The sequence below is a fragment of the Nothobranchius furzeri genome, chromosome 10 (genome assembly GCF_043380555.1).
Source record: "Nothobranchius furzeri strain GRZ-AD chromosome 10, NfurGRZ-RIMD1, whole genome shotgun sequence".
In the NCBI taxonomy this organism is placed as follows: domain Eukaryota; kingdom Metazoa; phylum Chordata; class Actinopteri; order Cyprinodontiformes; family Nothobranchiidae; genus Nothobranchius; species Nothobranchius furzeri.
In genome coordinates, this window is record NC_091750.1 from 58,373,321 (window position 1) to 58,445,409 (window position 72,089).

The following is a 72,089-nucleotide window of genomic DNA, read 5'->3' on the forward strand; positions in this document are numbered from 1 at the left end:
ACTTGACATTTTTTCATGGGGCCCAAAATCTCTGGCAGCCCCCCTGCTTCAGACAGCAGGTTTTGAAGTCATTTTTCCTGATATTTGGACATCTTGCCCCAGACTAGCTAACAGCAAGATTATGGACTCAATTTTATGTCAATAAGGTCTCGCTTGAGCACGCACAATCACGAGTAGATATTCAACATCCGTGAAAGAGGATAAGTTCCCATCCACTGACGCTAAAAAAAAAGCCCTCCGCGCATGTTTTAAACTATCCGTGAGCGCGAAAAAGCACCTTGCGCGTGTTAGAGCAGATTTTATCCAGTCAAGCACCTGGAACAGGTGCCCCAGAAGGTCGATGACTTGCAGAAAATTGTTCCTGTCGCATGTAAGTGTGGGTACTACGCACGTGGAACTGATAATACACGCAGGTGGTAAAAGGCTAAAACCAACGTTTTAAACCAATAATATCCTGAACCGCTACTGGCTAACCGAGCTCCCCCCTCTGAAGGCGGGCGGATCATCCCGTCCTCCGACGTCAGAGACTGCTCAGTTACTTAAACTTGAACCAAGCGGAGAGGAGCAGCGTTTTCAGAGACGGGACCGCGTTGCCCAGCAGCAACCCCGGGAGGAGGATCCAGACTAGTAAACGTCCACCCCCTCTAACCCTCTGGAACAGCGGACCTTTTTCCTGTTTGCGTCTCATTTGCGTGTTTTCTGTCCACTTACCGATCATGCCGCAGACCGTGACTCTGAGAGGACCCTCTCCGTGGGGCTTCCGACTGGTGGGAGGACGGGACTTCAGCACACCGTTAACCATCTCCAGGGTAGGTAGCGGCTTCCCCCAATCCATTCATTCTGCTGTGCGGTAAAAAAAATGAATAAAATACGTCAGCATTACCTTGGCAGCCCCAGTTTGTCTTGATGAACCTCATTTGGGAAGTCAAAACTGTATATTAATGACAACAGCGTAATAACACGAGAAGCGCTCCGAAAACGCACAGTGGTGCCGTCTATTTACTGGCAGGTGACGTTTCAGCGCTGTGGAGCCATGAAACTTTACAGCATCAGTTAAAAACTTTACAAAAAAAAAAAAATAATAATTAAAAAAAGAAAAACATGAATAAATATGTTTAGATATGTTTACATAAAATTTTATTTAATTCATTTAATTGTAAATTATTTTAAATACATCATAAATTAAAGTAAATGCAAAAAGTGTAGGATTTTAATCTTAAAATTGTGGAATTTTATACAAATGTGATTTGACAACATTTTTCAATAATAATAATAATAGGAAGTTAATTTGGAACTCTCAAAGTGATTTCATGTGTGAAAACATCATTATGATCATTATATATGATCATGTGTGTTAATTCATCATTACTAATTTTTCCTGGCAAATATTATTGGAGTTCCCACAAAATCTCATGACCTTCCCTGACCCGTACAAAAATGGGTCAAGAGTCAGTGGATCTGGCAGTAGCCATTATTTCATCCCAGCCAGAGAAAACACAGCCTGGTGCTGCAGGGGGGGGGGGGGGGGGGGGTAGCGTTGACATTTGTTTTTCATCAGAGGTCGCTGGTGCTGCTGAAGGATTCCAGGTGTTGTCCTCAGCTGCATCGCTGGCCCCAAAAACAACGGTTAAACCGCAGGGGCTCACTCCAAACCAAAAAGTGTAATTTTTACATTTACAGGCGACGTTAACATGCTTGAAAGAACCCCCGTCAATGCTCTCTTTTAAAGATAACCCCCCTCCCAGAAAAAGAAAGGGGGAAGATGCTGTGATGTTGCCATTTTGACTCAGGGTGTGCAAAAGCCTCCACAGAGCTGCACCAGCCGGTTTCATCGTTCTCACATTAGCAAGGTTCACTTGCAAACTTGGCACCTGTAACTCCCTAAATCACAGTTAAAGGCTGCCCAATGTCCAGAAGCTAGACATGCGTAGCATCAGTGAACGCCTCCTTTGGACAGGAGTGGGGGGAGCATGACAACGTTGTTGCTTGATTCTTGTTTATTTTTGGAGAAACTGTGACATATTGCTGCAAAGTTCAGCTTCGGGCATTTCACACACGTTTTGGTTTCAGTGGAATCAATCACATAGTTTCCCACCAGTTTAATTTTTGCAAGAATGCCAGCATGGAAAGCGTAGCGTGCACAGGAGACTATTTAGCATGTTGAGTATTGCAAAATGTAGTCATGATGCCAGTGTGACTGATTACAGTTTACACTTCACAGACAGTTACACAGCAAAGATGACAGTGGAGACCAGATTCTTTCTCATTATTGATTGGAAACTCTTGGATTGAAGAGTAGACAAGGAAGCAGCTGTTGGGACCCAGGCGTATTTAGCAAAAAGTGTCATATCAGACACCAGAGCAGGTGTTGGCAACAAATCTAAAACATTTTGAGTTCAAGAACCCAAATGACAGAATAGTTCAAATGTACTGAATAGCAACACAATATATTTACTGAGAAATAGTTTTCAGCATAGCTTATTAGTGCACTTAAGCACCCTTTAGAACAAATGTTGACATTTTTTGTTTGTGTTGAGTTTTAAACTTGATGATTAATTCTTTTGTAGTTCTAGATATATGCTTTAGTTCTAGATATGCCTTTAGTTCTAGATATACCTTTAGTTCTAGATATACCTTCAGTTCAAGATATACCTTTAGTTCAAGATATACCTTTAGTTCTAGATATACCTTTAGTTCATGATATACGATTAGTTCAAGATATATGTTTAGTTCTAGATACACCTTTAGTTCTAGATACACCTTTAGTTCTAGATATATCTTTAGTTCAAGATATACCTTTAGTTCTAGATATACGTTTAGTTCAAGATATACCTTTAGTTCTCAGTTAAAGACCCCTTTTTATTGGTTTTTCACATAAATACCAAGAAGCAGGGCAGAGGAGAGTTGTAAATACCAGCAAACAAGTTGTGATGGCAGCAGCTGGTTTCTTACTTAAGGTGTTAACGTTCCTGAATAGGCCCATTAGTCCCCTGCCAGGTCATTAGAACCTACGCCAGTTAATGGTGAGTCTGTTTGGCTCTGGAGACATTTGTCCTGACAGTGTGTGTGTGTGCAGTAGGTCAGGTTGTTAATTGTCTGTGTGTGTGAATGGGAGATTTAGAGGCATGGAAGCATGAAGAAATGAAACCCCTGACATAACAGGAGAAGCATTTGGATTGGAAGTGTTGAATATGGCAGATATGGTGTGTCAGTGTCACACTAACGTCCAGACAGAAGGTGACACAGGATTCTTGTCCTCTTTGCCAACTGGCTAACCGTTGTCCATTGGACAGGAATTCATATGTGAGTGTTGGGTAAATAACGATTAGTGCCCTGTCCAGCATGCCCTCTAACACCCTCGGTGTTTTACAGGATGTTGGACTCTGGTAAATGGAAGTCTGGAAAGTCTCAAGTGTATTTTTTACTTTTTTGTTGCATATTCATGCACATGCTAATTTGATTACACTCGCAGAGTACAGACGCTTCCCTTTTTGCTCCTTTATCTTTTTTTCCCAAGGCTCTTTGTCCTGTCTGCCTCTCTGCACTTCTAATGAAAAACCCTATTTTTTAGAAATGGATTTAATTAATTGGTCATTCAACGCGATTGAAAAGATTTTTTCAACAATGAGAACGGAGCAGGGGGCTCCCACTTGCCCGCAAGGGACACACCCGGCGGGGTATATGCTCGATTCCTGGAAAGAATGGAGGATCGTATGCCTCTCCCAGTTGTCCATTGAGGACGTCGAAGATGTGTGGATGTTTGGCCTGATTATCACTGGATTTCCTCTGATTGGAGTGGGAGGATATCTAGTTTTCTGGAAATTTGGGAAGATGGGAGCGATTGGAGGGCGATCCGCACCCACGGAAAGCACCGTTCGTGTTTGGACAGTACAGACTGGGATGTTACTCGAGGTGAATCGTAAGCTGGACAGCGTTCTAGCTGTGTTACCGGTATTAGTGCGCAAAATGGATGTCATCTCGGAGAGGGTCACCGGACGGTGTGGAGATCTTTAAAACCTGAATTGGCTTCACTGGAGGACTTGAATGATCAGTTACAGACTTGAAGGCAGAGAGGAAAATTATCTCTGCCTTACCCAAACAAAGACTTGTTGTCCGAATCTGACGACTCTGGCAGCCTTGTGAATGCCAACAACAAACCCCCATGAAGGAATGCAGACAGATGCTGTGAAAACCCGACCCCCCCACCCCCCACCCCCCCCGATTGGTGGACTTCAGCCTGGCGAGGTCATCAACCTGCAGGTGTCAATGTGCTCTGCGCTCCTCCCAAGATCACCCTCCCACTTGTGGCTACAGTGGATGAGCGCCATACAGGGCTGCTCTCGCAGGGGAAACAGGATCCAGGATCCCCCCCCCCCTTGCTCTCGGTGTCTCATGTTGTGAACTGTTGATGTTCGTGCTTATATGTTTGAGGCGTTTTTTTGCATAGTAAAGCTACGCCTTACCGGGAGTAACTCTGGTATGCCTTTATTCACTCCGCCAATTTATCCTCATGTAATCCCCTTTCATCTAATTGAAGTGAGCGCCGTTATGGCTGCTCTCGTGGTCTGCCTGTATCTGTCCTGTCTACGTGTGTGTGTGTAACCTTGGTCAGGCTGTACTGCGGAGTCAAGTTCCTATGCTCTGGGTCGCTGGAGCGCTTTTTTCTGATTCTGATTCTGATGTCAGATTCTTATGTGTCTAAAATGTCCATCTCAATTTGTCCAACCACATGGTGATGACTTTGTTTGGTTTTGTACACATTTGACATTTCAGAGGCTGGAGCCAGTCTGTTTATACTAAACCCCCTCATGTCTCATGTTGAGCAGTGAAAGAGACGTGACATGAAAGCGTTTTTGTTTTGTTTTGTTTTACATCTGCTTTTTAAAGACTGCCAGCCAAACTTGTACAGTAATGGAGTTCTGTCAGAGTTGTCTCTCTGGCTTCTAACAACTTTTGTCGGTTTTGTTGATGTATGGGATTTATTACCCTGTATGTTTTGGGGAAAAATAAAGGCTTCAGAAACGAAGAAAACTTTGTTTAAGGGTCTTTTTAAAGGCAAACCACAATGTTTCCCCTATTCATACTGAGATACTTTTCATTATGTAGGCTGTTCAACAACATGATTTGAAAACTCAATATTTTAAACAGGGCTTGAGAATAAAAATGAGAATACTGTAATGTAGTAGAATGGGATAGTAGATGAAGTATGGTTGCCTTCACTGATGCATGGTGTGATGCAAGTTCTTCTACTACTACTACACATTACAGGCTGTATTTGTTGACTTCTTATCAGATAAAACCACCGAACATTAGAGTTTCACAAAATGCGAGTGTCTTTGCTTTATGTGACCATTGATAAAATTCGTCTCAGTAGTTTTCTATCGAGTATATATTTAATAGTTATAGTCTTTTAAGAGTTTTTGAGGGGCAATCTGATAGTTTGACCAAGGTTTCATAGTTGAACAGTTGGTTGTACTGTTGACCTACATCAAGAGTGATGTTGGTTCAACACCGAGCTTAGGTCTTTGCAGAGTTTGCATGTTCTCTCCATGCATATGTGAATTTTCCCTGAGTACTCTGGTTGCATCACACAGACCAAAGACTTGGGCATTGGGTTTACTGCCTATGCTGAATTTGGATTAGTGTTGAGTGTGTGAGACTTGTTGTCCATCTTGTTTGACTCTATGTGAGGCTCACTGATGGACATGGCGACTTGTCTTGGGAGTAACATTTTTTTTTCTAAAACTTTATTGTCATTGTTGTTGAATGCTTTGTAATTCCGACCAGACACGGAGACAGAGGTGAAAGAGAAAGGAAAAGAAAAGGTGGGGAGGGGGGGGGGGGTTCCACAAAAATAAACAATGAACAAGAGTCTGCTTCTAGACCTGCAGAAAAAGACAAAAAAAAAAAACCAAAAGGACACAACAACAATACAACAAGATCTAGCTATCACTGCGTCAACTTGATGAAAAAAATATATAATCAACATTGCTTAACTGAAGAATCACGATAATAAATCACAGTGCATTAAGTGCCCACCATAGTCTTAAGACCTGTGTTTAACATGCCCAAGCCCATAATTTTGAGAGCACCATGTGAGCACCTGTATGTGTACACGTGCTTGTTTATTTAAGGTTTCTCTATAGGAGCGTCCAACAGAGAGTGTGAGGGACCACAGATCCGCCCCCCAAAGATGTGCAGGAGACGGGGGGAGCTCCAAGTCCCAGAGATCCAGGCGCTGCCCCAGAACACAGGAACCCCAAGGAGACTGCAACCAGGAAGGCCCCCGCCCCCCTCGAGAGGCACAGAGGATCGCCCCGGGGGGCCACAACCAGCAGCCGGCAGAGTCCCGGGAGACATCAGCGGCAAGCCCACAGGCCCGCCCGCAGCCTCCCACCCCCTAGCCGGCCGAGCCCGGGACCCAGCGACCCGGGACCCAGGGGCGACCACACCCGCCGGGGACCCAGCAGAGCCCAGGGACCCAGACCCCACCAGGCAGCCACCGGGATCTATCAGGCAGATGCCAAAATCTTAAACCCCCAGACCCGGTTGCCACGAACACTCAGGCAGACCATGGCACAACCCCTCACACCAGGTGTGGCAGGGGGAGGGGGGACAAAGATCTATATCATCAAGAGAAGTTCCAGGAGAGGGGAGGAGTCAAAGGCCCCACCTGACATATACAGTCATACACAAACACAGTCACACACTCCCTCCCTCATGCTCACACTCTCTTGGGAGTAACTTAACCGCTGGAGATAAGGATCAGTTCACAACTGCCCTACATGTCAAAAAGAAAAGAAAATAAAACAGGCTGAGAGCATAAATGATTACATTGTCCTCCAAGATATACTTAATTTATGAATTTATTCCAACAAACTATATTCCATTTGCTCTGCAGATTTTTTTTATTCTTTGTTTTTTAATAGTATGAATAAAAACACTTTGAGAAGTCTTAAAGTATCTAAAAGTTTCTCTAAAATCACAAAAAGGTACAAAGGGGAACTACCCAGGAATTACTGAATCAAGTTGACCCTTAAAATTTTCTCCAATGCAGAGAAATTCAAAGCAGAATCCAAACCTATTTATAAACAGCCTCATTGACATCAATTTGATAGCTGATTGATTATAACAAATTAACCACAATACATTAGTTGTTTTCCTTAATACTTTCTAACATTAACAGCTGTCTCTCCTTGTGTTTGGTTGTTAGAGTTGTTTCATCTTTTATGCCAGTAAAGTAAAACAAAGAATACAACCAAGTTCTCTGTTTTTTCTCTCGCTGATTGAAACAGCATGGATGCTACAGCATTTACCTCCACTGGCTGTCACAATGACAGATGACAAATACAACTTTTTTAGAGTCAGCTTTGAAACCCCCCCCCCCCCCCCCCCACGCACACACACACACACACAGCATCTGATAACTGCCCGCTCGGATGCCTTTGGGTATTAAGCATAATGCCAAACAGCCCCCAAACCCACAGCAAGAGCAGACCCTGGTGTTGACTGAATTTAAGCTTTGATCTGAACCTGTGAGGGGTCCCGGGTCAGGTCTCTGGTACTCAGGTTCAGGCACACTTTATAATATTAAAATAAAGTGAACATGACTGTTTTGGGTCTTTAATTTGACCTTTTGTTCTGCAAAGTTTATGTTTTTCATGACCTTTGAAAGGCCTATAATAGCAGAACAAGACTTAACAACAAAAACAACCTTGCATGCTTTTGTGGTTACACATCAACTAAACCCAATGCCCTTTGCACTCTTTAATCTCTCAGAAGTCTCTCCATCTCTGCCACATAGCAAAGATGGGACATATGACCCAAAACCACGTAACTTGTTTCTTGCTTGCTGTAATATTGAGTTTAGATTCCACACGGCTGCTTGTCAGCTTTAAGATAGAGATGCAAGTGTTACATCTAAACAACAATGGAAGGGAACGATAACAGAAGAGGTGCTTTCAAAGAACCACTTAGTTGCCATTGAAGACGTGGAGTTTTTCTCAAAATGAGAACAATGATAAGTCCTTGAGTTGCCAATGAGTTTGGCCTTCTCAGATCTGTTACATCAAGCTAAGTTTGTTACTAAATTCAGATATGAAGGCAGTACCATGAAATGACGTTTCTTGATACTCTTGATAAGGCCCTTAGCCAAAACTGGTGAAAAAGGAAAACTGTAAATCTTTTACGATAACAGATTATGTTAAAACTGTTCCAAATCAATACTTTACAATGAATACTATACAGGTCCTTCTAAAAAATTAGCATATTGTGATAAAGTTCATTATTGTCTGTAATGTAATGATAAACATTACACTTTCATAAATATTAGATTCATTACACACAACTGAAGTAGTTCAAGCCTTTTATTGTTTCTAATATTGAAGATTTTGGCATACAGCTCATGAAAACCCAAAATTCCTATCTCAAAAAATTTGCATGTCATAAAAAGGTTCTCTAAACGAGCTATTAACCTAATCATCTGAATCAACTAATTAACTCTAAACACCTGCAAAAGATTCCTGAGGCTTTTAAAAACTCCCAGCCTGGTTCATTACTCAAAACCGCAATCATGGGTAAGGCTGCCGACCTGACTGCTGTCCAGAAGGCCATCATTGACACCCTCAAGCAAGAGGGTAAGACACAGAAAGAAATTTCTGAATGAATAGGTGGTTCCCAGAGTGCTGTATCAAGGCACCTCAGTGGGAAGTCTGTGGGAAGGAAAAGGTGTGGCAGAAAATGCTTTACAATGAGAAGAGGTGACCGGACCCTGAGGAAGATTGAGGAGAAGGACAGATTCCAGACCTTGGGGGACCTGCGGAAGCAGTAGACTGAGTCTGGAGTAGAAACATCCAGAGCCACCGTGTACAGGCGTGAGCAGGAAATGGGCTACAGGTTCCGCAATCCCCAGGTCAACCCACTTTTCAACTAGAAACAGCGGTGGAAGCGCCTGACCGGGGCTACAGAAAAGCAGCACTGGACTGTTGCTCAGTGGTCCAAAGAACTTTTTTCGGATGAAAGCAAATTTTGCATGTCATTCGGAAATCAAGGTGCAAGAGAACGTTGAGAGACGCAAGACCCAACACTCTGGATGAGCTTAAGGCTGCTATCAAAGCATCCTGGGCCTCCATAACACCTCAGCAGTGCCACAGGCTGATTGCCTCCATGCCACGCCACATTGAAGCAGTCATTTCTGCAAAAGGATTCCCGACCAAGTATTGCTTGCATAACTGAACATAATTATTTGAAGGTAGAATTTTTTTTATATTAAAAACACTTTTCTTTTATTGGTTGGATGAAATATGCAAAATTTTTGAGATGGGAATGTTGGGTTTTCATGAGCTGTATGCCAAAATCATCAATATTAGAAACAATAAAAGGCTTGAACTACTTCAGTTGCATGTAATGAATCTGATATATATGAAAGTCTAATGTTTATCAGTACATTACAGAAAATAATTAACTTCATTACAATATGCACATTTTTTTAGAAGGACCTTACACCCATTGATGACTAATATTCCTGTGTAATATGTTGAATGTACAAGACTGCTTGTTATATAGCTCCTTGTGTTTAATCATCCTCCACAATGGTACTACTCTTGGCAGATTGAGCCTCTTTGTTCAAGTGTGATTAACACACACCATTCGGAACCTCGCCCCCAAGGCTATGTATTCAGTGTGTCACCAAGGTCATAACCATGGTTCCTATCGCATGTCAAACAAGCAAACAAAAGGCTTTTTGATTTGCCAGGAATCTGTTGCTAAGATGTGCGACTCAACGTTTCCACCCATCAAAAATAGTCTCTATGGGATTCATTTATGGGATCAACATTGAAAAAGGCATACTTTACCATACCTTTCCCTTGGTGTTATGTGGATTATTTTATGTAGAAGATGTATCTCAACTGAATAAACTGTTAAAAACGTCTTGTCTTGTCCTAAATCATAAAGGTTTTTTAGCATACATGCTTATTTTTAACATATATAAAGAAACATGGGAAGGTTTTAGTTTGTCACTTATTAACTGGCCATCAATCCATTCTGCAGGATGTTACATTAGTATCAATTTATAAACAAAACGGTCATCGGTAGAACGCCATCATTGCATCACTCATCTCTTCCAAAAACAAGTGTAATTTACGTTCTAGTAACTTAATCACTACTTAATCACTAAGGTTATTCCCAAAGCTCGCACCTCCTTTGGCCGCTCCTCATTCCAGTTTGCTGCTTCCAACGACTGGAATCAGTTGCAAAAATCACTAAAGCTCTCTACATACATTCCATTACCTACCTTCAATAATTCATTGCAGTCAATAATTTCTGATCAATGTGCTTCTGAGTACTTAAAGATTACTTTATGTCTGTTTTGATTGCTTGTGCATATTATATTTGAGAACAGTCCTTTGTCTTTATGTTCAACTTCTTTGGCGTAAAGCAAACTATGTGTCTGTTGCTGCTTCCTCTTGGCCAGATTATTGTCCTAAATGAGAATGAGTTCTCAATCAACTTGTCTGGTTAATAAAAGGTAAATAAATAAATAAAAAGTTAAATTAACCAGAAACGACTGATGATCTAAATCCATGTGGAAGTCTTTAGAGAAGCAATCTCTCAAACACACAAAAAAAAAAATTTGGCAATAGAATCATTTTAGAAATGAACAACTTTTTAAAAATATACAATATAACAAATTATTCCATTGACGACATCTTGACTCATTTCCTGGTATTTTGTCTTTTACTTCGTTACTTTGTTCATTTTATTTGTAAGTTTAAAGCTGTTATAACAATTATTTAATATTTAATATTTACAGAACAAGCTAGGCTTTGAACGCAACTGACCCCACCCTCGGATATATTCCCCAACATGCTTCTGAAACCGGACACCAATGATACCGGCCGAAATGAGATAGCGCAAAACACCAGTCGCCATTTTCAAGGCCCAAACGTTGTTTTTTTTTTTTTGTCTGTGACTTCAAATGGTGTTTTTCTGTTTGGGACTGTGGTAGTTTTTCCCAAAGTTGAAGTGGTAGCAGCCAACTGTTTGTCCTTCTCTGATATTACTGAGCGGAGAACCTCTCACACCAGTGTTGTTCTGTTGCTAAATGCGTGAGTGCGTACAGAAGAGAGGACCCAGGGAAGTGCAGTGGTTCGGCAAGACCGACAACCGGATGGTCCAATAGATGCTTTCGGCCCAAAACGTGCAATGGCAGGGGTTTTTAGACAAATGAGGGAACTACTTTATTAATGTTTATCATCTCTGCTATACTGTTAGAATGTTGTTTAGAGGGATAGAAAGTTTTCCAAACTTGTTAGAGCAGATTTAAATAAAAAAAATGCACTTTACATTTAATTGTATTATTCCAAACTCTGCATTTAAAACATACTGATCCACTCTTTTTATTTCATATCATAGCAATTTAAATGTAAAAATAAACCTTATTTATTTATAAAGTTACGTTCACATTCTTCACATATTTACCAAAACATTTGCATGGATGAGCAAATTTGTTGCTAATCAAATTTTGACAATAAATTAATATTCTGTGATTTGTAAACCCATAACATCTGACACTAAAGATCTCAACATGTTTCCCTACAAAAATCATCCTTTTCACCCAAATAAATGTAATAATTTCAAAACACTGTCATTTTAGTCATGGATACTTGTAGATCTACTTCAGTGAATAATTTGGCAACTGGAAAGGGTTTCATTAGAATTTTTGAGACGTGCTTTCTTCAAGTTAAATGATTTACCTGCAAAAATGTCAGATTGTAGAGATCAATACAGCACACACACAAAAAAAATTATAGATGTTCGTTTTTTGTAGGAAGAAATGTTTTGTGTCCAGTCATTTTTGCCATTGTGGGAGCTTACGTGTGTGTGTGTGAGTGTGCGTGCGTGTGTGTGTGTGTGTGAGTGAGAGAGAGAGAGAGAGAGAGAGAGAGAGAGAGAGAGAGAGAGAGAGAGAGAGAGAGAGAGAGAGAGAGAGAGAGAGAGAGAGAGAGAGAGAGAGAGAGAGAGAGAGAGAGAGAGAGAGAGAGAGAGAGAGAGAGAGAGAGAGAGAGAGAGAGAGAGACTCATGCTGTGCTGTTCATGGTCTGAGTCTGGAATGATTCCATTTAGTGGGTTGAGTTTGCATGCATTTTGTTCCACTAGGACAAGACACGGGCACAAACCCAACACACACTCACACACATCTGAGTGTGGGGGAGGGTGTGATGACTGAGCAAAGTAAATTCTAACCTCCGGTTAGTATCTTGTCAACAAATGCCATGACAAACAAGTAACCGTTTCGATCCTCTCTAAGAAAAGCGTTGTTTATGCCTCATGTGAAGACTCAATCTTTAATTTACAGGATTATAGGTGAGCGGTTGTTTACGCCAAATGTCTGCAAGTGCAGCTTTCCCAGCAGCTCAGTCACATACACAGTTACACACACTCCCCGCTTTATTTACCGGAACTGAATTAGTGACACTGGGGCGGTCAGAGGCTGTAAATTAGGAATTCCACATTTGAACCACATGATTCAGCTATTAGTGCTTCATGGAGCGTGAACTTGTATGTCTTTGCTGAAATAGAAAAAAACATTCCAGTTGATGAGGCTGCTCCTCTTGTCCAAGCAGCTCCTCTTCTTTCTTTTTGGGCTCAGCTTTAGTCAGGCTTTTCCCCTCACTATTTACCTTGGACTAGATTACCTACATATGCAAGAATGTGGTATACAAACAAGGTTTTACTGTTCCAGACAAAACAATTTATTGCAGCTATCAGCAGCATGACGTGGGGTCAAATAGCATGGACATCTTTGAGTTCAAAGTTGGAGTTGATCCAGCTTAGATAGGAAACACAAAAAAAAAAATCAGTATCTTGTACCCAACTGCAGAAAATGTGGTGTTTAGCATTATAACTTGTATTTGAGATTGATTTTGGAAGTTAAAACAGGGTTTTTGTAACCCTGCATCCTATACTCTTTATTACAGTGGATTAAATAGAAACATTTGATCATTTTTAGGGGGACATTAAAATGCTGCAGTGCATTGTCAGTCAAAAGACTAAAAAAAAAAACTTAAATGAAAAACTAAGGCAAGTGGATCCTATTATCCTTTAGGAATGCCTGTTCTGGCACAAACAGTCTATGATGAAGATTAAAGCTAGACAGGAATGACCTCCTGCTTGAGTCTTTATTGCAGCAAAGCAAATAAAGTTTCTAACTAATGGTATTTTGGGTGTTTTTAGTCAGTTTTGCTGAAAGAGCGCACTGTTTTCAGTAGTTAATGTCTGTTTTTTCTCTTTTCAGTTATTTTTGTTATTCTTTGCTGCATTGCTCCAAATGTAAGCTACAAAAGGTGTTTTTCAGCACACATGTTTCTTTTCTTAGAAATGTAAGATTTCTCTTAAAGTGTATTTTTGATGTTTTCCTTCTTGTAGACAGGCTCAGAGTTGCATTTTCAGTCAGTAGGCCTATTTTATGGCAGATACTTTATTTTGCAAGAGTAGGGGAAACACAGGTGTGTGAACAAGGGATAACAGATTCACGCCCAGATGCAAGAGTGGAACCCTCACTACATCTTTGCCTTTCTTACTCTTGCAAGTCATAATGTCTGCCATGAAATATGTTCATCCATGTAAACACTCAACATATGTGCACTTCTCTAGCTTTTCTGTCAGGATCCAGAGTGCCTTGTACTTTGCCTACTTCACAACTGATGACCCCAGAGATGCACAATGTTTTTCTACACAAGACGATGCTAAGTCTGTGTATAGATAAAGAGCCAGAGCAGTGCTTCTGTGCAAAAATGGTCATCCTTCATGTTGCCAGTAGTTGTGTAGGTATTCACTTGTGTCTTCTGGAACATTGCACATCAAGTAGCAGTTCAGACGGTGGCTCAACTGCATCTGTAGTCATTCTAGTCGTGATCCTATTTCTTTAAACAGTGTTTGGCTTTACTTTTTGCAAAATGACAGGGACTGCTTTACTTCTGTTTTCTTCTCAACAGCAGCTAAAATAAGATACATCAGAGGCAGGTCTGGGAATATTGGGGACATTTGTGTGGGTTTGTAATCATGCAAATTGATTTCATATGTTCCTCGTTGTGTCTTAAGGTGAACCACATCCACTGGGCTGCTGGTCCCCTCTACTTCTCCCTCTCATTTTCACCCTTTTGCCTTCCTGTTAGCATCAAATGTCTGACCCTTCTGACATTAAATCTGCAAAATGAAAGCAGTGTGGATGTGTATTTTCCAAAAAGAAGAAAAAAAAGTTAAAAGACCAGATAAAAAAAACATAGACATAAAACATGCTGAGCAGATGCTTGCAAATGAAGCTGTTATCACAGCTGTTAAGATTAACGGGTCAAATGCAAAATATGGAGTTACTGATGATCTTGAGAATCATCCTCAGAGCCTTGTTCTTGTGCTGGGTGGTCATAACATTGCTCACAATTTGACTTTTTCTTGATTTTATTTTTTAGTAGATCTGACATAAAAACCCACTCATGGTCTCTAAATGTTAAACCTAGTGTTGTCCCACCGTCAAGGTCCTGGCTGTGGAATAAATAAAGCCACAAATGCTTCTCAAACCAGGTTTAATTTACTTTAAAGAGCTGTTATTGTTGCAATTTGCCTCAAGTTGACAAACTTTTTTTTTGTTTTTTTTGTTTTTACTTTTATGTGGATTTGAATGTGTGTGTGTGTGTGTGTGTGTGTGTGTGTGTGTGTGTGTGTGTGTGTGTGTGTTTTTGAATGGAACAGGTGACACCTGGAAGCAAGGCAGCCCTAAGCGACCTATGTCCAGGAGACACCATCTTGGCCATCAATGGTGACAGCACAGAGCACATGACGCACATGGATGCTCAGAACAGGATAAAAATGTGCTTCCAGCAACTCACGCTCAGCATCAGCAGGTATGACAACGTTAAACTGTATTCACTGAGAAATATGTTAAATAAAACATGATCTGGCACAGTTGAGCCATGTTTAAAGATGGCAGGTTTACAACAGATTTAATTGATCTATCTACTGCACCTATGAGCACCATGAAAGTCAATGAAGCTTGGAACTGTGGCCTTTACAAATAGAATACAGAGGTAATATTTTACTTTTTATTGCTTCATTAGAGGAAAAACTGATTCCTCACCTTCCAGACTGAGTGTAAGGGTATCATTTCTTACTTAATGTTTATTAGAATTAAAAAAAGAGATTAAAGTGTCCTTACCAAAAACACATTTTATTGAACTAAAAGAATTGAGTCATTTATTGGAAAATGTAAAGATGCCCGGTTTTGAAAGCTTGAGGAGCCTTTTTTTCCCTGCAAATTTTAAAATGATGTTTTTGCCTGACCTCCTGAGTAAGTAATTAGGGATGGACAATATATCGGCATCAATATCGGTACCGGCCGATGTTAGTCATTTTTTAACATATCGGTATCGGTTCGATAAATACAATTGGGCCGATATTAACAACCAATATTTTTTTCATCTTGTCTTCATTTGTTTGCCTGTTTCAGAGGGTGAGGGGGTTTGTGTGTAATCGTTTAGTCATGTGAACAGTAAATGAAATCATCTCAGAACCATAAATGTGTGTTAAAAGAGGTTCTTTTTGTTTCCGACATGAAGGTGTTTCGAGTTACCTTGACATGTTTCGACCGTCGTCTTCAGTCTTCCTCAGAAATGTTACAGATGTCTGTGTGACGTGTCTTTATCAGCTGTTCTTCTGGTGGGCGCGACCAACCCGGATCTGTCAGATCCACCGGATCAGCCACGCCCACCTCCGCTGGCCGGTCTTTGGAGAAGGGAATCCCAGGTGCGAGACAGCTGATAGGCCCCCTCGTCTCTGTTCATGTTTCAATGTTCCCGTTTCCTTAATTCTATTGCCTCCCTGACACAACGCTTGAACCGGTTGTTCTCCGTGTTGTTCTTATGTTTCTGCGCATACCTGTAGTTATCATCCATTTATCATTAGAGGCGAAATCCTCAATATATTGTGATATTGATATTAGGCCATATCGTCCAGCCCTAATCTAAAGTAATACACTGGAAACCTTAATCCTAGTTTACACGTATGTTAGTAAACTGAACTCTCACAAAGTTCGTTCCACGCTGGTACAGTAGGTGGTGACATGCGTCCTTTCATGTCGGCATTCTAACAAACGCTGACGGGAGTGAAGCAGAAAAACGCAGCAGCACAGCTCATTTGGTACGCACTTTACTGTTTGATGGTGTTATGCACGTTACTTTGTAACTTCTGCTGTCCCGTCACTTCCAGAAGTTACCAGTATCAGCTTAACGGAGCAGTTAACATAAAATAAAATAAAAAACGATGTCAGTCTATTTAGGGCAATAATTTGGTTTTCTGATGCTCATGTAAACACATTGATTCTTGTTAACCCTCTGGAGGCAGGTGTTGCAGATTAGCAACGTTAAAACCTACCTGCCTGGTTATTCCACATACGTATTTCATGAGCATTTTTTAACTCAGAAGTACCCTTGAAGGACTTAGTTATTTGTCCTTTTATCAAAACTTATTTTGAGCCTGAGAGGGTTAAAGGACTCTTTGGATAAAGCTTCCTCTGTCAAAGATACAGCCTGATGTTTGGCATACAGAACGATAACAGAATGAACTCAATGACTGTAAAGGTCACCAAGTTAAGATCCCATGGTGGCAACACAGGACCAAATTATCACCCCTAAACCGCTGCGTTTGACAGTAGTAACCCTAACCCTATGGGCCCATGTTCTCTTGTGGTTTTGGTCTAGTAGAACACTATGTTTTATGACCAAAATCCTCCACTTCAGATTGTTCATCCATTTAGTTTTCTACTGAAATTGTGTGGCTTGTTGAGATGGAAATTTGCAAACATCGGTCATGCTGCCTTGTCCATTTTATGCAAAAAGGGCCTTTCTCCTGGCAACCCTTCTAAAGACCCCATAAAGGCATAGCAAGCCATGCTCTGTCTTTTGTTAATTGCGTTGTCAAAAACTGAATTGTGGCTCTTGTTTTATTACACATTCTAACCTTGGATTGAACTTACTGGACACTTACTCCTAGGAAGACTGGAAGCTGTTTGAATGTTTTCCCACTTGTGGATATTTATTACTGTAGCGTAATAGACCCCAGCGAGCTTGGAAATGACCTTGAAACCTTTTCTCAGATTTATGGTCAGTAACAATTACTTCACTGGGATTCACTCCAAAGTTGTTGCTTTTCTAGCATTGTGATAGCTCATATCTGTATGCCCCATACCAGCAAACTACCAAAACCATAAAAAGTGAAATATCAACTAAATTAAGAGATGTTTTTGCTTTTAATGTGTCTCCATGGTTTGAACATCAGAGGAGGGCATGAGCAATACGTTTCTGGAATGAAAATCATCAGTCTAAACAGTTAATGACAGAGGAGAGTGGAAGTGGTTGGAAGGTTGCAACCAAGGAAAAACTGAAATGTCAGTTGCTTCCCACATTTCCATTAAATGGTTACTTGGGTTGGTCGACTACTGGAAAGTGCAGCGCCATTCTGACATCCTCCTGAACCTTGTCCTCTTAAATGAAGAACACAATGTGATTTCGGCCTTAGTTACAATTGACAGCTGCCAAATGGAGCTTCGGTTCTCTCCTTTTAGGGCAGAACACAACAGTTTTTCCTCTGTTTGACAAAATGGGTCAAATTATGAAACTGGCTTCCAGAAGAAGTGATAAGACCTACTGGATGAGGGGAAAATTCACATCTACCGACATGCATAACATTGAAGTTTTCCATTCTCTGTGCTGCATTTGTTATAGTTTGCACTCTAGCATGCAACAGCCTCTTCTGCCTCACCTAGTCTGCAGTGAAAACTGCCCATCTAAATATCTAAATATCAAGTGTAGCTGCTGAGCATTATGCTGTTTTCTACTTAGGGTTAGTAAATTTATTTATGTACACCTAAACACAAACAACACAATGCTGTGTGGGAACTTTATAGAAAAAGTCACAGTTAGGGTTGTCACGGTAACCGGTGTAGCGGTAAACCCCGGTAAAAAAGTTGACAATAATAATAACCGTCTTGCTTAAAAAAAAAAAACGGTGTGTTACCGTGGCTGCGGTGTAGGCGCGGTGACCCTTACCAGCCACTGTATCATCTGCTGAAGTTGCCGGCGGCACATGCGCGCTATGTTGTTTACAACCAAAACTTTCTTGAAGCTAAAGCTGAAATAATGGCCAAAGGAGGAGACGGCAGCGCTCAGGGCATTTATTATCCCTCAAAGAAGACAAAGTGGGAAGTATGGGCATTTTATGGATAACTGAAGAATGCCGAGGGACAGCTGATAGAAGACGGCTATCCTGTTTGCAGCACGTGCAGAAAAAGTGTCTGTGAAAGGCAGCAACGCTTCAAATCTCATGACACATCTGCGTGACCATCGCCCACAACTCTACAGTCAACGCAAGGCAAGCTAACATTAGCGTTTTGGCTAAAATGTGTGATCCGAGGATTTGGGTTGAGGGAGAATGCAACGAGTCGCTATATAAAGCAGCCGCAGCGTCGCTACCTGCATATAAACCGAGTCGCGGACACCCCCATGTTGAAATGACGCTATGCATTACGGGGCTCCCAGGGGCAGATAAGAGTTGGCCTCTCTCCGAGAATAGTTATAAATTTATGACATTTTCCCAAATCTGCAAAGCTCACTGGAACACAAACCGAGGACAATATTTTCCTGATATAGGGTTTATTACTCAAGTAAGGGTAAAAAATAGTATCTGATTAGAAGGCTACTTGAGTACTGAGTATCATCTGATCTAATATTTTTAAATGATGACATCAAACAGACAAAACATAAGAAGTTATGGGCAAATATTAGTATTTTAAAGACTAAAGGGAAAAAATGTAAACAAATAAAAAACATAATTACAAAATAACACATTTTAGGCAAAATTTAGACACAAACTGAGGACAATATTTCCTGACATACAGGGTTTATTTAATGGTGTGAAAATGTATTACGTTTAAAAAAAATACCGCGATGATACCGAAACCCGTGGTAATTTTGGTCACAATAACCGTGAGGTTAAATTTTCACACCGTGACAACCCTAGTCACAGGGATAGTCTAACGAGTGAGAGAGAACTGTAACAGTATATTATAACAAACATTATTTTAGACATACAAGTTCATATATTTTATTTTGTTTTTAGTTTCACTTGTCATCTGCTTGTTTCTTTTTTTGAAAGATTAGAAGTTAGAAATCATTAAAATTATTTTAATTGATGTAATGTGGGCATCATCAGTCCTCCTTGCTGTTATTCCATTTTAATATTGTATATGTCTGGGTTAAGGCTTGCTTTTATTTTCTAGCTAATGATCTTTAAATCTTACATCAATAATTCATTTAAATTAGGTGGGCCAAGGCTACTGGTTGGAATGTGACCTTTCTGTTGTATATCAGTTGAATAATTACAGTGTAAACTGGCTTAATCTGCTAGACTGAAGGAGATTAAGACAAGACTGACGGATAGGCATGCACATTTGGCTTTAAATCACATTGCTAAATCGGGCTTGTACCATGCAGAAAATATAGAGGAACAGCATGCACACTATAGAAAAATGTGTTTCTAAATAATGCTTTGTTTAGTGACTTCTTAGTGCCAAATTATGATTAATGCAGATTTCCTCCTGGCAAGCCACCGTCTGGCCACGACCCACTGAAAGAGCTTTTTCTTAGGGTGGAATCTACGTTTGTCTTTTAAACTGTGTCTGTACACAATTGGACAGTGATAAGAAAATGGAGCATGGCAAGACCAATCTGCAGGGCAAATTCTTTAGCTAATGGCAAGTTTGTCTAAATTTCTAAGTTAGATTTCCCCTTCATTCTTCATTACACAAAGATAAAGTACATTTTCACTACAGGACTTCTGGGAAATTTCCGGGAAGGCGGAAGGTGAAAAAAAAATAAACTGGCTTTGTCCTTTCTGCTGTTTTGTCTGTACAAAATCTGCCCTTTTAGGACTTAGCCAAGACGTCAGCATATTAACCGTTTTGATATACAATTACGTCACTTATCAGGTGTCCACAGACATTAATTACAGTAAAAAAGTTTTTATCAAAATATCCAGTAAATTAATCCATTCAGGGGACAGGGAGAGCAGCTGTGTGAAATATAGAGCCGTTCAATGAACAGAAACAACACTGTTTTGTATGCCGCTCTGTAGGAGAACACAAAGCAACGTAAATTACGGGATTGTGGAAGGATTTCCACTGCAAATTTTGGCTTTGAGTTCTTAGAAACATCCATCCATCCATTTTCTTCTGCGTATCCGGAGTCGGGTCACGGGGACAGTAGCTTAAGTAGAGAGGCCCAGACTTCCCTCTCCCCAGCCACTTGGGCCAGCTCTTCCGTGGAAATCCCGAGGCGTTCCCTGGCCAGATGAGAGACATAGTCCCTCCAACATGTCCTGGGTCTACCTTTAGGCCTCCTCCCTGTTGGACGTGCGCAGAAAACCTCACCAGGGAGGCGTCCAGGAGGCATCCTGACCAGATGCCCGAGCCACCTCAACTGGCTCGTCTCGATGTGGAGGAGCAGTGACAGCGGACTACGAGCCCCTCCCAGATGACTGAACTTCTCACCCTATCTCTAAGGGAGAGTCCAGCCACTCTGAGGAGAAAACTCATTTTGGTCGCTTGTCTCGGCGATCTGGTTCTTTCCGTCACTACCCAAAGCTCATGACCACAGGTGAGGGTAGGAACGTAGATCGACCGGTAAATCAAGAGCTTCGCCTTCTGACTCAGCTCTCTCTTCACCACGACAGACCGGTACAATGCCCGCATCACTGCAGATGCAGCACCAATCCGCCTATCGATCTCATGCTCCAGCTTTCCCTCACTCGTGAGCAAGACGCCGAGATACTTAAATTCCTCCACTTGGGGCAGGACCTCGTCCCTAACCTGGATAAGGCATTCTACCCTTTTCTGAATCAAGACCATGGTCTCAGAATTAGAAGAGCTGATTCTCATCCCAGCTGCTTCATACTCGGCTGCGAACCGCTCCAGCGAAAGCCAGAGATCATGTTGAAGAAGAAGAAAATATCATTTCTATAGCGCCTCTCAAGATAAAAATCACGAGGCACTTCACAAAAACAAAAAATGTAAAAATATAAAAAAGATTTTAGAAAACGGTTAAAATACATATTTAAAATGAGCACAAAAAAATAGACAATTGTGATTAAAAAATGTTAAGAAAGAGAGTGAATAGGAAAGAGGGAAATCAGTGGATCCTGAGGAAGGTGGAATAGGTGGGGAGAGCAGAATAAAGAGAGTGGTGAAGAAGGTCATACAAAAGCCAGCTTGAACAAGTGAGTCTTCAGCTGCTTTTTGAAGGAGACCATTGAGTCCACTGATCTCAGGCTCAGGGGGAGAGGGTTCCAGAGTCTGGGGGCCACAGCAGCAAATAATCTGTCACCTTTGGTCTTTAGGTTGGTGCGCTGCACAACCAGTAGGCTTTGATCACTGGACCTCAGGGGCCTGCTGGGGGTGTAGGGACTAAGAAGATCACCAATGTAAGATGGTGCTTGTCCATGTAAGGCCCTATAGACCAGAACCAGGATCTTGAAATGAACCCTGAAGCTGACTAGCAGCCAATGAAGCTGGAGGAGAAGCGGGGTGATGTGGGTGTGTTTGGAGGACTTGGTCAGAAGCTGAGCACAAGCATTCTGAACCACCTGTAGACGGTTCAGGGAGGCTCTGCTCAGACACGTGAAAAGAGAGTTACAGTAGTCTAAGCGTGAGGAGATGAAGGTGTGGATAGAAGAAGGTGTTCTGATGAAGCCAACAGGACCACATATTCTGCAAAAAATCAGAGACCTGATTCTCAGGCCACCAAAACGGATGCCCTCAACACCTTGGCTGCACCTAGAAATCCTGTTCATAAAGGTTATGAACATAATCAGTGACAAATAGAAATAGCTATTTAAAAAATAAATAAAACTCTTGTGGGCCGTTTTGTAAGTACATAACCTAATGACGGTTCCTTTTAGTTACAAATATCCATTTAAAAAGGAAGGTTACAGAAGAGTAGTGTTACATAGCGACATTTAAAATAGTAAGACGGACATTAACTCAAGTTAGAATCAGTATTAGAATCTGATTGCGAAGTGATGTCATTTGCGTGTTTGGTGTTTCCTATGCCTAAAATGCAGTTTTAAAACTAAAATTACTGGCTGGTGTAAAATTATAAAGTCAGTTCAAAACATGATGAACCATATCTTAAAAAAACATACAGAGTAGTATTGAAAAAGCTGTTAAAAGACAACTTTTTTAAAGTAACTCATAATTTATTTGTGGCTAGGAATGCTTCCTTTCTGTTACTCTTGCAACTAAATCATTAGCTGTGCATGTGAAATCTTTTAATTTAATGCAACTATCACTTAAAAAATAAGATTTCACAATAGGCAAAGAATTATAAATGCACAGAATTTAAAGCTAAAATACAAACCCAAATGCTTTAGAATTATATTAAAATCTTGGAACGTTTTTCAAGGAATAGTGATTTGTGAATTGGTAGCCACATTCTAGAGTGTTTCCTGGATAGTACGTAGTGTTTGACCTCTGAGGTATTACTCATTCACAGATCGGTGTGTTATTCACACCAGGAGATGTGACACTAGGGACTCGGTTTACTGGAACTGCTTCTCACTCGTGGGCCCCTGAAATAAGTGAGGATTTTTAAATTGCAACCACTGATTCTGGAGTGAAATCAACTGGGAGTGACTAGAAGAAAACATGCTGACTCACTATAAAGTAATACTTTAGAGGACAGCTGTGCTCGGCCTTTAGTAAAAGACTATGTCATAAAATACTTCCAACAGTCTCAAGAAAAAGGAGACCTGTAATTTTGAGCAGCGGCTCATCGTCAAATATATGAGTCTGCACGTCTGCTGTGAACCAAAATTACAGTAGGCTGGATGCCTCTGAGCTCGAGGTCTTGTACAGCGCTAGAATGTTTCTTTGTATTTTCTTCTTATTTATAACTTTTATAACCCACTTCATTTTAAGATTTCTACTTCGGAGCCATTTTAATGGTGTTCAGCATCAGGGGATTTCTGGTTATTTATCCCAGGAAACTCATGAAAGCTGAAGGTGTAAAAGGCATCATAAAAATGGTCCGGCAACTCCGGTTGTTTAGTTTTTTTCTACATTCTATTGTAATATGTACACCATTCACTTTATTTTTGTGATTAACTTCTTTGTTTGTTTGAGACAGTTTATTTTTTTTTTTTTGGAACAATCATGGAAGTTGTCCTAAGTCTCTATCCCGCCTTCTTTTGCTCGTTATTCAACTTGTGCTGGTTTTGGATGAAAAACTGAGAAATCCATGTCAGTTGGAGTGTGTTGTTGGGGTAAAGGTTTTTCATTCTGGTAAACTAACATCATATTAGATATAAATATTGCTGACTATTGGGAGATATGCAAAATTTAAGTTGGAGTCACTCTGATGTTGTACTTGCAAGACTTTTATGACGTTTTCTATACATGGAGCAAATGGCAATTACAGGACAAATTGTATTCCAATTTAAATTATACATTTAAACAGTCTCATATCATTACTTTTTTACATAAATGTCTGAATTGTCTGTATTTTAAACTACATGTGTTGTTAGTTTCAAAAGCCTAACCAGGGACTAGGTCTAAGAATAAGCCCCTGGCTAGATGGCCTATGGACAGGAGAAAGGCTTCCATTACTTTATGGCTTGTCCATGACCAAATAAAATTGAGTTGAAATTGAAATTGTGACTGTCTCCGAAATTGTTGTTGCAGCTTAATGCTGCAATATTAAATCTACAGAACAAATGAGCTTTTAATCACAAACATGGTCACAGAACTCTCACCCCTCCCATCAGGTATCCCAAGCCCATGTCTGATACGGGAATAAGCATTTCCAGAGGAAACAAGGTAGTGCTAAACACAATTCAATTCAGTTCAAATTCAAAGATACTTTATTAATCCCAGAGGGAAATTAGAGAAGTTAGATAAGACAAGTTGCTGTTTTCTAGGTCCAAACGTCTTTTTTTGTTCGTAACTTCAAATGGTGGGTTTCTTTTTTGGGACTCTGGCTGTTTGTCCTAAAGTTGAAGTGGTAGCAGTCGGCTGTTTATCCTTCTCTAATATTATTTGAGCCACGAACCTCTCACATTAGTGGTGTTCTCTTGCAAAATGTGCAAGTGCACAATATGTGGAAAGCCCATGACCGGGTGGTCCAATCCTTGGTTACGGGCCGAGCTGTGCTATTGGCTGAGATTTATAGACAAACTCGAGAGAACCACGTCATTCATTATTTTTTAATCTCCACAATATATTTATAGCTATAGGGAGCCTAAGTCACTTCCGCATCATGGGTCCCCGGAAGAACGAAAAGATTAATGCAAGTCAACAGATCTAAAAACGTTCTTTTCTAATCCGCTTTGTTTTACGCCCTGGATCGCACATATGTTGTACTGCAGTTTAAATGAAAAGTAATGATGGGTGTTTCAACCACGCCACTCACGTACTTTGAGATTTATCAGCTTGTAAAAGTTAATAATTAGCATGACTGCAAACTAGAAATCAGCACATTCACGGACATCATATGAAATCCATGGCACAAAACAAGCAGAATTAGAAATTAGCGCTTTTAGCCTCATTGACTTGCATTCAGTTTTTCGTTCTTCTGGGGACCGATGATGCGGAAGTGGCTTAGGCTTCCTCTACTATGTTAGAATGTTGTTAAGAAGCAGGAAATACATGTTTTAAACCATCTTGTTTTGCAGATTTGCCACTGTAGCTCACAGTATTTCCTGATTGTCTCAATTTGACTCACAATAGTTGCTAAGCATTCTCAAAGCTATTTTCCTATTTCTCACACAATTCTGATTCATGGACAGGTTCCAGATGCCAATGATATCTCTGAGTTGATGTTGAAAGACAATTTTGCTTGCTAAAGATTTTAAGAGCTTTGAAGCATGACACACACACAGTCAAATGCATTTTTTTTTTACATTTGCTGATAGAATGTGAAATAGCCTGGTGAGATAAGATATTGGTGTCTAAGATGCATTTATATTGAACAGGTAACTGTTCAAATTATACTCTAATTGAACATTCTTAAGGCAAGTCCCTTTTTGTCTGAATATATAAAGATAATTTTAAACCCATTTTATGCATCATGTACAACTTCATATTGGGTCCTCTTTCGAGTTTTGCTGTACTTTTGTTTACCAAAGTGGTTCAGGTTGTACTCTGTGTTCCTCGCTACAAACCTCTATGTTCTTCTCTGTAATTGTTGAGGTTAAACATCATGATCCGTACAAAACACCTGCCATTAAAGATGGTGACATCAAAGGGGGGTGTGGCTTTGAAAGCTGGTTTTCATAGTCAGAAAGCAGGTTAATAAGAAGTGGAAGTCTAGTGATCCAAACCTTTGAAAAGTGATGCATTTCACATTTCTAATTCATGTTCATACTTTATTTAATACATTTTAGCTCAGCATTGAACCATTTGAAGTTCATTCATCAAGTTTTTCATGAGAATGTTTTGACGTGATATGGTGCACCACTTAGCACAGCCATAGTTTCATCACCTGAAAGCTACATTCTGCTTTCTGTCAGCTTTCACATCTGTTTGCCTTCCTCTTATGCTTTGTATTCATTTTGTGTGTTTTAAGATGTCTACATTTCATTTTCCATCAAACCTTTGTCCTGCTGAAGACCAGTCACCCTTTCTGCTGGTTCATGGACCTGCCTCATCTCACTTAGAAAGGAAAAATGACTCCCTCCTCACACGTGTAAATTCATAGTCATCTTTAAGGGCCTGGATAGAGACACGAGGTCCGTATTATAGTTAGTCATGTCTGCTTTGGCCTGTCTGTATATTCTCAGACCTTTGCATACATGAACCAGCTGTGGAGGACAGCCCCTCCTCACTTTTTCCATTCTCACTATTCTTTCTTCCTATTCTCCACAACCTATTTGTCCATGACCTCCACTTGTCCTGCTGCTGTTTCCATCTCAAAACCCCAAATCCCACCCCTTTAGACTCTTTGCATATCTTCTCTTCATCTTTTTTTCATACCTTCCATGGGGCTTTCACCTCTCAACAGTCCCTGTATTTTTTCTACAAAAAGTTTGTAAAAGAAACTTTTTTTTTCTTTGCTGAAAAAGACAGATGACGGTGGTTGGGATCTGTGCCTTTCCACCACAGGTCAGCCTGTTTGGAAAGAGTTATGCTGGGGAAATGAGTGAAATAAATGTAGATGTGTGTGTAAAAAGTTACTGTGAACAATCTTTGGTGCATATTAAGATTGATGGTTTGAAGTCTTAAACGTGCATATATGATGCAAAACCATATTTCGGAACAAGAGGGTCTTTACTTTTGTCATTACAGGGGTTTGGTTTCAAGAAAATCTAATTAATGCTTTATGAATCTATGAAAAAATGAATTTGCATTTCTGATTATAATTGGTCATTCTGAGTTTTTCATGCAGGCTGAACATGAAAACAGACTCCTACACCTATCTCCTGCATTAGCTTCTGAGAGAAACTAGACAGTTAAACGCTAGCATTTGAAAATCCTTATAGATCTATGTCACACTGTCGCTTACACTCATGGACTCACCCATCTTGACTCATGATGAAGATGGCTATTGTTGGTTTAGCGACCAGGAATAAGCAGAGAACGTCTCGGCTAGCAGAAGCAAGCTGTTAGCATTAGCAGAACTCCTCCAGGCATGTTATTTGTGGAGTTAAAACATCAGTCACTTTGCTGTTAGCCAATCAGAGGCAAGATGTCAAAATATCAGGAGAAAAGACTCCAAAACCTGTCGTCTGAAGCTCAACTCTGATCTGGCTCATTCCGTTTCTGTGCGAGCAGCAGAGGACGAGGTCGCCCTCTGCTGCTGGCATCCATATTCCATAAATGGAAGTGACGCCACGAACAGATGGCGGCTCTGACGAAGGCGGAAGTTTCGGCCGAAACATGTCAGCCAAAGGTAAAAAACCCCCATCAAATTACTACACTGTTGAAAAAGAAAAAGATGATAATGAACCAAAACACAGAAGGAACATTCAGTAGATATATGAATTAGTTGTTGTGGCTTTTGGAGTGTTTTTTTTTTTCTTTTAGACAGCTGTAGCTTGTTGGAAGAAAAAAAGGGATTGTGTAATAGGGAGCCAAAGTCCTAACCCTAACTCCTGTCGGCTCATTCCGGTCGGCTCATGGCAAGTGAATGATGCTAAAATATCTATTTTCTAATCTACTTTGTCTTATGCTCTGAATCACACGTGTGTTGTACTTTAGTTTAAATGTAAAGTAATGATATATGTTCTGACCATGCCCGTCTCATACTTTGAGATTTATCAGCTTATAAAAATTCGTAATAACTAGGACTACAAATCAGACGTCATATATATATGACATCGTCACAGAATCTCCTCTGCCCTAGTTGCTACTTACCTCATGGCAAGATTCATGGTGGTTCTGTCATCCTGAAGGAAGGATTCAAAGTTTGCTAAACTCACAGCCATTTTTCCTCTGCTCTTCTCCATGTCTGGTTAGGTGACGTCACTTTGGTGATGCACTTTTGTAGTCCTGGACATATTTTCATACAAATCTAAAGTTGCTTGGCTCCTGTTCAAAAATAAGTGCTTACTTGGCATCAGAATGTGTCTGTGAAATCCATGGCACATAACAAACGGGATTAGAAAATAGCTTTTAGAGCCCCATTGACATCCATTCATTTTTTTGTTCTTCGGAGGATCCATGGTCTGGAAGTAGATGGGAGTGACTTCGGACCCCAACACTAACTTTTGTAGAAAAGACAAGCTTGCTCAAAGCAGTTGTGGGGTAAACATTAGACAAACTCCCAAAAAGGTCTAACATAAAATGCACTTTTGCCAATTTTTTTGTTACAACATAGAAGACAATCCAAAAATATTATATAATATATATAATATGGTCCAGCAGACATTTAAATGCATTTTTTTTTATTTTTTACATATGAGTGAGAAGAAAATAAAACTTATTAGGCTGAAATCACAAGTGCTGATGTGCAGCAGCTGTTTTCCAAATGGACTTCATTTTTGAAGATTTCAACTGACAAGTATCTTCAGCCTGATGTCCTCAACTCAACAGTGAAACGCTGGAATTCCCAAACTGGACTCTTTGCTTTTATCCCCACACACCACTTCACGGAACCTTCGATCCACCTCTGAAAACCTCCTGGCTGTTCCTCGAACCAGACTAAAAACCAAAGGGGACAGGACCTTTCAGACTATTGCCCCCAGACTTTGGAACAGTCTGCCTTCAAAACTCTGCCTCTCCAAAACTGTAGAGGTTTTCAAAAAACATTTAAAACTCACCTTTTCATCCAGGCGTTCCCCCACTAAATATTCTGAAAGATGGCTTTGTTTTTGTTTATACGTTTACTTTGTTTTTCTCCTGATTTTGTTAACTATTTTGTCACTGCTATTGTTTTTATGATCTGTTTTTATCAGTTAGAGGTATTTGCCCTGATTTTACTCATGTTGTACAGCGCTTTGTGATTCATATCTGCGAAAGGCGCTTTATACATAAACTTTTACTTAATACTTACTTACTTAGTCACACTTTCCGTTCATTTGGTTGGACAATAAATTCCATGTTTCTGTCTTACTTAAATGTCGGATCAGACAGGCCACTTCAGGCTGAACTTTAACATTTTTCAATAGGCTGTTTGTGTGGTAACCATTGCGACCAAACAAACAGACAACAGGAAGGGTTTCTGTTTCTAAATGATGGAATCAACGGTAGGGAGGGAGCGTTTGTCCTACGCAGCTCTGTAACTGTTGCTCATTCACCAGACACTCGGCGCCTCATAAGAGCGTCCTTGATAGCAACACCTCCGTGGTCCATATCTGAAGCATTGCCTCAGCCTAGGCAGTGTCATGCCAGCTGCAGACCAATGACCTCAACTCTCCAGACAATGATTTACCCCCCTGTGGGGTAAACAGATGCGTTCATACACTCCATTATAACCGTTTCCTTGATACAGGATGTTGATGAAAAGACCGGAGAATGATGTGCATGCATATTATGGCTGTTCTTCACACGCCGTCCTTGTGTTACCCTTTAGGAAGTCAAATGCTTTCCTACTCCAAAGTCAACTCTGTGGCAACTAAAATGAATAAAGTAAAGAATTCCCCTTAAATCTTCCTTTGACATTTACATGTAACTGACAGCAGCAAAACCCTTCCAAGTGAGCTGTACGTCAATTACGATGTTTAATCTGGTGCAAGTTTTTGGTTTCAATAAGGAGTCCAGCTTTATGGTGTTAAAGGAAGACATGCATTATGTGAGCACTTGCTCATGTGTGCACCGTAGGCTCATTTAGCAGAGCTATAAGTAATGTTTATATTAGTGCTGCCATTTATTAAGTAGTGTGCTTTATTAAAAGTTTATGCAACTGGAGTCAATTACTTGGAATCCAAACAGAAGTGGAAAAGTCTTATATCAGTAGTTCAGTTATCTCAGCTTTTGAAAGCAGCCAGTGCCCCAGAATATAGCAGCTTGCTCAAAGGAGTTTTCCTCTTATGATATCTTTATCATAGCGTCTCTGAGAGGTTTAGGAAAAGTAGCTTTATCCTGGTTCCAAATGCAAAACTTGCCAAAAGTAAAAGTCAGCGTGCACTTTGAAGATTTACGGACATGTAAAAGTGCTAATTCTGCTTGTGGTCTTACCATACAAGGTCCCTGTCCACCTAGAACCCATTCACACATTAGCAGCCCCCTTACAGCAACACAACTTAAAGATCAAGTTCATTCATATTTTTATTACATTTGTAGTGGTCTCTAGTAGGAATGAATGCCTTATAAGTTGTACTCTGGGGGAAAAAAACTCAGATGCTCCTGTTTAAGGAAGTAGAAGTCAGCCGCTGGGGAAAGTGGCAGAGGATGACAGGATTTGGAGTCTTATTTCCTGATATTCAGACATCCTGCCTCTGGCTAGCAGCAATGCAAGTATACTACTGATTGTTTGCTTTGCAACTTCGATGGTTTATCTCCACAAATAACACAAATCTGGAGGAGTTCTGCTGTGTGTTGGAGTCACTAATGCTAACGGTTAGCTTCTACTAGCCGAGATGTTTTCTGCCATTTCCTGGACTCTACACCGAAAATAGCCTTCGCTGTCATGAGTCAAGATGGGTGAGTCCATGAACATTAGTGTTAATGACAGCATGACGGGGATCTGGCAGGCTTTTCAGTTCATCTATTTTCTATCAAAAGCTAATGCAGGAATGCATAAAAGGGGGAGAAACTGATTTGAGTCATTGAGAGATCATCAAAGTCTACCTACTCAGTATTCAATAGGTGGTCACAAAGTCACAGCTGTAAATGATTTGGTTTTTCTCATTGCTTGAAACAGTGAAATTATCATGTTTTTCCCAACTTACAGTACTTCTAAAAGCAATAAAATAAGTTTCTATTTTCACTTTTGCTTTGTTTCTTCATAGACATTCACCCTCAGTCAAAATCACACTTAATACTGAAGGCGTTCAGTGGAAAAACAGTCAGCACAAAATAAATCTGTCCTTCTTAGCAGAAACTAGAAGATGGTTTCGTGCTTGGGTGTTGGGTGATATTAATCATTTCAACTCTTTCTCTCTTCTCTCATGGGTATTGTCTTACAGACCAGCACCCGGGGAGCGAGTGTGGTCGCCAACACTTAGTGAGGATGGCAAGACAAGTCCTTACATGGAGCCTGACTCACAGGTAACTACTGTGTACTTTAGTTCTGCTAACATTATAGATGTTTCAGTTTGAAATTTACATGAAATTCATATGCTGTCAAGTCTCTGCAATATTGAATTCACGTGTGGAGTTTCACCTTTATAAATATGGTCAGAGTTTGGTAAGAAACTACTCTTAACATTACCCACCTGCCAGCAGTGAATGGAAAGAATTTGTTGTGGCTCTAGTGCAGCATTTTTATAGACTCCTTGTCTCTGAGTGACTAGAATTAGCAATAAATGTTGGTTTATGGTACATAAGTCGACGATAACAGCCAGTGAAAATACAGTTGTCCCAAATGCCAAACATAACATCTAGAAGATATTACAGCTTTAAAAATGTAGAAACTCTAAATCAGTGTACAGGAGATACTAATTATTCCCTTTTGTAGCCTTTCATGTCAGCGACAAGAGAATAAGTCTCTTCTGAGCTCAGAACTGTGACCCTTGGTAGCTGATATGCTCAAGTATTTCCCATTTGTTTATACTGTAAACAGAAACCATGGAAACAGGCACAAAAACTCAATCTGCAAGTTGCATGTACACTCTCATAAATCTGATTATGAATGAGAGAATGCATCCCACTGTTCAATGAAATGGTGTTGAAATAGTGTCTTGATTGTTCTCCAAACATATAAGCTGCCAAAAGGATATTCAAGGCATGATGAACTCTAGTAGATGATCTTTTCCAAGTTTTCCCAGTTCTGGCAGGCCAGAGTGCTTCTGAGCGCATGGAGAATAAAAAGACGTGTGTTGTGTGTTCACACTCACATTTGCTGGGAGTATGGAGACTGTAGGATGAAATCAAACAAAGAGCATGCTTTGTCTTGTTTGACATGTTCATTTGTTAAAAGAAGTTGGATTGAAAAGGTGGATTCAGTGGTTGAAACATTTTAACTCCGTATTTCCTTTGAAGTGCAAAGAAAGCAGAGATGTAGTTAAATCGGTCTGCACATGTCAAAGAAAGCCTAATGTCTTACAAGGAAGTTGTGTGATGATCTAAACCTGAAAAGGCAAAAAGAAGAGGTACAAGGAATTTCCTCTTAAACAGGCAAGGGCGTACGTTGAGAAACAAAGATTTATTCATTACTTGACAGTTTCAGATTCTTCCTTAAAGCCTTCTTCAAGGCTACCATCTGTTGGGGCAATGACGATTTGTACAGTGAGGCAAAAAAGTATTTAGTCAGCCACCGATTGTGCAAGTTCTCCTACTTAAAATGATGACAGAGGTCAGTAATTTTCATCATAGGTACACTTAAACTGTGAGAGACAGATTGTGAAAAAAAAATCCATGAATTCACATGGCAGAATTTTTAAAGAATTTATTTGTAAATCGGGGTGGAAAATAAGTATTTGGTCAATAACAAATTCAACTCAAGACTTTGTAACATAACCCTTGTTGGCAATAACAGAGGTCAAACGATTATTATAGGTCTTTACCAGGTTTGCACACACAGTGGCTGGTATTTTGGCCTATTCCTCCATGCAGATCTTCTCGAGAGCAGTGATGTTTTGGGGCTGTCGCCGAGCAACATGGACTTTCAACTCCCTCCACAGATTTTCTATGGGGTTGAGGTCTGGAGACTGGCTAGGCCACTCCAGGACTTTCAAATGCTTCTTACGGAGCCACTCCTTTGTTGCCGGGGCGGTGTGTTTGGGATCATTGTCGTGTTGGAAGACCCAGCCATGTTTCATCTTCAAAGCTCTCACTGATGGAAGGAGGTTTTGGCTCAGAATCTCACGATACATGGCCCCATTCATTCTGTCCTTAACACGGATCAGTTGTCCTGTCCCCTTAGCAGAAAAACAGCCCCAAAGCGTGATGTTCCCACCCCCATGCTTCACAGTAGGTATGGTGTTCTTGGGATGCAACTCAGTATTCTTCTTCCTCCAAACACGACGAGTTGAGTTTATACCAAAAGTTCTACTTTGGTTTCATCTGACCACATGACATTCTCCCAATCCTCTGCTGTATCATCCATGTGCTCTCTGGCAAACTTCAGACGGGCCTGGACATGTACTGGCTTCAGCAGCGGAACACGTCTGGCACTGCAGGATTTGATTCCCTGCCGTTGTAGTGTGTTACTGATAGTGACCTTTGTTACTGTGGTCCCAGCTCTCTGCAGGTCATTCACCAGGTCCCCCCGTGTGGTTCTGGGATTCTTGCTCACCGTTCTCATGATCATTTTGACCCCACGGGATGAGATCTTGCGTGGAGCCCCAGATCGAGGGAGATTATCAGTGGTCTTGTATGTCTTCCATTTTCTGATAATTGCTCCCACAGTTGATTTTTTCACACCAAGCTGCTTGCCTATTGTAGATTCACTCTTCCCAGTCTGGTGCAGGTTTACAATTCTTTTCCTGGTGTCCTTCGAAAGCTCTTTGGTCTTGGCCATAGTGGAGTTTGAAGTCTGACTGTTTGAGGCTGTGGACAGGTGTCTTTTATACAGATAATGTGTTTAAACAGGTGTCATTAATACAGGTAACGAGTGGAGGACAGAAAAGCTCCTTAAAGAAGACGTTACAGGTCTGTGAGAGCCAGAGATTTTCCTTGTTTGAAGTGACCAAATACTTATTTTCCACCCTGATTTACAAATAAATTATTTAAAAATCCTGCCATGTGAATTCATGGATTTTTTTTCACATTCTGTCTCTCACAGTTGAAGTGTACCTATGATGAAAATTACTGACCTCTGTCATCATTTTAAGTGGGAGAACTTGCACAATCGGTGGCTGACTAAATACTTATAGCGACAAATAGCGTGTACAGTTCGTGCTGCAGCGCGCTCTTCCGATTAAAGCTTCTAACGACTGTCAACACCTCGATGCTAAGTCAAGCTAACGGGATGGCTACGGGGATCAATCGGCAACCGGGGGAAGCTGAGCTTCCGGGAGAAAATCTCCAGTTACACAAGAAAGTACACAGTGGTCACGAATCCACTCAGAAAAGACATAAAATACAGTACAGTACATGCATATACCTTATAAATGACAGCAGGAACAAAACCTGTGCTATTGAAACAGTCCAATATGGCAGCTAGAGCTAGTGATGAGTCAGCTTTAGGTGAAAGAGTTGAAGATCGTCTCGTTTCTCACCAAGAACATCAACTTTTGATTAATTTTTAGTATTTAATTAAAAATGATCTTAGAATCAATACGAAGTGTCACAGTGTACAAATAACTGGCAATGGCTCACCAAATATGTAGAGAAGATGTTCTCACATTTAATTAGAAACCATAGAATGTGAAATATCATAAAATATGAAATATCACCTTAATGGATCTTTGAGTTAATTCAATCAGAAAATCAGATCGTTTTATTGCAGGGATTGAGCAACACTTTGTATCAACTTCAAGGAAGAGAGAGGGTCAGGTTTAAAAAGTTAAAAGATTTATTTCTAAACAATTTGAACAAGACTAACTTTAAACACTATGTGTATGATGTAACTAAGGTGGAGTAAGACTGAGGATGGTGTGTCTGTGAAATATGTTCAGAACCAGCAAATCCGGAGAGACTATTAGTTCTGAGTGGGAGTGAATAAGTGTTTCGCTCTAAGCTTTGGTTTGGAGATTATAGCACACATTGAGACGCCATCTGTCAGTTTACTTACCCCAACGGAAGTCCCCGTTTAGATCCGGAATGTCAGGGGTCCAGCTTGGACCCTCTTGGAACCGACGCCTGTAGATATGCAGTGGTTGCCGACCCTTCCAGTCTTGAGTTACTCCCAGGTCATCAGCGAGACCCTGAAGGGGTCGTGATGGTGCAGCTTTTATTTTGAAGGAACCGTTGCAGCAGGTGGAACATGCAACAGATTTAATCCAGCTTGTTGTTAGGTTCTTTCGGCTTTAAGAGGAAAGTTACGGATTGGCCACTCCGATAACTTCTCTAAAACGCTTGGAACTCAAGTTAAGATGAGGTGGGGCATAGTTTTATAATATGGATGTTTTGATTTACTGTGAAATCAGAATTTGACAGGAAAAAAAGGGGATTTAACAAACACCAACAAAACCACGCCTCGTGTCAGATCTGGAAGGTTCGGATTGGATCAGAAAAAAGAAATGTGTCATGTGACTTTAGCATTACGTGTAATCAGTCTAGGGTCTAGTTTAAAGTTCTATTACTTATTAAAATACTATCATAGGATTATAATATCAAGTAATTAATGTTCTCATTTCACAGATTGATTGAACATTGAGCTTCACATGATTATTTGGACTAACAAAGTTATTTGATTATTATTTAAAGAGAAAGAGTTCTTCGTCTTCTTTCTTCTTTCTTGTGCTGTCCGAGGAAGTAACAGTTTAGATAAGAGAACAGGGCATGAGTGGCCTCTGCCCATAACTTGGAGGCTTGTGTCAGAAACGTATGGTTTTGCTTGGGCAGAGCAAATAGAGCAGGGCCTTTAGGTCAGAAATGGATCATTCATCACGCCACAGCACCTTCTTCTACAACCCCCCAAGGAGCTTTACAACACAGCCATTCACCCACGCACACACACTCATGGTGGTGAGCTACAAAGTATCCACAACTGCCCAGTGGTACACTGACGCAGCGAGGCTGCAGAACACCAGTCCCTCTAACCACCACCAGCAGGCAAGGTGGGTTAAGTGTCTTGCTCAAGGACACAATGACTGTGATAGACTGAGCTGGGCTCACACCTGCAGCCTTCGGATTACGGGGCAGACATTTAAAGCTGCAATGGCAAATTTGGAAAACAAACGAGCTCCAATTTATTACATCCCAGGTTGTTTAGGTAACCTGGAGTAGACTCTGTCGCCGATTATACATAATAGACAGAATACCTACAGTCACATCTGTTGTTTTCTGCCTCCTTTTTACTGGCTAGCTATTCAGACCATTCTAAGCCACTTTCAAGGACATAAGTATCTCAATAGAGAGCTATTTTTTTCTATTAAAAATGTCACAAAAGCAATACTCCCAACATTATTCAGTTCTTGTTTTTAACACTATTTCTTTTCGAATTTCTGCATCACTAGGCATCATAAATAGGAAAATAGTACCACCAAAATGCAGGGATATCACCAGAAAAGTTATAAACTACAAGGAGTCCCAAACAGGATTTACAAGTATTGTGCACAAATGTAATTACACTTTTTCTACTTTTCTTTTTTTTCAAGTGGGGAAACAAACGTGCTTCCTAACTTAGGCAAATGGATTAGTTTTTAATAGTCCACTGATGTAATAAAGCAGTTCATAAAGATTTTATCCCAGAACTGCTTTTTTACAGGGATGCACTGCCAAAACATTTCAGAATTTACAATACAGAAAATAATCAATGGATCAGTTGAGCAAATGACTGGGATCTAAATGCGTAGGCACACACTGTATGTTTTAACATTTAAGTTAAAATCTGAGTTAATTTTGGTCTGTGGCTTACCCAAGTAAACACCAAAGCAGAGTCTTGTCATTAAGAGTTTATACAAACACAGACGAGGATGACAGAAGGGCCTTACGTGTTGGTAATACGAGAGTAGTCAAACTTTCCTCCTCTGATTTTCCTCTTTGCCTTTTTCTGTATGCCTAACATCTTATCCATCATTTCCTTTCTCTGTTGCTGAAGTTTAAAAATGCTCTCTAGTGTCTCATTTAATGAAGAAAACCCTGGCAGTTGGAAACCACCAAGACGGGGCTACTTTAGTGTCACGCTCAGGTGGATTCATCTTTGCTCGAACAGAGGAAATGAATGTGACCCCAGGGAGCAGACAAGACCAGAGTGCTCTCTTTCTTTGCCTCCTGTTGTATTCTGACACAGCTTGAGCACATCACAATGCTGATCGTTCCCGAGACTAAATGGATTTAATTTATATGCCACGTTTGTGGTCACATTGATGAAACTATGTGATGTAGGGAAAGTGACCCACGTTGTGTCTAGTGATTAACTTGGTTGAGAAACATCACCAAAAATGTTGTCAAATTGATGAGACTGGGAACGCAGTGAAAGATGGTGCCTGCAAAGAGTTGTATTATTGAAATCTCAATTTTATGATGTCACCTGACCTAAAACATTTAATTGAAACTCCATACTTTTGCTGGCAAGATAACAAATAAATCTTCAGACACGTTAGATTACCAAAAGCCCTCCACCACTAAAGACACCCATTGTATTCTATATTTAGCGTGCCTTGTTTTACATTTTGGAAATTCCAGCCTTACTTGGTGTGAATTTGCTTGCAAGCAGGAAGTGACACATGGAAGAGATGTGGTGTTTCCTTTCACCTTGGGAACTTGGGAGATTCTCATAAATGTCTGAGAGGAAATCCTTTAGTTTTGGCTAAACACCAAGCTGGAGTATCAGTTTTTAGAGGGTTGCTTTTACTGAAGGGAGGGAATTCAATGGAACTGTTGGGTGTTTTTCCAAGGAACTGAACTCACATCTTGGCAAGGCTGTCCACAGGCCACCGGATGTCATATGCAACTTCCTAAAATAGAAATAATTGTTATACAGTGAGATGGCAGATATGAGGTAATGATAAGGGTCCTAACTAGACCAGCATAAATCACATATATAGCTTTGAAGACCTGATTTCTAACTTTAATATGGTCCTATCAAATCATATCATATCATATGCCTATCAATGGGCAATCAGGCGGGGTACACCCTGGACAGAGAGCCAGTCCATCGCAGGGCAACACAGAGACACACAGGACAAACAATCATGCACACACACACACACTCACACCTAAGGACAATTTAGATAGACCAATTTACCTAACAGTCATGTTTTGGGACTGTGGGAGGAAGCTGGAGTACCCGGAGAGAACCCACGCATGCACAGGGAGAACATGCAAACTCCATTCGGAAAGATCCCAGGCCGGGAATCGAACCCAGGACCTTCTTGCTGCAAGGCGACAGCTCTAACCACTGCGCAGCTTAAGAAGGGAATATTTTCTCCATAACTCATTCAACATTAGACAGCTTTGCATTCTATGTATTAAATAATTAAAGCTGCAATAGCAAATCTACATATCAAGCTAGCTTTTAAACCCAAACTCACCCCTCCCCATCAGCTATTATCCTTTTAGGCCACGCCCTCCTAATACCAAAACCCACATTGCCACAGTAAACAAGGGAATGTAAAACACCAGTTGCCATTTTCTACACCGAAAAATCTTTTGTTGTCCGTGATTTCAAATAGTGTTCTGAATGCAAACATAGTCACAGAACACTCACTCCTACCCCCATGTAACATCCCTGGATCCGCATCCACCGGAACCAGAAACCCACTGTGTCAGAGGATACGAAAGTGCGCTAAACACCAGTCGCCATTTCTAGGTAGAAAAATCTTTTGTTCTCTGGGACTTTAAATGGTGTGTTTCCTTTTGGGACTCTGGTTTGTCCCAAAGTTGAAGTGGTAGCAGCTGATATTACTGAGCGAAGAACCTCTCACACTGGTGGTGTTCTGTTGGTAAATGAGAGAGTGGAGGACCAAGGTAAACGGGGATGTGCAGTGGTTTCGTGAGACCGACAACCGGATGGTCCAATCATTGGTTTCAGACTGAACTGTGTGAGGTTTATAAACAAATGCAAGAGAGCCACTTCATTGTTGTTTGTTCATCTCCACAACCTATTGGTGGTCGGAGGGACCGGTGGCGCCAGTGTTCGGCAGCCTCGCCTCTGTCAGTGCGCCCCAGGGCAGCTGTGGCTACATTGTAGCTCATCCCCACCAGTGTGTGAATGTGTGTGTGAATGGGTGAATGACTGATTGTGTTGTAAAGCGCCTTGGGGGGTTCCAGGACTCTAGAAGGCGCTATATCAAATACAGGCCATTTACCATTTACAACCTATTTACAGCTCCACTATGTTAGAACATTGTTCAGATGCATAAAAACAATGTTTCAAGCTAGCTTGTTTTGAGATTTGCCATTGTAGCTTGAACTGTGGCTGAACCATTTAATTTATTAATTAACAAAAATAATAATAATAACTTCACAAATGCACACTGAACAGTTTTGAATGCCCTGCATGGAAATCATAGTTTCAATGAGAAATTATCTGATTCGTGAATCTATATTTTATTTGACAACTGCTCTTTGTCATTTGTTTATTAAGAGCATTAATGTGCCATCAGTTACTGACAATTCAGATGTTTTAAATTCCTTCCCTCCAGATGCACAGTGGCAGCTACCAGTTAAAGGTAAAGCCCTACAGCTAACGTTGAAGCCAAACAGCATTGTATTGGCTCACAGACAGTGCCTTAATGTCACTCAAGGCAACTAACCCATCATTATAGTGATATCTAATGTGGTCTAGCGCTATGGTCCTGTGGAAAGAATGAGGCCTCAGTGTGGAGGCTGAAAGGTTTGGATTGCATGTCACTGGAAGCTTCCAGTTTCGGCCCGGGAGCTGGCAGCTGAAAGCAAATTCTCCAAGCTAACATTAATAGGAGCTGACAGCTAAAGTCCTTGCATGACTTACAGGCTATAATTTATTTTCTGCTCTGAACTGTTATACTTTTTAAACAAAAAAAGTGTGTGCATGGTAAACATTTATTTTATGAATGGCTATCTTGTTCCTGCAATTAAAGAAGCAGTTAACCTTAAAAAATGAAAAAGTCCAAAGTTATAAAAGCTGCGTGTTTAGATGGGTGAGGGTGGATTTGCATTTTAACAATAAAGTTAAGGCTAAGTTCAGCAGAGTGGCGAGGTTATTCTGGGTCCTTACAGCTCTTAAAAAATCTTCACTGAAACCCTTTTAGATCACACACCTTGCTTTAGTGTTTTTGTTTTCACTAATTAAGACAGTAATCCTCAGAAATGTCCAAGTCTGTTACACTATTTTTCTAATGAATCATTTCCTGCTTTCCTTGGCTGAATGCAGCATTGATGAACCAAAAGCTCCCTCTTGTTCACAGCTCAGAGTCTGCACCTGTTCAGGCCTTGTCAGACAAACATGAGATAGAAATGTGCAACTATTCAATTTAAAGATTTACATACTAGTCAGACTTTACTTTGGGTTCTCTCCGTATACTCTTTTTGGAACACTGATGTTGGGTCCTGATCAGTGTTGCCACAGTTACCTTGAAATAGTAATCTGATTACTGACTATTAAATAATCCTTCCTAGATTCACTCAGTTACTTTACTGATTATGTTAAAAGTCACAAAGTTAAATTAGAATTAACTTCATTATTTTCAGCAAATGACAATAATTAAACCCATATCCTCAACACAATAACCAGTTTTGCTAAGCCAATGCAATGTGCGGTGTATTGGGCTGAACGCTAGCATTCAGCATGAGCAAACACATTGAACCCCAAGATTACCTTAAGCCACATTGTTGAAAAGCCTAATGACAATGGTCTCCCATTCCTCAGAACTATTCGTGGTGCAAACTTAACACCAACCAAAAATAGCACCACCGGAACACTGACCAAGAGACAATAACCTTCACAACCCTAGCAGTAAAACCCCAACAAAACACCTGAAAACAGACCAAAACTACTGAAAGCAAGCTACCCACAATGCACCTTGCCCGTTTTCTGTTCCGCTGTGGTCGGGGTAACTAGTGTCTGCGGAGCAAGCAGCAGGCAAGGTGCATTGTGGGCAGCCAGGTTTCCAATGTTTTGTTCTATTGTGGTGTTTTTTATTGGGGTTTTGTTGCCAGCGTAGTGTTGGACGTTGTTAGACGTTAGTTCAGTGTTTCGATGGTGCTGTTTTTGGTTGGTGTTAACTTCGCACCACGATGCCATTCGGTCATTTAGTAGCTTAATATGTTGCTTGTTTTGAATGCAGTTGTTGGTTACACGGGTTTTGCTTTTCCTGTCGATGGTTTGACATTTTTGCAAATCACAAAAATGTAAATAGTAACCAGTAACACATAGTATCTTGAACAAGTAACTTAAGTTTGATTAGTGATGTGGAAATAGTAATGCGTGAAGATTAGTCGTTACTGGAAAAAGTGGTCATTTTAGAATAATGCGCTACTAATTGACACGTTTCTGGCATCACTGGTCCTGATACAACACTTAAGTGTCAGCTATTTATTTTTCACCCGTTAAAAGAGAGGTTTGAAAGCAGGATTATTTTAATAACCCAAAGAAAATCATTGTCTGATGAGCAGGTATCATTTTTCTAACATAGTTGACCAGATTTACCAAAATAATGGCTTTTATTGTGTAGAACTTCTTTTTGACCTTTTTTTCACGTTTTATACCAAAGAACTATAAAAATGCATAAAGCTGCTTCTGATTGTGTCCATTCATACCCAGTAAAATATTTGCTTGGCTAAAGTTATTTTAATGTGAGTTCTCTACAGAACTGAGTCGAGTAGAAAGGTTTCCCCATTGAATAATGTATGCGTCATTGGAGAAATACATCACATTTCCATATATTTACACCTAATATTTAGCATGTATTGTATTTTCCTGCTCCACCCACCTTGCCACCCCCCAAAAACCATAAAGGCATGGTTTGGGTTTGGTTATTGGTGCAGAGCACCATTTGACAAGTCTAATTTTGAACATCCTGAGGGATTAAACCAGCAGGAGGCATTCAACAAGGAAGTGGTGTGCATGTGTGTGCATTGTAAATAATTGGTATATGTGCATCTGTTCAATCTAGCTGAGGCCTCTGTCTTCAGTTTAAGATAGACATATGATTTCAATTAAAGTCCTCCACCTTACTCCCTCACCATCTGCTCCACATCACACTTCTGCCCCTCCTCTCCTCATCTGTTTACCACGTAATGGCCAAATTCTAGTAATTCTAGTTGTGAATCACTGCCATCTCCCACTCAAACTCCCATTAATCAGAGCAACTTTTGTCAGGTTAATGAAAGGGGATTTTTGTGCATCTTGGCAAGCACCAAATATTATTTTTTGCCACTTCCTTTATCATCTTTTTCACGACTCTAAGTATAAAGTCCCATGCACTGCTGGTGTTTCTGTCATTATTTATGCTTTGCTTCCATTGGAAAACAAGTTGATTACAGTTTTTTTCGATTGCTAAAATGCGTTTTTCAAAACTGTACGTTTCTTTCAAAACTGCACACACAAAACCCCTAACATAACACACAAATTCCTCAACCATGGCTTCCCTTTGCAAAAAAAAAAAAAAAAAAACCCTGCCATCACATATCGTAACATGTTCCCAAAATGGAATACATTTTCATTTGGTAAACACAGCCACATTTTCACATGACACACACGTACCATTCATTGCTTAAACACAAGTAGCCTTTGGGTGAACACTACCAAGCATGGAAAGAACACTGAAGAGCAAAACTGAAAACACAATTGTCTAAATGGAACACGATGAACTACACACTGAATCCATTACAATGCCCACTTCTCTCATAGACAGACATTCGACATCACACAAATTTTGAGACAAAACATTTTATTTTTACAGTTAACCCCCACCCCCTCTCCCATTCAAGCATAATCATGGGGCATCATGCCTCCGGTCTCTGTCTGGCCAGAGGACCTCATCAACATCACAGGCAATGTCCTCCTGGTCCAAACAGCACCGGAAGTACCGCCTCGAGTGCCTCATGAAGCCCTGACAGGCCTTAAAGGCCACATCTCTACAAGCCTCCTCCATGGCTTGAAGCAGTGGGACCTGGCTCTGTGGATTCCTTTCGTACACCTTCCACCTCCAGGCTGAGGAAAACTCCTCAGTGGGATTGAGGAAGGGGGAATAAGGTGGAAGGTATAAAATGGAAAACAGTGGGTGGTCCTGAAACCACTCATACACCTGGGTAGCCTTGTGGAAACTTACTTTTATGCTGCAGTCCCTGATTGCAAATTGCTCGTCAGACCCGAAAGTTTAGAGATTTGAATATTTGTGTGTTGTTGATTGAATCTTTGAGAATTTATGTGAAAAGTGAGTGTAAACCTGAAAATTGTGTGCTGTGTTTTGACAGCAAGGTAATGTGAAATTGACATCAGAGTGCAAAGGAGGAAAATCAGAGTCCTAATATGATAAGGAAATCTTAAGTAGTGATAAACTGAGTCAAGCGATTGGAAACAGAAGTAGAGGTTGTGAAAATTGTGCCTCATTTTTGCTTTTTCAGTTTTAGCAATCGAAGAAAAACTGTAAATCAGTTAGTTTCATGGGTTTATGACCATCATACAATAATGTTTCTCATAAAATTTTTCATAATTTTTTTATCGTTTTCTATCTTTGGTTTGTTTTTGCCTGAACCAGCAGGTATGTGCAGACCTGGTGAAGAAGAGAAAATGAAAGTGCCTTATTTCCCAGAAGATGAAAACTAGAACATAGATGACATCACAGGCGGTGCTGCTATGTTGGGTTTCTGACTAGAGCTGCTGGTAATGATTTGCAACCATTTTGATTAGAGTAGAATATTTACCAGGGGGATTTGAAGGCTAAGGCATCCAACACGGGAAAGTGACTTTCGCCCAAATATGAAATTTCCATTTGTAGCAAAGTTGTGAAATAAAGGAATAAATCTTTTTTTAAGAAGACAGTTGGCACACAGCTGATTTGTATAATCTTAGGAAATGTTCTAGCTGCACTGCTGTAGCAGTTTGGAAAGCGCTTTTTGTAACCAAACTGGCATTTTTATAAGGCAAGCACCAGATGTGCTGCCTTATAAACCTACCATGCATCCAAACTAAATATCCATGGAACAGGTGTGCACAGCTAGACAGGAACTACATAAAAAGACAAAAGGAATGGTTTAAGAGGGGTAGAGTTCAGCTTAAGCAGATGGAGTCGAAACTATCTCAGACAGGTGTGTTATAGTTAAACAAGGTAAAAAGAATGTGCTGCTGATAGTGTCTTAACTTTGTGCAAATTAGCAATTTTAAAGACATTTGTTTCAAGTAAAGAACATGTTTAAACAATTCCATGAAGTTCTTTCAGCTGTTTTATTCTTGACAGTTTGAATAACTTGCAGAAACAGCTGTTTTAGGGCTCTGTCACTTTAAGAAAACAAGCTGCAACTGGCCACACCTACCCACCCACCACCCAGGCTGCTATAAGCCGAGAAGCTCAGTTATTTGGGAGGGGCTTGAAGTAGAGTTGCTGCTCATCCAGCAGCAGCTCCCTCTTCTACGTGAGCAGTGTTCCTATTCTACTTTCCTCATTTGTGACATCAAAAACAGGGACTTTTTAAAATGGCTCGTTTTAGGCACATAAATCCTAAAACCAAACACTGACAGAAAACAGATGGGCAGATTTTAAGTCCTGAAGGCAGTAGAGACCTACATGGCAGCAGAAAAAGATGGAAAAGTTTAGTTTTGCATAATATGTCCCTCTTAAAGGTTTTCTTATAGTTTTATTTATCTAAACAGATACAGTGTGGTCAAACTCCAATACTGATCAATAAAAATGACTTGATTGGGAAAAGGATCTAATACTCAGGATTTACTTTCAATTAAATTTCAATCCCGCAGTTCCCAAAATTGGGGTTGGACTCTGTTAGACTTAATTTGGTTATTTGAGATGATCTCCAGGAACCAAAAATGTTGAAAAAAAAAAAAATCCTGAAAGATTATTATTTTCTGTAATTTATGTACTGAACTAGTTAAATCTAATTATGTCTGTTATTTTTTTGGCTTTCACAAGTACAAGTCATAATTTTTTTCCTTTATTCCCCTTATTTGTTTAGCTTAATAAACAGTGTTTGTATTGGTCAACCAGTAATCTTTTGGGCAGCCAGGTCTTTACCAGTGGGATTTTGTGGGTCAGAAGCTAAAAAGTTTCTAGCAACACAAACTACCTTGGCTTTTGTTCTGGGTCACTTTGTCACAACAAATTCAGGTTTATGTCTTTTCATTTCATCACAATAAAGCTTAAACTGGAACATCTGTGTCATGTTTGTACTCATCAGTATCATTTATATAATGTCATATCTTTGTCAAGTTTCAACAAGAGTGTGTAACACAATCCACTCATGGATTTCCTTCTGCTTTCCTTTTATTTTGGAAGCTTAAGCAATAATGAGCTTGTTGGATTGCTTTGGTTATTTTTCTGATAGTTATCTGCAGATTAAACCTCGTCTAAATATGAGTAATGAATGCATAAATGACATGTAGGGACAATGATTTGTTTTGGAAGACATTCACCCTGAGTAATGGACATTCTCAGGAAATTGAATGATCTAGAAAGAATACTGGGATGAAATCAAAGTCCCCTTAAAGACGTGCAACTGAAAGAATGATGGGAAATTGATCTTGAACAAGAAAGTTTTTTGGTAATCGGGTGTGGCAATGAGAAGTGAAACATGGTATTTTTTCAGTACATGTGCAGTGGTATCTGCCTTACAGACTATCCTCAGGGCAGAAAAAAGCCCACAAATGCCTGGCTCAGCAGGGACAAGTCTGCAACCTCAGAGGAGAGATTAACACAGCAGGATTTGGAGTCTTTTTTCTGATTTTTGAACATCTTGCCTTGAATTGGATAACAGAAACACAACTCAACCAATGACACTGCTTGCTCTGTTTTAATCTACACACATAACACGAGCCTGGGGGAGCTTCTGCTGTGTGGTTAAGTTGCTAATGCTAATAGTAAGCTTCTGCTAGCCGAGATGTTAACTTCTAATTATGGAAGCTAAAACAACAATCTTCCCTGTCACAAGACAATATTGGGACGTCTAAGTGACAGTGTGATGTAGAGCTGTCAGGAGATAGGTGTAGGAGACTATTTTCATGTTCAGCCTGCATGGAAAGCTCAGAGTGGCTGATTATAATCAGAAATGATCATTAAAAATGGTTTTCAGTGTTCTACTCCTTTAAAACCAATGAAAAACACAATAATCTTTGCAAACGTAAGGAGAGTAAACGTGAAATCTGGCAGATTAATTGAGGTATAAACTAATTCTCATGGAGGTCAACCATCTGTGAAAGGCTAGTCTGAGATTAAATTACACCAACAGATCCAGGATTGACCAAAAGAATTGGGATGTGCTTTTTTTAACTAAATTCTGACTCTTTCACTTGCTAAGAATCAATTGAAAAAGTTCAGGTTTCATTGATGCTTCATTCATGCTGAGATTTTATCAACTTTAGGAGATTTAGTATTCTGTGAAAGTCACCTACCATAAGTGGAGCACAATGAGAAACTGCATTTCTGAGTTGAAGACTGCAGGTTTTGAAAAAAAGTCTAAAGCATTTAAAAGTGCTGATTGTGTGTGTGTTTGTGTGTGTGGGTGGGTGGGTGTGTGTGTGGTCCGGGTGAGGGCCGAGAACAGGATGACGTCCAGCAGATCCATCTGTTGAAATGATACGAGTCCTGGCTAAAGAGGCAGTGAACCTCCACCACCTGTGGTTAACACACACTTTAACCTAAACACACATGCGCACACACACACACGTGCACACGCACAGACACACACACACACTCAGTCCAATGGCTCATGGTTACAGCAGGCTGTTTCCATGCTGCTGCATGGCTGAACTTGTAAACAAAGTTCTCTGTCTCAGCAGAAGTGTTTATAGCCTGAGGCCATGAGGATATGCAGCCCCTCTCGCTCATCCTAAACTGCTGACTACCTTTTGAAATGTTAAGCCCCAAAACATTATCTAAAAGGGTGACATCAGCGCAAGCCGCGCAGTAAAAGTTTTATCTGTTTGATTCGGTGTCTGGGACAGACGAGTGTTATCTCTGATGGCTGCAGTAAACACCAAGCAGCTCAGTGAAGTCACCCTGGCTTAAGCGGTGAGTTTACAGCAGGGTTGTGTAGGTGTCTAATGCATCTTTTTAATAGATTTCACCAAACTATCCAAACAGAGCTCAAAAATATCCTGAGTATCCAAGCCCTGGCTGCATCATCTTTAACTCTACACATGTTTTCCTGTTTGACAGAAATTTCTGCTTTAGTTCTAGTGTAAACTTCTGTCTCATAACTAAAAGGGAAAAGCACAAATGAGCCTCATCGCTGAAGCCTCATTACTTTTGTCTCAGAAGGTTTGTGGTTTTTCTGAGTCAGGGCACCTCCATGTTTGATTTCACACTCCGGGTCCATTTGTGCTCACTCAGCTAAAACACGCTGTAGCAATTACCCATTCACCATTTTCTGTTATTTAAGACTTTTCAGGTTTGTTTCATTCAAATACTTCTTCCTTCTAACCTGTTATTTCTTTTTTTTTCCTTTTGCCTTTTTGTTTGTAGAATTTCCGCCCCATCACCAGCGGTTATGGCGGTTACGGTCGGAAACCTTCATATACCTCTGAACCCCAGTCCCCTCAACCTCTCCAGGTCACCCACCTTAATAATGGACACTCCAGACCCAACAATGGCCACAGCTACGGTTACAGGAACGAAACCGGGCACGCTCAGTACAATAACCCAGCAGGGCTTTACTCTCACAACAATGGCAGCAATGGAGACAGATCCCTGCCAAGCAAGATGGGGGGTCTCAGCCTGAGTGCCACACACAGGTGAGACAATAAAGTTTGTGTGCAAACCAAGTTAAATGAGGCCACATCTTACAAGCTTTTTGGCTGAAGTAGGTCAGTCTACTTAGAATTATTTTCTGAATTTCCAAACCCACATTTGCTTCTCGTTCTTGCAGCCGTTTACCGTGTGCCGTTCATAAAGCAAAGACTAAAGAAAGAAAAGAGAGCAACGTTTTATTTTCTGTGTGAACCTTTAGGAACAGAGCCTTATCTAAGCTGCAGCTTTTGTGTTCAGGCTTATCGGCTTTTAAAATATCTCTCCACCATTTCCCAGATGGTACCTAATGCTGCTGTGCGAAAAACACACAAGAGAATAGTAGAACGTCTCCTGTGACTGCCTCCAACATCCATCAAACTATCTTGTTAAAACCTCTCAGGGTGGGATTTTGATTTAAAAACAGGATCACGGTTGTGTAGAGACGCGAACACTCGCATAGTTAGGATCTCTTTTAACACACCTGCACAGACGGCCCTGGAAGTCTTGAAAAACCATTTGTTCTTGTGCACCCCCTCCAGTGGGTAATAAATGTGTGTCTTCTGTCTCCCAGTTAACATCCTCTGCAGCCTTCCCAGTGTTCCCAACAACTAGACTGTTAATCACCAGGTTTCTAAGCTTCCACAAGGCGTTAAACATAACCAGAACGCTGCTTTTAGGATTCTGTCTCACTTTCTCGTACACATCAAATCCTCCAATTTAATTCGGTCTTTCTTACAATACAGGATGTTCTCTTATACTCACACTCCTAAAGAGAAGCCTGGAGACAAACATGCTGTTAAGTGTGTCTGGATTTGCACTCATCTGTCAGCAGCCATGAAGCTTGAAGGTTAAATCTGTTCAGGGAGGGAACCCATGCATAGCATGCCGAGTCTTCCCAGGAGGTGATACCAATAAGATTTTATGCATTTGGAGTTGAATGTAGATGAATAAAATGTCTGAGATTTTCTCAGCCAAATTAAATACAATTTAATTATTCGTGTTTTCACATTTTAGTAGCCAAATATAGTTAAATTGAATTAAAAAAAAACACAGAACAATGATTTTCTTAAACTTAACCAGTTTAATGCTTGACCATAAACCATCGGAGTGAGTTTATGAGAACACATTTCTGGGAATCAAAACTGACCATGATCTAAATTGGAAGTTGCATATTAATAATATTAAAAGGAAATTATCAAGACTGATAGGAATATTATATAAACCCAGATATGTCCTGAACAAAGACAGCTTAAATCCTTAATCATGCCCATAAATACCCATAAATCAAATACAAAACAGAAAAAGTCTTTTAGGCTCCTCACATTGTCAAATTATAACCAACCGACCAATCCTTTATTTATTAATGTCCGTATTTTAAAATTCTATGGCCTAGTAGATTTGTATACACTAAAAATAATGTTTAAAAAAAATAAACTTGCATCACAAACATGACTAAACATGTTTACAATAAGACAGAGCCGGTATGAACTTAGAGGTGTGGAAAGGTTTATTTTAAAAAGGGGCAAACAAACACAAAGAGATTTTGTGTTTCTGTTAAAGGGGTTGATCTCTTGCGCAATTATTCAGATGACATCAAATTATGTTCCACTCTCTCATCTAAAGAGAATATACAAATGTATTACACTTGAAAAGTATTTTTTTAGTATCTGCTTACCAGTTTGACAACCTGATGCAAAAATACATATTAAAATGTGTGTTAAGTTGTAAAGAAAGGGTAGGCATTACACTCAATAGCTTCAGCCTGTACCTTTGCAGTCAGCTTGTTTGTTATGTTAAAGAAGTATACTTTTATGGAATGTAAAATAATGAATGAGCATACTTTTGACCAAATAAACCTATTTGAACTGAACTAATAACTTCTTGCTAAACATTATAACTGAAGATGCAGAGCAATAAAAACATAAGACATGTTACATAAAGAAAAAAAAAAGATAAAATGGATGTTTAGCAAACTTTACATCCTTATTCCAGGATGATAGTAAGGGCATTAAACATGGAGAAAACCACTATTGATCGGACCACATGGTAAGCAGCAGCTATGTTGAGAGAGATTCTGCGTGATGTCCTGGCACTCGCGGAGTACAGACGCTTCTCTTTTCGCTCCCTTATCTTTTTTTCCCAAGGCTCTTTGTCCTGTCTGCCCACAGAGCGCTTCTCTCCATTTCTTCTGAAAAACCCTATTTTTAACCATGGAATTGATAAATTGGTAATTCAGCGCGATCAATAAGATTTTTTCAACTATGAGAACGGAGCAGGGGGCTCCCACATGCCCACAGGGGACACACCCGGTGGGGTATATGCTGGATTCCTGGAGGGGATGGAGCATCATATGCCTCCCCCAGCTGTCCATTGAGGATGTCGAAGACGTGTGGATATTCGGCCTGATGATCACTGGATTTTTTCTGACTGGAGTGGGAGGATATCTGGTTTTCTGGAAATTTGGGAAGACGGGAGCGATTGGAGGGCGACCCGTACCCACGGAAAGCACCGTCCATGTGGAGACTTCACAGACTGGGATGTTACTCGAGGTGAATCGTAAGCTGGACAATGTTCTAGCTGCGATACCGGTATTAGTGCGCAAAATGGACGTCATCTCGGAGAGAGTCACCGGATGGTATGGACAAGTTTAAAAACCCAAAATTGGCTTCACTGAAGAACTGGAATGATCAGTTTTAAGACTGAAGGCATTATCTCAGCCTGACCCAAACAAAGTCTTCTTATCCGAATCTGATGCCCTGGTAGCCTTGAGAGGCTACAAACCCCCACAAAGGAATGCAGACAGATGCTGTGAAAACGCGACCTACCACCCCCCACCCCCCTCCACCCACCCACCCGCCTTCGGATTGGTGGACTTCAGCCTGGCGAGGTTCATCAACCTGCAGGAGTCAATGTGCTATGTGAACTTATGGTGTGAACCAGTTGTTAATAGCTGGCCTACGACTTTCTGCGTCTCTGTCCCATTTGCTCCGGTTGAAAGACACCCAAAACCACACCCCCTTCACGTGGTCACGCACACACACAAGTTCGCTGTGTGTGTGTGTTCATGTGGTTTTTATGCAGTGTCTGTTTACGAACACATTTGACTATCGCGGAAATGTATTTTGAAATGCTTTATTGTGTTAAATTTACCGGCCTACCTCTCATGTCTAGGTTTGACTTCCTGCCAGAATTGACTGCCAGAATTCGCCCATGTGGCCTATAGAATAGGATAACAAGGGCGCCGAATGAAGGCGGTCCCCGTTTCACGGCGCTTCGGCGGCCGGTGTGTCCCAGGCGTTAGGCTCCCTATTGAACAAACCTAAAAAGAATGAAATAACAACTTTTAAAAGTTGTTTATTGTAGCGTTCTCTGAAATGCTTTTTAATTTTTCCACATCAACTCTGAGCCACTTCTGCTCATACTGGCATTTGAAAAACAACACGGGTAGATCTGCAGTACATCACAGAGCCAGAGGCGCACGCAAACCTGTGTTTATTTTAGAAACTCGTTAACCTAACACTCATGGTTCTGGACTGTGGAAGGACCCCCAAGCCAGAGGAAAAATTACACATAACCTAATCTGCTGCACTGGTTTCATATTCATTATCATATAACTTCCATTTGGACACCAGTAAAACGATAACTTGTGTTTGTCACCCATTCTGTCACATGGTGTTTCAATTTTGTTGCAAAATCTAACTACTGTCTTTGGTTTATTTTGTGTTTTGCAGCCCAGAGCCTCCCACACAGTCTCCTGGGGGCCGTAATGGTTTTGACCTCCAGTCAGACGTCTACAAGATGCTGCAGGACTACGAAGAGCCAGTCTCAGAGCCCAAACAGTCTGGCTCCTTCAAGTATCTCCAGGAGATCTTGGAGGCTGAGGATGGAGGTATGGTTTTCTGTGTTTGTACATGACCTACACACAGTACTACCAAAGATTTGTGTTGATTTAGAGTAACTAGGAAAATTGTGGGGGTAAATTCTAACCACTGAAATGTCTTCCTCAAACAAAAGGGTGTGCATGTCTCCCTTATAAAATAACATTAAAACCAACTTGTGATTTAAAAAAAAATGCACAGAAGCAATTCCCTTATATCAGTTCTAAATATCGTCTTATGTGACATTTCCACTGGAATTGTAAGTATCACATGGCAGTTCGAGCCCGTGGTTTACGTGGTACGCTTCCGGAATGCTTCAAGCTCATCAGCTGAGTTTGAACTAGACAAAAAGTCGACATGGAAGCAGTGTAAAAGATCTGGAAACTTTCAAAATAACAGAAGTGCAGATTTCCATTTGCTTAAAGCTATAATTCATAGTTTGCCCCTTTTCAGTAATTATGTATGATTTTTGAGAAATCCGTAAAAGTGATTTTATTCCCATGTACTGTGATTTAAGGTAGACTATCAATGTTCTTGCTAAGCCCATCCCCTATCCCGTAGAGCCTCATGCAGTATGAATTGAGTGCCACTCGGCATTCGCCAATAGTGTAGCTGCTTATATACAGATGTCAGTCATAGAGCGTGTGCAAGACAACTTACTTGGACTGACGAAGGGTTGGCGACATTTCTTGTGCATCAATGCAGTGCAAACAGATGGTTCATGTAAACCCAAGACATTTGAAATAAATATTTCCTGCCATGCAGATGAGGTCTGTTATTCCTGCTCAGTTTCTCTCTGACTCCTAAGAGCTCCTCTGTCTTAGAGGCATAGTTTTCCTTTTATAGGAAAGTTGCAGATAGAGGGGGGGAGAGAGAAAGAATAAAATGGAGAGAAAAGCACAGACAAAAAGGAAAATGGAGAAAGATGAAATGCTGTAAAATGGCACGTTTATGGATAAACATGCAGTGGATGGAAGTTTTTATGAGGTTTGCTGCAAAAACAACTTCACATAAAACAATAAAGTGAAAAATATGGCTTTCTTGTCTGACCACTTGGCATTCCAGCGTTTCAGAAGGGGTCATGTGATGCTGACAGCAGCAGGACGACGCTAATCCCTGGAACTAAAACATTCTTTTCATGTGTCATGTTTACCATCAAAGCAGGAAAAAAGTTTAAGGGGTGCTTATTAAGAGCCGAGTGTTGGAATGGACCGTTAACCCAGCGATTCACCATTATCACTAGCGCGCCCATGAGAAAAGAAAAATAAATTAAGTTGCAATTAGTGTAATAAATCCAGCTGTAAATTATTTAACAGTATCACAGAGTTCCCCCCCCCCCCCCCCCCTTTCTATAGAGGTAAAGTTTTCATAGTGATAAAACTTAGTTTTTTTTCCACAATGAGCTGAAGTGTGCTACACTTTGACATTAAAAAATAAATGAAACACTTGCATATAAAGTGAGTACATCAAAAACAGATTAGAGAACTCCCTGTGTTGAGCGTGCATATTCTGCAGTGTGGAATTGTGACAAGTGGGATTAATTCCTTGAACTTTTCTGAGTGTTCAACACCTTGACACCAGATTCACATTAGAGACTTTGGAACCACGACCAGTCAGTGATATCTTATCTCCTTTCACCGTTTGATAAAGCACTTTTTTTAGGTTCTTGACATGGTCAATAAGAAACCATAATGATGACTCATGAACGTGAAATTTCAAACTTAGAATTTTTTTTACATGACAATAGTGCAAAATAATTTTTTAAGTATTGTGATTTTACCACTTTTTGTTAATCAGTTTTGCAAAAATCAACTAATTTGAAGGATTATGTTAGTTTTCCATCTTAATTTGAACATGTTAATTCCATTTATGTTGTCATATGGAGCCATTCATCCATCCATTTGTTTCTGCGGGGTCGAGTCGTGGGGCAGCAGCCTAAGCAGAGACGCCCAGACTTCGCTCTCCTCTAGATTGACCAGAAAATCGAAGTCTCTTCAGACCGGTACAACGCCATCACTGCAGATGCAGCACCAATCCATCCATCAATCCCATGCTCCATCTTTCCCTCACTCGTGAACAAGACCCCGAGATACCAGATAATGAAGCCATTCAACTGAATTAAAACTGTTCTTAAAAGTTTTGAACTAAATCAATCTCCGGTTTTATTCTCTTGTAAAATAATATCATAACATTTCACCCTTTGATGTGAGCACTGACGGGATAATTCACAGCATGAGGAATAATGCAAACTGCTCCAGCAGTGACGGCTGGAGCCGAGCCAAACCACACAGTTCCTTTAATTTATCATTTCTTAAACCCTTTAAAGGAATATGAGCGCCAGAGCTGAAGAAGATGGATGACCTAAAAGCAACTGGAGGGAGAGAGAACACAACACACACTGATGAACTGAGATAAATAGCAACCTTTCTGTTCCACTAAGCATCATTTTTGAGCTCGTGATGTTAATTGACGCTTTAAGTTCAGTCAGACACCTCAAGTTTACATTGGGACCCTTTTAAAAGCTGCGTGCTTCTCTGTCAGGGTTTATAAGTGACATTTAATCTGTGTGAGAATGTGAAATCCAGCCACAGATGTTGCACACACCTCTGTTGTTGTTTTTAAATGGTCCCACAATGGGGGGCGGGGGGCAAGTTGACATTTGACACTTAGGTTGAAGTCAAATCGTCACTCTTTGAATGCATGCCTCGTTGTCAGGCTTTTAAATCACTTTAGCCGGTTCCCCCGTTTGAAGGAGAAAGCTCCTGCAGAGATCATGTTGACTTTTAGGGGCTTTTAAAGTCAGAGTAAACAAGAGTGTCTGTTTACCCAGAATTCCACAGGCTCCAACACAGTTACGTAGTAATGGGAATCAAGTAACAATAAAAGGAAAAGAAAGCAGCAACGTTAGAAAAAGTCAGACAGGAAGTTCTTCTGTGTGTTCACATGTTGCACATGACATGAGCTACTCTTTATTAGTGGGTAATTTAGATATCGATCCTGCAAATTACACCTAAAGTTAGTCCATAAGTTAATGGGGCGACGGTGGCACGGGAGTTAAGTGTTCGCCCCGTAATCAGAAGGTTGCAGGTTCGAGCCCCGCTCAGTCTGTCGCTGTTGTTGTGTCCTTGGGCAAGACACTTAACCCACATTGCCTGCTGGTGGTGGTCGGAGGGACCGGTGGCGCCAGTGCTCAGCAGCCTCGCCTCGGTCAGTGCGCCCCAGGGCAGCTGTGGCTACATCGTAGTTCATCACCATCAATGTGTGAATGTGTGTGTGAATGAGTGAATGACTGGTTGTGTTGTAAAGCGCCTTGGGGGGTTCCAGGACTCTAGAAGGCGCTATATCAAATACATGCCATTTACCATTTTACCATAATCATGAAGCAGTCATACGAGAAGATCACTGTGGGCTAGTAATTATACTGTGGTTAGTCGTAGTTGGCCTGAATATCCTCTGTTGGCACGTCATCAGTGCAGGGAGGTCATGCTGCAGTCTGGGCTTGTGCTCCTCTGATCTGCCTTTGCTGCTCTTGAAACCACTGAAATGGCCCAGACATCCAGTATGAAGCATGTCACTTTCATTCTATGTAAGCAGGCAGAACTAAATGCCTGAAGTTGACGGCTCCTAATGAAAGAAGGCATCTGTGGGGAAGCTTCAAACCGTCTCTACCACCTCCACTATCATCAGCCCCATCATTAACATCTTGTTTAGTAACAGAGCTGAAGTTAGACACAAAGAAGCCATCTCTCATCTGCTTTTGCCAGTAGGTTAAATGTCCGCATGTTCGTGGTGTGGATGTAGCATTACGGTGTGATGGTTATTTCTTGGACTCGGGAGCCTAGGACGTTTTCCCTGTCTGGTGCTGAGCCAGGTTGACTGATGAATCCCTTGCAGGAAATACCACAGCTGAATTTGACACTTGAATGGAGTGTACTGGGAAACAAACACATTGGAGTCGTGCAGAGGACAAGGTGTGAGGCAGAGATAGAATAGGAGAGATTTGGTAAATGTGATGTAGAAATCAGGGTGTGGGCTTCTACATCTCAACACCTTCACTTTATACGGCTGTGAAAAAGAACTGAGTAACGTCTAAGCCCATAATTGACCTGGCTCCCTACTAAATGGTGTCAGGCTGGTCTCATGTTTTGACTTGTCAAGGTGTAAAAAATACACCGTGGCCTGACCTCGTCAGAAAAAGGGCAATAGGGTCTGATGTTTTTAACACGGTCCAGGTTTGTGTTACACCGGTGACAGTTGAAATACCCCAAAACCAAGATATTTTCTTAAACTTCATTATAGCCAAGCAGAATAAAAACTATACCTTTATGCCTTCACCAAAATCACAACTCTTTAAACTTTGCTTTTTTATTATTAATCTTACCGATTTAGGCAGTTCTGAATCTGAAAGATGTTTTTTTATTCATTTATTTTTCCAGTGCGATCACATTTCTGGCATCTAGTTAGAAAATAAATGTCTAGTTTGGTTTTAAGCAAATGTCCTAGCTTAAAGCAGATGCACATATCCCTCCTAAATGATCACTTATGCTGTTACCTTACGCATAACCCAAAAGGGATGGTAATTAAACAGTAAAAGCACATTTAACGTGTTTGGTGTCAGCTTGAGACCTTAGGTTGAATGAAGGATGTTTAGTTTCAAGGAAGTGAACCCAATCAGGATAATAAACCTTGTGCAGAACTTTCAACTTCAATCACATTCCAGACCTCATCTTAAGGTCTCATCACGTGGAACTTGAAAGAATTTTCCTCAAATACACATAAGCCCTTTTGGGATCATAGTCCTGGGATAAACATGGAAACACAAAACTGCTGGTTCACTTGTCACATCACACATCAATCTGGGGAGATTATGTGTGCTTTTACAACAGGCAGCCAAAATCCTGAAACCAAAGGGGCATTCAGTAGTGCTCAGCAGGATTGTGATGACTGGTGGACATTTCATTCTTTCAACAACAATGGCGGATGAGTTCTGTGCAGTGATTCCTTTATTGGCTGTCCGAATACACTCATTAGGCGAGACTAGTTGTTTACGTATTTAAAATGTCACGGACCGATTATATATATATATATATATATATATATATATATATATATATATATATATATATATATATAACATTTTTGTCAGTCTCTCAAGATGTTTTAAACCGCCATTCCATATTGATACCTTCAGAAAATACCTAAGGTGTGCAGAAGATGTGTAGTTCATGGCCTGAAGGTATGATCTCAAAGGGGAGATAGTTGGAGGCACCGTTCTATGGAAGTGATAATGACTTTATAATATTGAATGTCTTGTAACCAATAGTTTTGTATTTGGTCAAACATGCATGCTTCTTTGTAAAATTGTATTTTTTCATCATGTTTAAACTGTTGGTGGTGTTTCTCCTAGGTATGTCTCCAACTGAGAGAATGAGAAGTTTGAGGTCTCCGGTCAGGTCTCCGATTCAGAAACTGGGAAGCCCCATTACCAACCCCATCCCCAGCCCGTTGTCTGGCCTTCAGAAGCTACCCCAGTGCACACGCTGCTGTAATGGCATTGTGTAAGTATTTTATGAACATGTTACTTTTATTGTGCGGTGAAAGTGACTATAGTGAGGAACAATGTCAACATGCAGAGCAGAAATAATCAGGTAGCTGTGAGTGATTTGTTGCAAAAACACTAAAAGCACATCTGGAAATTTAAATTTTTCTACTTACTTTACCACACCACCTGCAGTCGTAAAGTTTAAGACCAAAAACCATGCAGGTGAGTCAGCGTTCTACTCGGATCTGAATCAGAGAGGTTACCACCCCTCAGCCTGCACCAACAGGCCGAAACGTCTGAGAGAGTTTACTTTAATGATTAATCAAAGCAACCCTCCACACCCTTTTCCCAAATAGCTGCACAGTTACACATGGGTGTGTAAACGTCCTCGCACACATGGTCCTTCTGCCAAAGTAACCACAAGTACCGGTTATCCCTCCATAAAAGCAGCTGCAGGTAGGCGCTGATGTCATGTGCCTCCATTTTTCATTAACAAGACATCTTTGTGGGGACTTGTAGGGCACAGTAAGCCCGTTGTGACCTCGGAGCATTTTCAATTGTGTGTAGAGCACTGTGTCAGGCGTTTATCCTGCTAGCCATTCAAGTTAATTGGGAAAGAGGTTCAAAACAGCAGCAGGATTATGAGTTAACATTCAAAGTCCACTAAGTAAAACCTATGCGAGCACCTAATGAACCTTTAAGGTTGTTAAAGCTGCTTTGTGTGACCAAGTAAAGCACAGAGCTTCTAAACTTAGCAGCAGCTAGCAGGCTAATTTAATAATGCCATTTAGTTTCCAAGTGCAACAATGCAGTTTTTTTTATATCTTGCCCGATAGAAAACATGCAAATTAATATGCAAATACCTACAGGGTTAGGAGTGGCCATAAAACATGATAATGGCTGCTTTGCAATGATAATGGAAGGTTGAATAAACAGCTGAGGTGCAATTAATTACCTTTCCTTTTAAAGTGTTTAAGTGCCAGAGCTCTACAGTGACGTCACCTACCCGAAACCTCCGTCTGCTTTTTACTGTTTTCTTAAATGATGCATTATCATGTATTTCACTGGCACAGCCCTATGATGCTTCAAAAAGAAATGAAAAATCAAGATGTTGTTACCCACTTAGGCTTTAACAGGGCATTAATAGCTAAATAAATCCATTGTGAGCTTAATTACATTATTATAAAAAACGGTCTCATCATTAAATGATCTCTAAAATCATCTATAATTGTCACTGACGAAGATTTTTCACTAAATTCAGCACACACCCAATAACTCCAAACAGAACACCTTTAATGTTGGATATGAAGAAGAAACGGGCTGGCCACCGATTGTGCAAGTTGTCTGATTTAAAAAGATGAGGCCGGCAATTTTCATCAAGTGAGAGACAGAATATAAAAATAAATCCAGGAAATCACAAGCATAATTTTTTAAGAATTTATTTACACAATTGTGCATTAAATAATTATTTTTTTGCCCAAAACCTCAAAGTACATGACCCCATTCATCCTTTCCCTAATAAGTATCAGTCGTCCTGTCCCCTTTGCAGAAAAGCAGCACCAAAGCATAAAATTTCCACCCCCATGCTTTACAGTTGGTATGGTGTTCTTGGGATGCAACTTAGTTTCCTTTACCATCCAAACACTAATCTGACAACACACCCTTCTCCAAATGCTCCTCCGGATTATCCTTAGGGTCTCCGGCAAACTTTTGATGGGCTTGGGCATGTTCTGGCTTAAGCAGGGGGACCTTTCGAGGGCTGCTGGATTATATTCCATGATGACATAAGCTGCTTTCAAAAGACACACACTGTGGCGGCGTCAGGGTTTTACTGTTGCCATGGTGTGTCCTTTGAATACGTCATGGTGAGGTGAGAATGTTGCGGCATGCGTCAGTGATATTGTGTTTATTCCATTTTCTAATAAGGTTGATCTAGCCACACTCCATTGTAGCCCCAGCAGTTTTGTGTCTTGCCAATAACAGCACTCTGTCGGTTTGGTGGGCGAGATCAGGACCTGCACAGAGATAGACCAAAGCAACAAAGATGGTGGTAGCTCATTTGAAACAGCTTTGGCATCAACTTTGGACTATTTAGACTTGGGGTTTTCTTTGAGTCAAGAGCAGATAGAGGGACTTAAGTCATTGATTTAGAAAAAGGATGTATTTGCATCTTATTGGATGGTGTATGGTGGACTGCCCTGTTGACTGACATTCATAATGTTGTTCATTGTCTAATAGAATATGTAGACAGTTTGGAAGACAACCAAAGATTTCGCCTTATGACTGAGATGGTCATGGGTCATTGCCAGACTAAATATTCCCATATATTGGGTGGCTTGCCAGGCTATTTTCTGCATCATTATAAACAAAAAAAAATTCTTTAAAATAAAATTAGATTTCCTGGATTTTTTTTTACAGTCTGTCTCTCACAATCGGAGTGTACCTTGGATTACAGGCCTTCCTCATCTTTATATGTATCTGTTAATACTGGAATAATAACCTGTGACTTTTGTGCAGTGGCACCATTGTGAAGGCCAGAGACAAACTCTACCATCCCGACTGCTTTGTTTGCGACGACTGCAGCATCAACCTAAAGCAAAGGGGCTACTTCTTTATCGAGGACAATCTGTATTGCGAGACTCACGCCAAGGCTCGCGTCCAGCCTCCAGAGGGCTACGATGTTGTGGCCGTTTACCCCAACTCCAAGGTGGAGATAGTCTAGAATTAACAGACTGATATTGTCATATCACAGCAGATGGTAAGATAGGACCACTGAGTACTAGCCTACACTGATTAGTGACCTGTCAAGCAGAGCCTGTGATGTTGGATCACTTTGTGTTTTATTTTTATTTTATTTTTTAGTTTTGTTTTGTTTGGGTGCGGGGGGTTGTTATTCCATCAGTACTTGCTCTCTGGTGGATCTGTTAAATACTATGTATATAGAACCTATTAAAGAATGACAGACTGAGGCTTGCTTCTGATGACCTTCAAAGCATTTACTAATCCGTTAGCATTTACAATAAACTATCCAGGGGAGACAGCTCGGTATGAGAAGAGAAACAGAGCTCACATGCAGATTGCAAACATTTAAAACTCAAAATATTCAAATTTAAAATTATTTATAGTCCTAGGATGCAAAAATCAATCTAAAACACCTGATTTTAAGATCTACTCCAGCTGTCGCCAAGCCTTAAAATTGATAACTGATGTGTTTGTAGTGATTTCAAAGGATTAATTGTTAAAATTTGCTTTATTTTGGATACAACTTTAATTTCAATTAAAAAATAAATAAATAAATAAACAGATACCAGTTAAATATAGTCATTGTGTTTTGGTTATGGGTTATCATCTTTTTACACTGCTACAGTTAAACATTATACTGATAAAATGGGCTTTTTAAATTCACTTTTCAGATTCTTTCCATAACAAAACATCTTTCTTTTCAAATCCACTTCACAGCAGTTATTTAATGACTTTTTAGTTTTGTTTAGAATGAAATGACTTTCAGCAAGCTTGGGAAATGGATTTAAAAACCATTTTACTTTCAGAATAGCTAATAATTTTTTAAAAAGCTTCTAAATGAGCACATTAATACATGAATAGAAAAATTACAGCAAATCTGAGTTTATTGTTAAAGGTGTGGTTCACTCATTTAATCTAGACATTTGCAGTCCTCTCTAGTAGGATTGGAATCAGAAAAATTATGAACAATTGGCTTTTCAATGTCCCACGCCTTTAAAGCCTGAATCTCACTGGGAGGAAAATTGTAGTATTTGAATAGAAGCATTTGCAGGGCTTCTTGATTTCCAAACTTCAGTCATTTATGAAAATTTCAATAAATTAAACATTTGCCGGGCAAATGTTCTCAAAATTGTTGCAGAATTGTCAAGGATGTCGAAAACAAACCCCTTTTTCAAAAAGGTGAGAAAAGAGACAACTTTAGGAGAGGTTGGTGACCAAGCTGGGACCAGTTAGAGACAAAACAAGAGGATCAGAAATTCAAGCATGACTAAAGCTGGACTAAAATGAGGATCAACTGCAAAGAAATTAGAATTTTTAACACTTTGTCGTGTTTTAAGACATTCCTTAGTTGTAATTTTTCCACAAGGTTTTGCATCAACACACTTTGTGTCTCATAGTCATAAATTGTCTCAGCATTGTGAGATATTAGTCAATTCATTTAGCTTAATCCATTTGGATCTGATGCAACACAGGTTTTAAAAACAAAACATCATAACACTCTTTACTTCTATTTACAAAGTAATATATTGCATTAAGAGACCAGAGACAAAGTCATAAAATGTAAACTGGGACTCCACATGTGGGAGTAATACTCACCATCTTATGTTTTTTGGACCTGTTACATAGATTCATTACAGTTTCTCCTTGAAAGAGAGAAAAAGACGAGTTGGACGTGTGCAGTTTTATTCCCTTCCTGTGATGAATTCATGTGTCTGATTAAAGCCAAGGTCATAAAGCAAAATGAATCTATGTCATTTCCTCTGAGAGGAGGAAAGAAAAATGAGTGTGTCATTTCATTTCCTGACAGAAAATGAAACTTTTTAGGAAGTTAAAATGTGTTTTTTTTTTGTGCAGCCATCTGTCATATTGTGAATATTCTAGTGAATGAGGTGGAGAAGAGTGATTACATTTTTTATTTTGCTAATATTTCTAATAAAAAATATTTCTAATAAAAAAAAAGTTTGATCTGAAGTAAGATTTTTTTTCCATGTTTAGCTGCTCTGTTAGTAATTTCATTAACTTATGTGAACTTTTCCACCTGTTGTCTTTGGTCTTGTACATATTTGTTGTCTGTACTTACACACGTTTGGATTTCAAATGTCTAAACATTTGACTTTTTTGTATTTAACTTATTGTTCCGCTAACATTGTTTTCTTCCTTTTCTGAAATGATTTACCCATCTTGCATCTTGTTTTTGAATAAAATTAAAAGTGCATTTCCATGACGTGTTTATTCACATTTTTCTTCGGTCTTAACTGCAGGATTTCCCACAAAAATTTCCAAAAATAAAAGACCCTTCAATTTGTCTTAGTTTTAAACCCGAGCTCTGACATGGCTGTTTCTCCACACCGCTCCGTTTACGACCACAAGGCTGCAGTATTTGTGTCTTGTAACCAAATTCCTCAGACGTACACATCACAGAGGCTGTAAATTTGATCATAAAACCGAGCAGGACTTTTTTTTAAGAACAGTAAATCCTGGTTATAAAAGGGGCTGTCTGAAACACTGTAATAAAATTCACAGTTTCTTAATTGCTAAGACTGGGACAAATGAAATGAAAGTGATTTCAACCACGCATTATCTATTGTTGATGGGTGTATGTGACAGCGCTGGCAGGATGAACGGAAAATAACCAGGAGTGATCCATTTAGATCAATTTAAGTGGTTTGGAAAGTAAATATTTGGTCCTAAATCCTTGAGATTGTAGGTATAAACTATAGTTTAAGACTTTGAATACTTTGTTGGCACACACACACACACACACACACACGCCAAATTATATAAATACAGGAAGACATTTTGCCCTCAATAAAACCTCCCCAAAAATTCTGCAGAAATTCTCCAGCATGACGAGCTAAAGAATAAGTGCCCCTAATGCTTTTAATTTAAAGCTGCTTTTACCCAAATCTTTTATTTTCTTATATTTTAACTCAAATTTGTACTCATCTTTCATTTGTTTTATGGCATTTAAGATTTTTGACTTTGCTTTTCTGATTTTAATTTAGATCAGTTTAAAGCTAATTATGATTTTATGACTATGCTTTATTTTGATCTATGTGAAGCACTGGGATTTTCTGTCTGACGAGTGCTATACAAATAAAATTTACTTACTAATCGATGGATGCAGCATAGGTTCTATCTAAACATAGTTTTAGGAATAAAATGTTGCTTTACATCTCAGCTAATTCTTTTCTAATTTAATTCCTGTGAAACGTAGTTTTTAGTGCAGGGCAGAAAACTGCAGGATTTGAAGTTTTATTAATATTCATGATATTTGAAAATCACACCTCTGATTGGCCAACAGCAACTCCAGTGCCTCCATTCGCTCTGCCATGTTGAAGTTTTATCTCTAAAAGTAATACAAGCCTGAAGGAGTTCTGTCGCCATGTGCAGTTGCTAACCCCGGGTTTCCACGGGAGCCGTCAGCAGCACGTTACTGCAGCAGCACGTCTTGCTCGCGTAAGCTGCTGCTTGGCCCTTCCCACGAGACGCGAAGCAGCAGCTGTCACCGACCGAGCACGAAGTCACACGAGTGACTTCGTCAGTAAACACAACAACAAGCAGGAGAAAACTACAACATGGTTTGTGTTTTATGTTCTCTCCGTTTTATAATCGCCAATACGGACCTGAAAAACAAAGGAGACCGCTAGCTAGGTGATAACTTCTCACGGGGCCGCACAGTTAGTAACCTTTTTTAAAAGTAAAGCAACCGGAAGGCAGTACGTTCTTTATTCTGAAAATCTCGGTAGCTTCTCTCCATTTCCGCGTCCGATTTCCTGTCTTTCCTTCCCCAAAAATGTCGAACTTGACCCGTTTCAGAGGCGTCGCGCGTAGAAAATAGAACCGGCGCGTAAAGGCCGCGACATGCTGCTCCTGAGACGCGGCCGACTCGCGCTGCTGACGGCTGCTGACGGCTCCGGTGGAAAAGGTTCTGTTGACCACAGCGGTTCCTATCAGCAGCTATGACGTGCTGCTGCAGTAACGTGCTGCTGACGGCTCCGGTGGAAAGCCGGGGTAATGCTAACGTTAGCTTCTACTAGCTGAGACGCAAAGCCCTTTCCTGTCACGAGCCAAGATGGCTGAGTCCATGAATGGTAATTTGCAGTGTGACATAGATCTGTGTGTCTTTTTTAATGTGATCATTTCCTCAGCCGTTTTCTATCGGCGGCTAACAGGAAATGGGGTAGAAGGCTATTTTCAGGTTTACCCTGCATGCGAAACTCAGAAATAAGGTAAAAAATTGGTTACTCCGTAAACTGGATTTTTAAATATTTATTTATATTTAAGTACTCTAGCTGTGGCTGGTTTTGGATATCTAAAAATAATTTCAGTCCCACTCTCTGAGTGCACAGACGGTTCTAAAATCTGTCTAGCAGTGTGAGTGAGGTGTTATGGGACAGCGGAAAACAACGGAAATGAGTTTTTTTTTTTTTTTGCCATCAAGCTCCAAAACCGATCTTCATCTTTAGTCATGCAAGTGTTTTGAATGAATAAAGCTATGGTCCAACTATAGGCCACCTGACTTTAAGTCTGAGAACTGGAAAACTGAGACGGCTCCAATATGTCAAACTTTTTTTCCATCACACTTTTCCGTTTATATTAGCTACTTTCTTCAATCAGCCCTAAATTACTTTCATTTTCTTTTATTCAAAAAAGGGAACAGACAGATTTTTCACCTTTGTCTAATGCATGAGAGTTATACAATCAATTACAGTCAGAAATTAATGTTAGAGCTTGTTAAGGATCGAAATGTCTGCTTTGTTTTGCACAAAGCATAATTATTTTACATTTATGTTTTATCTGAGTATACCTCAAATTTCCAGTAAGTATAAAATCACCAGGTCTCTTAGAAGAATCTGTGTACCTCATTCTGTCTTTATGGAGCATAGCATTCATTCCAGGTTTAAAGGTCCATACGGCACCAATCTGTTGCCTCATGATTTGTAGTTTAAAGCTATTTCTGTGTACGAAAGACTGCACGCCAACATGCTGTAGCCAGTCGTTTTCAGGTGTAAGGTAAATCGGCAACACTCTAATGTATTTAAAGCATAGAAAGACCAACTTCACTTGTTTTTCAATACATTTGCAATGGTCTCTTAAATGAGTGAATGACTTATTAATTTTCTGTGGGAAAAAGGCTTTGGCGCTCCTGTTTCAGGAAGTAGAAGTCACTGGAGTGTGAAGCAGAACACGGCAGGTTTGGGACTCTTATTAAAACGATATTCGGACATCTCACCTCTGATTGGCTAATAGCAACAAAACTCTTCCTGTGCCTTTGTTTGCTCTGCAATGCTGATGTTTCGTCTTCACAAATAGCTCAAGCCTGAAGGACTTCAGCAATGTTGTGAAGTTGCTAATGCTAGCATTTAGCTTTTACTAAATTAGACGTTCTCTGCCGTTTCCTGGACAATAAATCATCCACAGCTTTCCCCGTCATGAGCCAAGATGGACGAGTCCATCTATCCATCCATTTTCAGTCTCTTATCTGGGATTGGGTCATGGGGCAGCAGCCTAAAGCTTGGTTTATGCTTGACGTATTTACTTTCCGCTTGGTGATGCGGCTCGCGGATGGAACGTGCTTCACAACTTGCAGCGTTTATGATTCATGCGGCTTGTCTCTGCGGTGAGCCAATATTCTCCCAAACTGAACGGGGCAGCATGGAGCTCTACGGCATGCATCCAACACTACACCATAGTAGAAGTAGAAATCACTGTTGTTTACAACATGGCATTCCAGCATTTTTTTAACAGCGTCCTTGTCTTTTCCGACAGTGCAAGCTATTTCTCTCTGAGAATTATTAACAACATGTTGATCACGGTGATCTTTGAGAGCTGAATCATACAAATGTCTGCATTTACGAACCTCTGCCATACTAGTTCTTGCCAGTCCGCCATGTTTTTCTGCGTCCGACCGTCCGCGTGGTTAGAAAATTTCCTAGGTGCGCGGTGCGGAAAGTTTGGGCTGTGCGGAGGCGCGGTGAAGGGGCGTGGTTGTTAAAATGACGCAATTTCGCCGTGCTGAGCCATGCGAACCTCGGACGCGTCAAGCATAAACCGAGCTTAAGCAGGGAGGCCCAGACTTCCCTCTCCCCAGCCACTTGGGCTAGCTCCTCCTGGGGAATCCTAAAGCTGGGCGGACACTGTGCAACTTTTTCACTCGTAGCACTCAGCTTCAGCTCAAACTATAAGACTTCCTCGCAGGGCAGATCTCACGAGTCATGTGCTCACACTGCACGACCCAGTTCTTGGATGTGAACTGACTGCTCACACTGTACGTCTGGTAGCAACACGTCGGCCCTAAAAATATGCTAAAAATAGCAGTTTTTACACAACACGTCAGACTTTTTTGTCTTGTCTTGCCTGTTGTCCTTCGGGAGTGCTGCGGGAGGACACACAGGGATTTATGGGGGTTGGATGAGGAAAACGAAATAAAGAAATTAAATCTGTGTTTTGTGATCAGTTTACTTTGACATGAACACGACAAACACGGTTTCTTGACAATCTGTGAGTAAAAAAACCATGTAGAAATAAAAACGAACAAAGTGTGTTATTAGGGAAATAGCGGGCGAGTGGTGTTGATGCAGGATTGCGCATGCGCCGTGAGCGGTTCTGATACTTTTTGGGTCGCAGCCGCTTGCAGCGCCGCTTCAACAGTGCGATACCCTCACGAGGGACGAGCAGAATAATAAACACGCCAGAAGTTTGTGCGAGCTCACGATTGCTGATCGGTAGCTGGTCACGTGGTGTTAATCGGCTCTCGTAACCCCCTGTACACTACACGATGCTCAGCGCAAAACTCACCCCGATCTCGTGGATTCTCGCACGAGTGGAAAATCGGCTCAAAAAAGTGAAAAAGTCGCACAGTGTACGCCCGGCTATAGGCATTCCCTGGCCAGCCGTGAGACTATCTCTCCAGCTTCTCCTGAGTCTTCCTTTAGGTCTTGTCCCAATTGGACATGTCCAGATAACCTCACCAGTGAGGCATCGAGGAGGCATCCTAACTAGATGCCCAAGTCACCTCAACTGGCTGCTCAATGTGGAGGAGCAGCAGATCTACTCCAAGCTCCTCCCGGCAGGCCAAGCTTCTTATCCTATCTCTAAGAAATCCTGTCCTTAATAGTCATGGACTAATTTCGATGAATGAGTTCATGAATGCCAATTTTCATTGTGACGGAGATCTGACTGGTTTTTCTCCTATTTTCTTTCAGCACCTAATGCAGGAAACAGGGGTAGAAGACTCAAGCTGGAGAGATAGTCTCACGGCTGGCCAGGGAATGCCTATAGCCGGGCGTACACTGTGCGACTTTTTCACTTTTTTGAGCCGATTTTCCACTCGTTTGAGCTACAAACAGGTAAACAAAACTGTTTCTGTGTTTAAAAAAGAATGAAAGCATGGATTTACAAAGACACAGCAAGAACACACCTAAGATGTTCAGGGGTAGAAGACTATTTGCACGTTCAGCTTGCATTTGAAACTCAGCGACTGATCATATTTCAAAAACAACAAGTTTGTCAATGAACTTGGTCTTTAAAGGGAGTTTGCTAGTCACTGCTATGGAAAGGTTGGAAGTTTACTACCTGCAAGAAAATGTATTTTTTTTTAATGAAGATGCATCAAAAACTTTTCTGGCCATTCATGACCTAATTTTTTACATGCAATTAACGAATTACCTAATGTCATTCTACTCTTACAGCTTTCTTCCGAGGGTGAAAAGACTCGCTACAAACAAAAGATGATCTTCTGTGACAAATCTTCCAAACTGACAAAGATTTGTACAATGCAGAGAGTGCTGAAAATGTTGCAGATGATGAAAGGTTTTACACAGAAAGCTTCAAGCTTGTTTGGATTATGTTTTGTTGTTGTTGTTTACAGCCTACTGCAGAGAAGAAGCTCAGACTGAGCTAAATTGATTCATAGCTTTATGTTTTGGTATCAGTCACACTTCAGAGCAACACTCGAGGTCCTGATCCCTGATGATTCAGAGCCACAACAGCTGAACCCACTCAATTATATTGGACTTTTTAAAACAGAGATTTAGACATTTATTGTAATTTACTGCAGAACAAAAATATTTTTTACCCAAATGAAAATGTTTTAAACAAACCTCAAAAACATTCAATAGGAATGTTTGTCTGCGATCAACATAACGAATGACAGAAGTAACCAATTTTGAAACTCTTGCAATTCACTCAAACTGAAACAAAATCCACCTTGGCAGATGAATTTCTCTGTCATCATCATTATTCTGATGCTGACTAAATGTATCAGAATGTTTACATCATTAGCTGTATATGCTTGATCCTATCTGACTCCACCCTGGACCGAAGCGGTTTATGCTGAGGGATCAGCATGAAGACAAAGCTGAAGAGGACAAAAAGCTGTAAAACAATTACTTGAATTGTATTTTTGCTACAGATTAGCAAACCTATTCTGGCATAATCAGTTTTGCATTGAAATTTTACCCATGATTTGTGACAATAGTGCAGTAAAGATTTAAAAATGTGTTTAATTCACTATGAAGTGTAGAAAAGATGCCAAGTTGACATTTATCCTGCATCAACTGGACTTAGACACATTTCTTCTCTATCAAGTTTGCTTAAATAATTTAAAATATTAAATCCTAAAGATTTTTTAGGTCTGTCTGCTCTGACTGAAACCTTAGCTAAAAGCAGGATTATGGTATTTGCTCCAACAGCAAGAATGCTTCTTTACTCCACCAGATCCCAAAGAAAACAGGCTGAAGTGAGTAGTGAGACGTGTGAGCATTTCTGGTCTGAACTCTACATTCTGTCAAAGTTAAATAGATGAATATGAGACAGTAATATCAAGGGAAGCAGAGTGGAGCTTTAATTTATAGACGTTGCCTCATTCTTTCCTGCTCTCAGATCGCTCTCCAAAACAGCCTCCAGCTTTGTAGGCCTACCTCATCTTTTCACAACCATACTTTAACATGAAGACACTGGGCAGCAGACACCATGGTAAAAGACGTTGGTACCTTCACAAACTCAGACACTAGTGAACCTGGATCTCCTAAATCACAGATGATTTAAAACATACAGAACCAGAAGAATTAATATTCTATTCAAACAGCAGACTCTGCATGTTCTTTGGTCATTCATCATCGAATTTCATGACCAGGTTCACATGCCTCCTCCTTGAACCATCACCTTATCGTGGTGGAAGAGTTTGAGTGCCCTAATGATCCTAGGAGCTATGTTGTCTGGGGCACTTAGTGCCCCTGGTAGGGTCTCCCATGACAAATTGGTCTTAGGTGAAGGGTGAGACAAAGAACGGTTCGAAGGATCTTTCATGGCGGTTAAAACGAAGAGTCGGAGTACCCGGCCCGGAGGGTTACCGGGGTCCCACCCTGGAGCCAGGCCTGGGGTTGGGGCCCGTGAGCGAGCGCCTGGTGGCCGGGCTTTCGCCCATGGGGCCCGGCCGGGCCCAGCCCGAACCAGATACATGGGCTCGTCCAACTGTGGACCCACCACCCGCAGGAGGAACATGAAGGGTCCGGTGCAATGCGAATCGGGTGGCAGACCAAGGCGGGAGCCTTGGCGGTCCAATCCCCGGACAAGAAAACTAGTTTTTGGGACATGGAACGTCACCTCGCTGGCGGGGAAGGAGCCGGAGCTTGTGGCAGAGGTTGAGCGGTACCAGCTAGATATAGTCGGACTCACCTCGACACATTGCATTGGCTCTGGAACCCGAGACCTGGAGAGGGGTTGGACACTCTACTTTGCTGGAGTTGCTCCGGGTGAGAGGCGGAGGGCTGGGGTTGGCTTTTTGTTAGCCCCGAGACTCTCTGCCTGTGTGTTGGGGTTTACCCCGGGGGACAAGAGGGTAGCTTCCTTGCGCCTTCGGGTCGGGGAACGGGTCCTGACTGTTGTTTGTGCTTATGGGCCAAATATCAGTTCAGAGTACCCACCCTTTTTGGAGTCCCTGGGACGAGTGCTAGATAGTGCTCCATCAGGGGACTCCATTGTCCTGCTGGGGGACTTCAATGCTCACGTGGGCAATGACAGCTTGACCTGGAGGGGTGTGATTGGGAGGAACGGCCCACCTAATCTGAACTCGAGCGGTGTTTTGTTATTGGACTTCTGTGCAAGCCGCAGTTTGGCCATAACGAACACCATGTTCGAACATAAGGATGCCCACCGGTACACTTGGTACCAGGGCAGCCTAGGTCACAGGTCGATGATAGATTTTGTAGTCGTATCATCTGACCTGCGGCCGTATGTTTTGGACACCCGAGTGAAGAGAGGGGCGGAGCTGTCAACTGATCACCACCTGGTGGTGAGTTGGATCAGATGGCAAGGGAACATGCCGCGTAGACCTGGCAGACCCAAACGCATAGTGAGGGTCTGCTGGGAACGCCTGGCAGAAGAACCTGTCAAGACGGTCTTCAACTCCCACCTCCGGCAGAGCTTTGACCACGTCCCGAGAGCAGTGGGGGACATTGAGTCCGAGTGGGCCTTGTTCCACTCTGCGATTGTCGAGGCGGCTGTTGCTAGCTGTGGTCGTAAGGTGGCCGGTGCCAGTCGTGGTGGCAACCCCCGTACACGCTGGTGGACACCAGAGGTTCGGGGAGCCGTCAGGCTGAAGAAGGAGGCCTACAGGGCGTGGCTGGTCTGTGGGTCTCTGGAGGCAGCAGACAGGTACCGGATAGCCAAGCGGGGTGCAGCAGTGGCAGTTGCCGAGGCAAAATCTCGGGCGTGGGAGGAGTTTGGTGAGGCCATGGAGAAAGACTATCGATCGGCTCCAAAGAGGTTCTGGCAAACTGTCCGGCGCCTCAGGAGAGGAAGGCAGCAACTCGCTCACACTGTTTACAGTGGGGATGGGGAGCTGCTGACGTCAACTGAGGCTATAGTCGGACGGTGGAAGGAATACTTTGAGGAGCTCCTCAATCCCACCAATGCGCATTCCGAGGAGGAACCAGAGCTGGGAGGCCTGGGGATGGACTGTCCGATCTCGGGGGCAGAAGTAGCTGAGGTAGTCAAACAACTACACAGCGGCGGAGCCCCGGGGGCGGATGAGGTTCGTCCTGGGTATCTCAAGGCTATGGATGTTGTAGGGCTGTCATGGTTGACACGTCTCTACAACATTGCGTGGTCATCGGGGGCAGTTCCTAGGGAGTGGCAGACCGGGGTGGTGGTCCCCATCTTTAAGAAGGGTGACCTGAGGGTGTGTTCCAACTATAGGGGGATCACACTCCTCAGCCTCCCTGGAAAGGTCTACTCCAAGGTACTGGAGAGGAGGGTCCGATCGATAGTTGAATCTCAGATAGAGGAGGAGCAATGTGGTTTTCGTCCTGGCCGTGGAACTGTGGACCAGCTCTATACCCTTGCAAGGGTGATGGAGGGGGCATGGGAGTTTGCCCAACCATTCCACATGTGCTTTGTGGATTTGGAGAAGGCTTATGACCGTGTCCCCAGGGGCACCCTGTGGGGGACGCTCCAGGAGTATGGGGTGGGTGGCTTTCTGTTAAGGGCCATTCAGTCCCTTTACCAGAGGAGCGTGAGTTTGGTCCGCATAGCCGGTAGTAAGTTGGACCTGTTCCCAGTGAGGGTTGGACTCCGCCAGGGCTGCCCTTTGTCACCGGTTCTGTTCATCACTTTTATGGACAGAATTTCTAAACGCAGCCGTGGTGTGGAGTGTGTCGAGTTTGGTGGCAGGAGAATCTCGTCTCTGCTTTTTGCGGATGATGTGGTCCTCCTAGCTTCATCCAGCTCTGACCTTCAGCTCTTGCTGGGTAGGTTCGCGGCCGAATGTGAAGCGGCTGGGATGAGGATCAGCACCTCCAAATCTGAGACCATGGTTCTCGACCGGAAAAGGGTGGCTTGCCACCTCCGGGTCGGGGGAGAGGTCCTACCTCAAGTGGAGGAGTTTAAGTATCTCGGGGTCTTGTTCACGAGTGAGGGAAGGAGGGATCGGGAGATCGACAGGCGGATTGGTTCGGCGTCTGCAGTGATGCGGACGCTGAGCCGATCTGTCGTGGGGAAGAGGGAGCTGAGCCAGAAAGCCAGGCTCTCGATTTACCGGTCGATCTACGTCCCAATCCTTACCTATGGTCATGAGCTTTGGGTAATGACCGAAAGAACGAGATCGCGGATACAAGCGGCCGAAATGAGTTTCCTCCGTAGGGTGGCCGGGCTCAGCCTTAGAGATAGGGTGAGGAGCTCGGACATTCGGGAGGGACTCGGAGTAGAACCGCTGCTCCTCTGGATCGAAAGGAGCCAGTTGAGGTGGTTTGGGCATCTGGTCAGGATGCCTCCTGGACGCCTCCCCGGGGAGGTGTTTCGGGCATGTCCTGCCGGCAGAAGGCCCCCGGGTCGACCCAGGACACGTTGGAGAGGTTACATCTCCAATCTGGTCCGGGAACGCCTTGGGGTCCTGCCGGAGGAGCTGGTGGACAAGGCCGGGGAGAGGACGGCCTGGAGCTCCCTAGTTGGGATGCTGCCCCCGCGACCCGGACCCGGATAAGCGGAGGAAGACGAAGACGAAGAAGACGAAGGTTCACATGCGAGATGTTTTTATCTCACAACAGCTTAAAACCTTTGTATTAATTGGCTTTTCTGTTCGAACCAAAACTAGTTCCTTGGATGAAAAGTGAAAGATCTTTTAAGAAAATAAGAAAGTTAGGTGGTTTTCATTTCTGAGCAACAGAAGGCTGTGTTGATTTAGCGACTAGGAGAGTGCAGGGTGTTCCTCAACTATTAAAGCTAACTGTTAGCATTAATCGCATTTGCATCTCCACCACACAGCAGAACTCCTTCAGGCTTCTGTTATTTGTAAA

At 41.2% G+C, this 72,089-nt stretch overlaps 1 protein-coding gene across 1 annotated transcript; it reads left to right on the forward strand.

Moving 5' to 3' along the window:
* The first annotated feature begins 521 nt into the window (after positions 1 to 521).
* pdlim4 (PDZ and LIM domain 4) lies at positions 522 to 59,582 on the forward strand. The gene is made up of 7 exons (XM_015961419.3): positions 522 to 809; positions 14,752 to 14,903; positions 30,667 to 30,748; positions 46,867 to 47,135; positions 50,862 to 51,019; positions 56,416 to 56,566; positions 59,068 to 59,582. Exons 1-7 carry the CDS (start codon positions 717 to 719, stop codon positions 59,270 to 59,272), a joined length of 1,110 nt encoding a protein of 369 aa, XP_015816905.3. The 5' UTR covers positions 522 to 716; the 3' UTR covers positions 59,273 to 59,582.
* Positions 59,583 to 72,089: the final 12,507 nt, after the last annotated feature.

What these genes read in the sequence shown, in the direction of transcription:
- pdlim4 (XM_015961419.3), top strand. Translation starts at nt 717, where the DNA reads ATGCCGCAGACCGTGACTCTGAGAGGACCCTCTCCGTGGGGCTTCCGA. An exon ending in CTCACGCTCAGCATCAGCAG is followed by an intron (nt 14,904 to 30,666) that starts GTATGACAACGT and finishes ATTGTCTTACAG; the next exon opens with ACCAGCACCCGGGGAGCGAG. An exon ending in AGCCTGAGTGCCACACACAG is followed by an intron (nt 47,136 to 50,861) that starts GTGAGACAATAA and finishes TGTGTTTTGCAG; the next exon opens with CCCAGAGCCTCCCACACAGT.